The sequence below is a fragment of the Loxodonta africana genome, chromosome 4 (genome assembly GCF_030014295.1).
Source record: "Loxodonta africana isolate mLoxAfr1 chromosome 4, mLoxAfr1.hap2, whole genome shotgun sequence".
Taxonomy (NCBI): domain Eukaryota; kingdom Metazoa; phylum Chordata; class Mammalia; order Proboscidea; family Elephantidae; genus Loxodonta; species Loxodonta africana.
The window spans coordinates 14,103,934-14,174,309 of NC_087345.1; the positions used below are offsets into that span (position 1 = coordinate 14,103,934).

Below are 70,376 nucleotides of genomic sequence, written 5' to 3' on the forward strand. Positions count from 1 at the left end.
CAATTCCTGGGGCCTTGTTTTTTGCCAATGCCTTTAGTGCAGCTTGGACTTCTTCCTTCAGTTGCATGGTTCTTGATCATGTATTACCTCCTGAAATAGTTGAACGTTGACCAGTTCCTTTTGGTACAGTAACTCTGTATATTCCTTCCATTTTCTTTTGAGGCTTCCTGTACCGTTCAATATTCTGCCCATAGAATTCTTCGAAACTGCAACTTGAGGCTTGAATGTTTTCTTTAGTCCTTTCAGTCCATAATTTATTTATCCATTCATCCGTTGATGGGCACCTTGAGAAATGCCGAGTGTGTTCTTCTCTTTTGGTTTTCTAACTCCAGGACTTTGCATGTGTCATTATAATACTGTACTTTGTCTTCTCAAGCTGCCTTTTTAAATCTTCTGTTCAGCTTTTTTACTTCATCATTTCTTCCATTTGCTTTAGCTACTCTACATTCAAGAGCAAGTTTCAGAATCTCTTCTGATATCCATTTTGGTCTTTTCTTTCTTTCTTGTCTTTTTCATGACTTTTTGCTTTCTTCATGTATGATGTCTCTGATGTCTTCCCATAACTCATCTGGTCTTCATTCATTAGCGTTCAATGTGTCAAATCTATTCTTCAGATTATATCTAAATTCAGGTGTAATATACTCCAGGTTGTACTTTGGCTCTCATGGACTTGTTTTAATTTGCTTCAGCTTCACCTTGAACTTGCATGTGAGCAGTTGGTGGTCTGTTCCGCAGTCGGCCCCTGGCCTTCTTCTGACTGATGATATCGAGCTTCTCCACCGTCTCTTTCCACATATGTAGTTGATTTGATTCCTGGGTATTCCATCCCATGAGGTCCATCTGTATAATCTCCATTTATGTTGTTGAAAAAAGGTATTTGCAATGAAGAAGCAATTGGTTTTGCAAAACTGTGTCTCATGTGTTCTCCCATGTCATTGCTATCATCAAGGCTCTATTTTCCAACTACTGGTCCTTCTTTGTTTTCAACTTTCACATTCCAGACACCAATAATTATCAACGCATCTTGATTGCAAGTTTGATCAATTTCTGACTGCAGAAGTTCGTAAAAGTCTTGAATTTCTTCATCTTTGGCATTAATGGTTGGTGCATAAATTTGAATAATGGTTGTACTAACTGGTCTTTCTTGTAAGTGTATGGATATTATCCCTTTCACTGACATCATTGTACTTCAGGATATATCTCGAAATGTTCTTTTTGATGATGAATGCCACACCATTCCTCTTCAATTTGTCATTCCCAGTGTAGTAGTCCGTATGATTGTTTGATTCAAAATGGCTGATACCAGTCCATTTCAGCTCACTAATGCCTAGGATATAGATATTCAAGCATTTCATTTCATTTTTGACAACTTCCAATTGTCCTTGATTCACATTTCATGTATTCCACGTTCTGATTATTAATGGATGTTTGCAGCTGTTTTGTGTTTGTAAATGTCATTGATGAGTCATGCCACATCAGCAAATGAAGGTCCTGAAACCTTCTCTCCACCCACGTCATTAAGGTTGACTCTGCTTTGAGGAGGCAGCTCTTCCCCAGTCATCTTTTGAGTGCCTTCCAACCTGAGGGGCTCATCTCTGGCACTGTATCAGACAATGTTCCACTGCTTTTTGTGAGGTTTTCACTAGCCAATTTTTTCAGAAGTAGACTGCCAGGTCCTTCTTCCCAGTCTGTCTTAGTCTGGAAGCATGTTTGAAACCTATCCATTTTGGGTGACCCTGCTGGTATTTGAAATACTGGTGGCATAGCTCCCAGCATCACAGCAACATGCAAGCCACCACAGTAGGACAAACTGACAGACCACATTTGAATTTATATCTGTTGTCTTAGTCATCTAATGCTGCTATAACAGAAATACCACAAGTGGATGACCTTAACAAAGAGAAATTTATTTACAAAGAGAAATGTATTTTCTCACAGTTTAGTAGGTTACAAGTCCAAATTCTGGGCATCACCTCCAGGGGAAGGCTTTCTCTTTCTGTCGGCTCTGAAGGAAGGTCCTTGTCCTCAATCTTCCTCTGGTCAAGGAGCTTCTCAGGCACAGAGACCCTGTGTCCAAAGGATGCGCTCTACTCCTGGTGCTGCTTTCTTGGTGGTATGAGGTCCCCAACTCTCTGCTTGCTTCCCTTTCCTTTTTATCTTGAGAGATAAAAGGTGGTACAGGCCATACCCCAGGGAAGCTCCCTTTACATTGGACCAAGGAGGTGACCTGAGTAAGGGTGGTGTTACAATCCCACCCTAATCCTCTGAACATAAAATTACAACCACAGAATGGAGGACAACCACTCAATACTGGGAATCATGGCCTAACCACATATTTGAGGGGACAGAATTCAGTCCATGACATCTATCATGTGTTTGTCCCACCTATCTTTTATTTCTTTTTCTCTCCATTCTTGCCTGCTTTAGAATTGAGTGGGTTGGTTTTCTCATTCTATTCCCCACTGTATTAATTTGGGTAAATACTATATACTACATTTACATTCTTTTAGTGGTTTCTCTAGTAAGGACAACTTGCTGTCTTAATTTACCAGAGTCTAAGCGTATTTGAGGACACCTTCTGTCTGAAGAATACAAGGGTCTTAGAGCACTTTAACACACCCAAATTGTAAGTCATTGTTGTTGTATATTTTAATTCTATTTTTATCCCGGAGACATTGTTACCATTGTTTTACATTGTCAATGTTCTTCATTGTTCTTTATTCCCTATTGCATCAGACCTCTGTCTGTGATCATCTTCTTCCTGCCTGAATTCCTCCTTTGGAATTTCCCTTAGGGAGGGTCTTAGTTTTTGTGTTTGTAAATGTCATTATTTTGTCTTTGTTCTGGAAAGATATTTTCACTGGTACACAATTCTTGAAAGATATTTTCACTGGGCATATAATTCTAGGATGGGGGTTATTTCCCCATGGGACATTGAATATGCTATTCCACTGCCTTCTGGCTCCTGTTGCTCATGATAAAAGGTCAGGAGTAAATCTATTATTTCCTTTTTCTGTGTGCCAGATGGAGGTGTTTGAAATTTATTTCTGATGACTCTAGGACGCTATGGCCACTACTGTCAGTGTGTTGTACTGTGGTGGCTTGCATGTTATGATGCTGGAAGCTATAGCACAGGCATTTCAAATACTAGCAGGTCACCCACGATGGACAGGTTTCAGTGGAGCTTCCAGACGAAGACTAGGAAGAAAGGCCTGGCAACCTACTTCCAAAAACTAGCCAATGAAAACCCTATTAATTACAACAGAATATTGTTCAATAAAGTGCTGAAAGATGAGGCCCAAGGCTGGAAAGCACTCAAACACACACAACGACTGCAACAATGGTGAAGATGGCACAGGATTGGGCAACGTTTCCTTCTGTCCCACACAGGTTTGCCATGAGCCAGAGCCGACTGACAGCAGCTAACAACAACAGGAAGCTATGGAAGACTTTGAGGCATTAAGGTGACCCAGTCTTATTCACATTTTAGAAACGGTGCTCTCCCAAGGTGTGGACAATGAACCGGAGGGGATGGCAGCTCAATGAGAAGGCTGCCACTGAGTCCAGAGAGAGGACGAGGGTTGAACCACAATGGTGGGTGTAGTGGTGAGAGGGAAGGCAGACCTGAGGCACTGTGAGGTCAGAGAGGCAGATGGGGGGCATCAATGCAGGTTGGGGTGGGGGGGGCGGGGAGGAAAGGCAAGGATGACTCCGTGTTTCTGACATGGACGAATGCAGACGCTACTCACCGTGGTAGGCAAAACAGCAGGGGGTTAGAGTGGATGAGTGACAGTGAGTTTGTCTTAGGCTTCAATATTTATTATGATAAACACCTACTACATGCCAAGAACCAAGTGCGCGGGGGGACTTGGGGCAGCGCGGAAGATAAATTCGACCCCGTGTGCACCTTACATCCATCACGCCACACCTGCCGCCAGTTAGATTGCCGAGTCTAGGGTGACTCGAGGCAGCGTCCGCGTCTGACCCGTGCGTTTCAGCGCAGGGCCGGGCACATCTAGGCGCTCCTCAACCGCGCGTGGACGGAGAGGGGGATGGAAGGGAAGGTGGACCTGCCCACACCGCTCTGGAGCTCGGATCCAGAGACCCAGCTCGGTGCTGTGACGCCCGGACAGGTTGGGAAACCTCTGCCGCCCCCGCTAGGTCAAGGGTCCCCGCCCTGGCCCATGTTTACTCCTTTGCGGGAAGTGGGGCAAATCACCTGCCCACTCTGCGTCCCTGTTTCCCGTCTGCCCCAGGAGGCAAGGCCATTTCCGACCCTCAGTCACCAGGAGGGTTTTGGGAAATGCGCCTTTGTGTTAACTATCACTTCCCGCTCTTGCGCGGTGCAGCGCCAGGGGGCGCGCGGGCGCTCGAAGCGCCTCGGCCGGCGCTCGCGCCAAATAAGTCCCGCGGCCGGCGGCTCTTCCAAGGCCCGCGCGGCCCTCTCTCACTCCCCGGCGGGGTAGGGGCGTGGCTCCGTGGGGGCGGGGGCGGGGTGGGGCCAGGGAGGCGACGTGGGAGGAGCGTGACCTGCAGGGCGCGAGCCGAGGCCCCGCGGCCGCTCGGCGCGCGCTCCCTGCCCCCGTCCCCTCCCCGCGCGCGCGCGCTCGCCCGCCCGCTCGCGCGCGCCGGGGAAAACGTTGCGCAGGTTCAAAAATGGAACGTCGGCGGCGTGAGGGCGCGCGAGGGGGTGTGCGCGCGTGCGCGTGCGCGCCCGAGCGAGGGTGACGGGGACCCCGCCGGCCCGAGCATCGCGCGCCGCAGCCGCGGCCCCGCAGCTCCGCCCCCGGCCCGGCCCCGGCCCGGGGCCCGCTCACCCGCCGCCCCGCATGGAGCTGTCAGCCATCGGCGAGCAGGTGTTCGCCGTGGAGAGCATCCGGAAGAAGCGCGTGCGGAAGGTGAGGCTGCCCGGGGGCGGCTCCCGGGACCCCTGTGGGGTTCCCTCCCTTCCCCAGCGCCGCCCCTTCACGCTGGGGAAGAGGGGGAAAGTGGGGCGGGGGACCCGGCTAGCCCCGCCCCGCTCCGGCCGGCTCCCCACTTCATGCCTCAGTTTCCCTGCCGTCTCGTGGGGTGAATAGAATAAAAGTTGTCGCCGTGGGATGCTGGGGGCAGCTGAGTCCGCCTGAGCTAGAGAGACGAGTGGACTGTAAGGTTCCTGAGTGCCATCCCGCCTCATCTCCCTCCACCCATTCTAAATATGGGGAGACTGAGGCCCAAGTTGAGGAAACGTCTTGGCCAGTGTGTTAGCGTCAGAGCTGTGTCTCGAACTCGGGACTCTTTATTACCAAGTCCTTTGGAGTTGGGGGCGGAGCTTCGGAAAGTGGAGCCCAGGTCCCGCCCCCAGCCTCGGAGGTTTTCCTGCTGGACTTTGCCCTTTTCTGATCCCGCGTCTTGCTCGCCCTCTCCCAGTGTGCGCCACCTCCCCCTCCCACCCCCGCACCCTAGTTCCCTCTGGGCCTGTGGAGCCTCACTCGGCGTTGGGGCATCCTCGAAGCTCCTCCTCCTGTGCCTTCTCCAAAACAGACACCCTGCAATTTAAGGAGGCGTCTGCGGCTGGATTTGACTCTGCACCTCGGGACTGGACTTTGGCAGTCCCGGCCTGGCGTCTACACTGCTGTGCACATGTTCGCAGAGTGGGCTCGCCCACACTGGGGATGGGGCTGGAAGCCCTTGGGGAAAGTTCCTCTCCTCGCACCCAGGATCATCCTTCCCCTCATCTTCCCATGCAGCCCTTCGGAGGCTCCAGTGCACGACTGGGAGGAGCCTTAGAGGTGTTCCCACCCCACCCATTTGACAGAGGCAGAAACCGAAGCCCAGGCCGGCAAGTGACCAGCTCAAGGTCACACAGCAAGTTAGAGGTGGAGGTTGAACAGGAGCGCAGGCTGGCTGCTTGCCAACTCATCTTATTTCCAGAGAGAAAACAGTTCTGGTGTCTGGGGTCAGGGTGGACCACCAGCCTCCTATCTTTTCCCATCTCCTTTGTAGACGAGCTCTGTTTCTGGGCTGGTCCTCCCCTTCTTCCTCTCCCTTCCCCCCTGGGCTTTTTTAATTAAAGAGAGGAATAATTTATCCCACAAAGCTCTGTGCTTTACAGGTAGTGTAACCTGAGGCAGGTACAGTGATTACCCCCCTCCCACGGTGGGGCCTGAGGGGTTTGGAGGAAAGGATTTCTGGTCATTCGCTGGAAACATTTCCCGAGGATCTGTTATGTACCAGGCACCATCCTAAGCCCCAGGATGCACCCCTTCCCTCACAGAGCGGGCATTCTGGTGGAGAAGACAAACAATGAAGGAGGAAATAAATACAGGTGCTTTCAAATGGGCTCTTTGAGTACGTGACATATCTTGGTCTTAAAGTTCTGATGGCCTTTATGATCTGTTGGGGTTAGACTGGAAACTTTTTAAGGCCCCTCTCTACTTAATGGAAACCCTGGTGGCGTACTGGTTAAGAGCTACGTCTGCTAACCAAAAGGTCAGCAGTTTGAATCCACCAGGTGCTCCTTGGAGCTCTATGGGGCAGTTCTACTCTATCCTGTAGAATCGCTATGAGTTGGAATCGACTCGACGGCAGTGGATTTGGTTTTTTATTTTTCTCTACTTAATGGCAACTCACAACAACCAGGCTTGGGCGGGGAGGGGGCAGTGATGCTTCAGTGGTAGAATTTTCCCCTGCCATATGGGGGACCCGAATTCAATATCTGGCCAATGCACCTTAGCACAGCCCACCACTTGTCTGTCATTGGAGGCTTGCATGTGGCTATAATGCTAAACAGGTTTCAGCAGCGCTTCCAGACTCAGATGGACCAGGAAGAAAGGTCTGGCAGTCTACTTCAGAAAATCAGCCAGTGAAAACCCTGTGGAGCACTCCAGTCTGATCCTGTTGTGCATGGGGTTGCCATGAGTCAGGGGGATGGGTATCCAACTTTATGGCAGCTAACAACAACAACGGTAACGGGGGGCAGCTGGCTTTGTTTTCTAATAAACGGAGGAGTGACCCCCCTTTCTGAAGATGGTGACTTTGTCAGCCTTCTCTGGGACACTGCAGGGTCTTTTAGGATTTGAGAGTCCTAAAGTTAATCACTGGCCTGCTGCTTCCGACTACAGGTGGCCTCTCCCAGGGACAGAGTTGATGGGACTTGAGCTGAGGCAGAGGGAGGAATTTTCTAGGATTGGAGGAGTCTACCAATCTTGACTATGACACTGTGATCTCTGGCTGTGCATGCCCCTCCCTGGTCTCAGTTTCCCCATGTGTAACATGAGGAGACTGGGTGCTGCAGCTCAGAAATTCTGCCCCAGGAGCTGTTTGGGGCTGATGTACTCCTGTGCTCTTGTACGGATGGTGGTCCAGGGTCGTCATGTGGCAGCCAAATGTCATGGTCTCGAGGTTGGCAAGGATCTGCTGAAGGACCCTCAGACTGTGTGCTGGGGTACACCTGTCTGCAAAGGGGATATGGGACTGAGGTCCTTTGGGCCTGACTGTCCTGTGAGTGGTTGTCAGGGAGACTGTGTATCTCACTATGTCTGCCTTTCTCTCTCTCTTCCCAGGGTAAAGTGGAGTACCTGGTGAAGTGGAAAGGATGGCCCCCAAAGTAAGGCTCCTTTGTGTGTGTCTGTCTGCCTGCCCATCTGTCTCTCCGCCTGCCTTTTGCCCTCTCCCCTGCCCAGCTTCTAGCTCCAGCTGCTCTTGTAATCGGCCAGCTGACCTGGAGTAAATCATCCTCTTCTCTGGGTCTGTCTCCCCTCTGCCAGCTGAGGGGCTTGGAGCACATGAGGGTCCAGGTGGACCACCAGCTTCTCTTCTCACCCCACCCCTCTCACTTGTTGGGCTCCATCTTCTGGATGGCTCTTCCTCTCCTCTCTCCTCCCCTCCCCTTCTTCTGGGTTTTCTTGGCAACTGGGAGGCAAAGGCTCAGCATCTTGGCTTCAGAGACGGCTGCTGGTCAGATGGAGGGGCCTCTGAACCACAGCGAGTACAGTGCTGGGTGTGGGGAGTCTGTGGGGCTGGGCAGGGAAGTCTAGCTGGTGGAGCACCAGCGTCCTCAGTGCCATGTAGCTGGGGCAGAGCCTGAGCCTGCCTTGCCTTGGACAGAGTAGGTTCCCATACAGCCTGTGTGGTGGTGCGATCGAGGTCTCTGAAGATGAGGAAACAGAGAGGGTAAGCAGCTTGCCTTAGGTCACACAGCAAGGGGTGGCAGAGTTGAACTCGAACCCACATTACCCCATTACCATCGAGTTGATTCTGACTCACAGCAGCCCTATAGGACAGAGTATAACTGCCCCATAGGGTATCCAAGGTTGTAAATTTTTATGGAGGTAGACTGTCACATCTTTCTCCTGTGAAGTGGTTGGTTTTGAACTGCCGACCTTTCCGTTAGCAGCCATGTGCTTAACCACTGCACCACCAGGGCTCCTTGGACTGGAACCAGGCCTCCACATTTTCAGGTATTTCCTTTGTGCCTCCCCAACATCACCATCCCAGAGTAGGCAGGGGGGTCTGGTTCTGAGACCTGTCTGGGTTGCTCCACCTCCCCTACTGAAGCTCAATCAGGAACCCTCCCACCAACCAATCACCTCCCAGCAGGGAGTTTTGGGGGGGAGGAGAAGAAACGAGCTAGTCGTGGGGCCTCCCCATTGGTCCATGGGTACCCCACCCCTGCCCTGCCACCTTGAGACTGACTCTTGGAAACCCCCTCTGCTGAGAGCCACCGTGTCTGTGCCAGGGGCTTTCTGTTGTGCTGCTGCCCTGGGCTGATCTGGCGGTGGGTCCTGGTGGCATTTTGCGGGGAAGGGCTCGGGAGAGAGAGGAGAGGGGAAGATAGCCCATGCTGCCTCGGCTTCCCTCTCTGCAAAATGGGCTCAATAGTCCAGGCCCTGCTCTCCTCTCACTACTGGCTACACTTTCAGGGTGGCCCACAGGCATCCTGAGGGTTGGGGTTGGTGGCTGGCTTGTAGATACCCCTGCCTTTCGTCTTCCCAAACACCCTTGGGGTGAAGCAGGATCCCCTTATCCACTTGGCTGGTCAGGTGGACTTCTGATCTGGGTGCTGGAGGAAGGAAGAAGTGAGAGGAGGAGGGAGCAGAGGGGAGTAACGGGGACAAGACAGCTAGAAAAGGAAGCTGGCCCATGGCAGCAGGGGACCGGTTCCCTGGGCCCGTCACCCTCCTCTCGGTTTGTGCCCCGGGAAAGCACTGCCTCAGAGCTGTGGTGACCAGCATGCTGAGCTGCATGGTGCTGTTGCTTGTTTCCTCCTCTGTAGTCCATCTTTTCAAAGAGCTCCTTCTCTAAACAGAGGTACTTATTAATTAAAAATTACCTCTCCCATTTTTATTGACCCTAAACGAATGTATGTGCCCATGAGAGCGAGAGAAGGGACTAGTGCTTCAAAGAGCAGCTGAGTCCCTTGGGGTTTCTTTGGCTTGTGGCCTTCCTTCTCTCCCCCACCCCCACCATGAGTCGATGGCCCCTTTGTTTTAATTCTTTCACATGCTGAGACCACTGGGTGGGCCCTCATGCCTGCCTTTTGTGACCCTCCCCCAGGGGGCTCTGGGAGACGGCTTGACTATGTGACCTGGGGACACCTTCTGGCTCCCCAACACTTTGGTCCTGGGTTCCAGGCCTGGCTGCCCATGAGACACCTGTGAGCCTGTGGGCAGGTCCCAACATACCTCTGCCTCCTCATCTCCAAGCGGGAATAGTAACGCCTCCATCACAGGGCTGTTGTGAGGGTTAGATACGTGGTATAAAGTGCCTGATGCATGCTTGGCCCAGACTAACCCAAAAAACTCATTGCCGTCAAGTCGATTCCGATTCCGACTCATAGCGATCCTATAGGACAGAGTGGAACTACACCACAGAGTTTCCAAGGAGCACCTGGTGGATTCAAACTGCCAACTTTTTGGTTAGGAGCCATAGCACTTAACCACTACACAACCAGGGCCCAGACTAAGCACTTAGTAAATGTTTGCTATCAGTACAAAGCTAGATAGATAGGCTTCAACGTTTTTTTCTTCCTCCAGCCAGGAAAGGGATCTGGGGCAATTCAGTTCTTCACAGGAACTCAAAGTAGCTTTAGAAATGATTGAGATCAGTCCTCTTATTGTTCAGATGGGGAAGCTGAGGCTGAGAGAGGGGAGGTCATTACCAGAAGGTAACCGCCAACCCCTGTGCAGTGTGGTACCCACTTGATGCCATCCGCTACCCAGTAGACGGGGCAGCAGACTATCTTGCTTGTTCTGGAAGTCACACTAAATGGCATAGGGTGGGGCTGGCGGCATAGGTGTTACATCATCAGCCATAGTACATACCCCACCCGCATTTCAGCCTGCCCAGGACCCTGCTGTGCAGCCTTCGGTAATTTCTTCCCTCCTCCTTCCATCCCTCCCCCCTCCCTCCTTTCTCCCTCCTTTCCCCACTTGCTAATGCTTCCCACCTTTTAGGGAGTTTCAGCTCCATTCAGCGGTGTATTTGTGGAAAATAGCCCCTATGGCAATACGTTTTCAGTTGCTGAATGATTTCACTCAGCTGGTGATGGAAACAGCAATGGCCAAAAGAAACTGCTCATTGGCATGTGCGGTCCCCTCCCCACCCCCAACCAGTGCCCATGCCACATGCCATACCTTAGACATGCCTCCTTAGGGCTGCGGGGTCAGGTCCAGTAGCTGAGTAATGATATTATCAGTGGGTGCAGCAGTAACCAGACTGCCAATCATTATCTGTTGCTGTCCAGTCCATTCCAACTCTTAGCAATCCTATAGGACAGAGTAGAACTTCTCTATAGGGTTTCCAAGGAGCGACTGGTGGATTCAAACTGCCGACCTTATGGTTTGAAGCCAAGCTTATAACCATGCCACGATGGCTCCAGGAATTGCCTATGCCATCCATTTTACAGACAGAGCCTCTAGACAGAAGCCTTGCCCTAGGGTCATACACTGAACTCCAAGCTGCCTGACCCCAGAGCTTGGGACCTACTCCCAGTAGTACAAAGCTAGCTCCACAAGAGTCCATTGTGGGCTTTTTGGCCAGTTCAGGGGGAAGTGCTCAGGCTTTGAGCCTGATACCGCTGCCTCGGAATTCTGGTTCTGGAAGTTTCCAGCTGTGTGACCCAGGGCAAAGCCCTCAACCTCTCTGAGCCTCCATTCCCCCATTTGTAAAATAAGGCCCCCATCTCTGAGGCCCTGCTGAAGACTGCTTGAGACAGGAAAAGTAAGATCCTACACAGAGCCAGGAGCCCACTGGGGGCTTCCCTCCCTTCCAAGGGTGGGCTTGGGGAGCTGCAGCACATCTTGCTGTGCCTCTACCTTACTGCGCAACCTGGGGCCGGATTTGGGCTCTCTAGGCTTTAAGTTGACTTAATTAACGCTTATTTGTTTTTATGATGTACCATACTGATGTAAGGGCTTTATCTGGCTTACCATTATAATCCTTAAACAATCCTAGGAGCTAGGGACTATTACTGGCTCCACTTTGAGGAGCAGGGCTGTCAGCGGTGGAGAGACACCTGCGCAAGGCCGCGCTCTGACAGTCTGGACCCAAGCTCCTATTATGAGCCTCAATTAATAGACGGCGCTTCCCATTTTGGGCAGGTTTAAATCCTCCCAGTCTTTGGGGGGAGAGGCTGTACTGGCCTGGCTCTGTGGGCACCCTGGGGTGGGCCCGCACGGCACAGACCGCCTGCGTCACAACTCAACAGCGCTCTCCGCTGCTAAAGGGATGGCGAGGGAGGGGCTGTGCGCCCCCTGCTGAGGCTCCCCACGCCTCTGCGCGGCCCCAGCCTGTTTACTGGCTCCGGGCGGGCGGGGCGGTCACGTGGCCGTGTTTATCTCGGGCCGCGCGCTGTCCCCGCCCTCGTCCCCCATTGGCTTGCCTGCATCTGTCGCGCGCACGCACACCCGCCTGTGGGAGGTGGGGCGGGCGGGGAGAGCCTGGGTCCTCTGCGCCCCGCCTGCACGGTGCTCGGTTCCGCCCCCCGAACGCTCAGTAGTCGCGGCCTGGCCTAAGGAGGTTCAGGATGGGCAGGTGCCCCCCATTCTCTCTTAGCTTGAGGACCCCGCGGGCTGTGTGCTTCTCTTGTAACGCCGCCCAGCTTGTCCCAAAGTGTGTTTCCCTTGCTGTGGCCTCGAGGCTCCCCACGCTGCAGAGGGGCGCGTAATGCCCTTCACATCACGGTGAGGGGTGGGGGCCGAAAGGTTAAGACACTTGTGCACCCCCACCACCAGCGTTGAGCAGGACCAGGCCTCCAGTTGCCCCAGGCCAGAACCCCCTCCGCCTTTCGTCCTGCCGGCTCTTTATATACACCCGGCTGTGTGTCAACCTCCGTGTCAATGCCTCTCTTCCCAGGAGGTCACAGCCCGGTGAAGAATCGGATACACTGGTTTGTGAGGGACCCCGGGTAGAGGAGGGCTGAGAGTCAAACTGAGTTCCAGTCACAGGCTGACCACTTACTGACCCAGTGCCCTTGGGCAAGAAGCTTCACCTCTGTGCCTCAGTGTCCTCATCTGTAAAAAGGGGGTAATAAGAGAACCTACCTCATAAAGGTGTTAGGAGGGACGGAGGGGTTCCTGGCCTGTGGCAGGGCTCCGGCACCTTGCTGTTAGGATGATGGTGGAGGTTGTTATTCTTATGAGGAGGAAATTGAGGGCCAGAGCAGGGTAGGGACTTGCCAGAAATCACACACAAGCTACATCAGCAAAAAAAAAAAAAAAAAAAAAAACCCGTGGGGAAGTGGTCAGGGCAGAGCTGACTAGGACACTGTATAGACATACAACAGCTAGAGAAAAAGGGCGAGGCAGATGACAGAGGAGGAACACAAAATTCCCCCTCTCTTGTTATTAGTTACAGTTGAGAAAATTCTGCCTTGATTTGGGGGGAGGGAGGCCTGGAGTCTCCACCAGCCTCTGGTTGCTCATAATTTGGGCTTCACCCAGTTCAGTTTCACTTTCGGCATTTCTGTAGGGGTGAGTGAAATTCTTTAAGTGTCTTCAGCAGCCATTCCCAGAGTACCTGGGGGCGGGGCCCTGGCCGCTCACCCTGGGAAGGGGTTGCTCACTCAGATTCATCAGTAATCAAGGCAGGGGCCAAGTGTCCACAGCAAAGGCTTTGGGAGGGGAGGGCTTATTTTGCTGGTGGGGGACCTCTTGGAAGGGTCATCAGGGAAAGGAACAAAGACCTGGCCTTAAGGATAACAAGGAGTCCAGTGGAGGGCCTGGGGACAGCATGTGGGAAGGGAAGAAGGTGTGCCGTGCCCGCTCAGGTTGCACTGTGAGGTATTCCAGGGCTGAGTCCACAGGGTAACCCCCCCGCCCCCGCCCCGGGCCTGACGTGAATCAGGTGGGCGCAAGTGTCAGTGAAGAAAGGATGCTGCCCTGGGCAGTTCGTGGTCTGAGTCCAGATTAGACTAGTGTTAAGTATCACAAGAGATGCCCCAGGTAGTTTAAGATGAAGGTTTTAGGTCAGCTGATTAGGGACAGGGGACCGTGTCTGGCCTCTTTCTGCCTCCTGACACCTCCTAATACCTGTTCATCTTCCTTCTTAGCGCCTTGCCTGGCAGAGCTTCTGACCAGAATCGCAGAACATTGCTAAAACACTTACATTTTTAACTTGAGACTTTTTATAAACTGGCATCTATTTATGACGAGTGACTGGTTTTTCCATTTATAGAAGTCATGTAAGTTTGTTTTTAAAATACAGTCATTTAAACAAAAAAGGAAGCTGCTCTAAAGACAGGTACTGAGTAAATGAGAGAGTAAGCGCACAGGACGTGGCACACACCACCAGGTGGTACCAGAGGCGGCTGAGCCCTGGAGCCACCGCACTGTCACTGCCCAGGCCTGCCCCAGCAGGGGGTGCTCTCTGGTCTAGGGGTGGTGGCAGGTCCCTGTGGGAATTCCAGTGGGGGGAGGGCTGTTGGATGACTGAACATTGGGCCACTAAACCAAACACTTGCTGTGTGCCAGGCCCAGTGGCCAGGAGATGTCTGTGTGGCTGAGGAGGTGGGGCTGGAGCTGGAATGGTGGGGAGGAGCAGTAACAGTAACCAACACTCAGAAAGCACTGTGTGCCAGGCTCTGCTCTAGACACTTGGACATTTAATCCATTCAGTCAGCACACAGGTCCTTTACAGGTAAGGAAATCGAGGAACAGAGCCATGAAGTAGATGGTTCAAGGCCGCACAGCTAGCAAGGGGCATTGCTGGGGTTTGGACTCAGACGGTCTTCTCCAGGGCTCTGCTCTCTGCCACCCCCTCTTGCCTCTCGTAGGCAAGGCATCCTGGAGCGTACAGGGCCTGTTCTGTTTCAGGCTCCCCGAGGGGCGAGGTGAACATGGGTTCTGATAGAGTTGAACACAGTAATGATGTCAGTGTGGTGTGACCTGTGCTCAAAATGAGGGGAGTCCAGGTGTCACCAGAGCCCTCAGGAGGCAACTGACCTAGCCCGGGCAGCCAGGGACAGCTCCTCAGAGTCAGTGACAATTACACCGGCCCAGAAGGGGCACAGATCTGCAGACAGTGGCCGTGGTAGAACAGCGACGGCCTCTGCGAACACTGGGTGGGAGCAAGGTGGTGCTGACCTTTCGTTTCTCTCCCCAGGTACAGCACGTGGGAGCCGGAAGAGCACATCCTGGACCCCCGCCTGGTCCTGGCCTATGAGGAGAAGTAAGGAGACCCGCCTGGCTGCTGGGTCTGGACTGGGCTTGGCTCTGAGCAAGGGATCACGGGGTGGGGAGTGGGGGCACGGTGAGGGCATTCTTCAGGGCAGCCCAATCTAGCCTGCTGCTGGTGGAAGGTGGGCACCAGGTCCCAGGGCAGCTGAGGGCCTGAGTCTCTTTCCTGTTGCTCTGTGATACCTGCTGCTTCCTTTACCTCCCTAGACCTTGCCTTTCTGCTGTGAAATGGGCCACCCCAGTATCATCTGCCCCGATTTCCCTATAAGGTGGGGGTTTCAGTTGACGTGAAGAATGTAAAAATGCATCAGAAAAACACCCTGCGTGTGAGGGGACAGCAGTGTCACCCCTTGCCAGTGGTGACAGCAGAGATAAATCTCCTCGAGATGCTCTCGCCAACAGAAGGGAAGCCCAAAGAAGCACAAGATGTGCCAGGCAGGGAATGTGGGCTTTGACGCCAGGGCCTTTGGGTTCAGGTCCATACCACTTGGCCACTTCCCGGCTGAGCGGCTGTGGCACAGCCCTCCCCGTCCAGGCCTCAGTCTCCATGCCCGCCAGTGCTCTGTGGAGACTCTGCCAGGCTGGCATGTGATGCCAGCTCCGCCTGTGTGTGGCGAACGCACATCTTATCGGGAGTTTTGATAAGATTGTTGTTTCTTCCGGTGTGGGGGCCTTCTGAGGATAATCTAGCCGTTCCCTCCCACAGCAGCCTCAGCTCTGAGCTTTTCTGGCCTCCCCGCCTGCAGGTAGCCCCGAGCCTAGCCCCTCACAGAACCTCCTCTGGCCCCTACAGTGGCCTCCTGAGACAGGGATAGAGGGCTCATTTGACCGATGTGGCAACTGAGGCTCTGAGGCTTTAAGGAACCTACCCAGGAGCCCCACAGATGGGAAGGAGCACAAGGAGAACAGAAGCCAGGTCTCATGATCCTAAGGCCAGTGTTTTCCGCTGCCCGGTGTTGCTGCACCCTCGTCGGTTTCCGGGTGCTGATTCAAAGGAAAAGTTTTCATTGTTCTTTCCTTTAAAAATCAGGGTATCCCTGACCCACAGGCTTCTTTCTGGTGTGAAGGTGCTTGGTAGACCTTGTATTCAGAAGGGTGTAACACTTGGGAGAATCCTGTGGAATGTCTGGAATGTGATGTGGTAAGGAGAGCATCTGGCAGGTGTCATAATCTGGATTAGAATCCTGATGCCGCCACTCACCAGCTGTGAGGTGGTCGGAAAGGACTTTTCCCTCTCTGAGCCACAGTTTCCCCATCTGTGAAATGGGGATAACCACTGGGCCCTCTTGGGCCTCTTGTGGGGAGCACAGGTATGTGAAAGCATTTTGTAAACCACTAAATGTGGCCACACACGTGTGAATTATTTTCCTGACGGTCATCTGGGGTCAGCTAGTTCATTCTTTCATTGCAGGTCAAAAAAAAGGGACATCATGTTTGGCAAAGCAAATGGTCAGTGAAAGCAAGGGAAACGCTCCGTAAGATGGATTGACGTGGTGGTTGCAACAGTAGGCTCAAACATAGCGGTGATTGGGGAATGGCGTAGGATCGGGCAGTGTTTCTTTCAGTTATACGTAAGGTCGACTCGGTGCCAACTAACAGCACCCACAACAACAACTCTGTGCCAGGCCCTGTCCCTGGAGACACAGCAGGGACTGAAAGCGGGGCCCACATTCCAGTACGGAGACACGCATGAAAAGTAAACAAATGTGTACAGTGTCAGGTGGTGACAAGTGCAGCCCAGAGGACAGGGAGTGAGGGAAGGGTGGGGGTGCTGTTTTTGAAGGGGTGATTAGGAGGTGGCAGCTGAGCAGAGACCTAGATTAAGTGAGGGCATGAGCCCCGTGGGTATTTTAGAGAAGAGCATTCTAGGAAGAGAGAACAGTGAGTGCAAAGGCCCTGGGGTAAGGCCTGTTTGAGCCTGGAGTCATGTGAGTTGGGAAGGAATGGGAGATGAGGCCAGAGGGTGTGCAGCTAAGGAAGGGCCGTGTAAGTCCTGGTAGAGCATGTAGGTTCTATTTTGAATGAGTCAGAAAAGTCAGTAATCAAGGAACAAATTAGGAGCTTAGAGACTCCTACAGACCCAGTGCCCTTTGGCTCATTCCTCCTCTCTCAGCCTTGGTAAAAAGGTGATAAACTGTGGTGGTGTCCATTTTAACACCTGCTTTGCAAGGTGTTTGTGAGACTCAGAAGGAGTCTGGCAAGAGGGTGCTAATGGAGAGTCCTTGCACACCAGAGGGGTTGAGAGGGCACTGAGGGCTTGTTGGGGCCAAAACCATAAGGGGGCTCCCACCCTCTAGCCCTGGATGCTGAAGGAAGGAGGGTCCAGGGCTGACAGACACCAGGCCGGGTAAGTAAGGAGTAGACGGAATGGACCCCCATGCCTCACACCCCACCACACACACACACACAAGCTCATGCACACATGCACACACACACACGCACACACAAGCACATGCACACTCTTGCATACATGCACACACACACACACAACCTCCGGCTTACAAGGCAGAAGCAAGGGTGCTGCCGCAGGTTGGAAGCTGGTGTCTGATGGCCTGGCACCAGGATTGCCCTGCTGCCCTAATTGCAGAGACCTAGAGCCTGGCATTGAAGAGAAAGGCCTTCCAGTGGTGGAAGTTGCCGGAGCTTCAACACTGGGCAACTTCTTTGTGCCTCGATTTTCACAGCTATAAGATGAGGATAATGATAACACCTCTCTCATAGGGTGCTTGTGAGGATGAAAGCATTTGGGGTAGTGCCTTGTACACAGTATCCCATATGTCGTGCTAATAATAATAAATATCATAATCATCATAATTAGCCTTTTCCCCAAAGCCCTTCCCTCTTGCCCCCTCTACTTCCTCCTCCTCTTCCTTCTCTTTTTCTTCCCTCTCTCTTCCTTTATTATTGGAGCCTTTCCATCCCCAATTGTGATAAATACCAGGTACCTCTCTTGCTCCTCCCAGGAGCCCCGGCACCTAGATGACAAGGGATCCTCTTGGTCTAGATGAGGAAACCAAGGCTCAGGGAGGGAGGCTACCAGTCAGGGTCTTCCATGGGTCAGGGTGGAACTGGGCTTGAAACAGGGTCCTGACACCCGGCGCTGGCCTCTTGAGATAAAAGTCCCACCCTCAACTCAGGAGGCCTGTTCAGGTGAGCCTCCAGGAGGGGCCTCCAAGCGGGGCCCTGTCGCCTGCCTCAGTATCTGGGTGCCTATTTAGAATGTTGGTTCCAGGTCCCACCACAGACCTGGGAGCTCCCCGGTAGACTGATGCCCGTGAGAGGGTAGCAGCTGCTGCTCCAGACGGTGATCAAGCATCAGAAATATAGGGGGCTGGAGTCACAGGCTTACACTGTGCTGAGATCGGGGGACTGGCGTGAAGTCATCCTCACCAGTAAGGGGAAAGGGTCTCCACATTCCTTCCGAGTGTGGGCTCAGAAAGTGAGAATGGAGCCAAGCGAGATAGGAGGCAGAGTGAAAGGTTTTTCCATCTCCATACTGATTTGGTGCCGTTGTTGGGAGCCTCCAGTTGTGTTGTCTTGTGTGTTGTGTGTGGCTTTGCACGTGTCCTTGGGTTGGGCCTGGTGTATTTATGTGTGTCCGTAAGTGGGAAGGGAACCCAGCAGAGTCTGGCCCCTGCTAGGCACTCAATACAGATTGGTTTTTCTTCCCACTGCCCAACTAGACAATTAGGACAGGTAGGAGCCTGTCTCTTGCCGGTTCACACAGCATCTGAGCAGAGCTTCACTTACAGAAGGATCCACCATTGGCATCAACTCTCCCAGGATGTTCAGAGACTGATTCCATGGACAGGTCCCTATACAACTCCTAAGACTGGAGTGGAAATTGGAACTACATTTTTGGGGGGCAGTTCCCCTGTAGAATGTAGAACAGAGTGCTTGCATGACCCTGGAGCCCAGTACAGACCTATGCATTTGGGGGGATGCCTTCCCAAGCCCCATCTCAGTTGGGCTCCTGACCCCATTGCTGTGGCCTCGAGGGAGCAATGGGAAGGAGCCTGTACCCCAGCATTGGGGGGATGGCTTGGGGAGGATGTCCCCCTTCGCAACAGACAGTAGAGGGTGGGGTGAAGTGGACACCTTACTTCCCCTTAAATGTCACCAGTGTTTCCTTTTCTTTTGCCATCTTGCTTTGCACCCTAGGGAGGAGAGAGACCGAGCATCCGGGTACAGGAAGAGAGGTCCGAAACCCAAGCGACTTCTGCTGCAGGTAACCTGGCCCACTTTTGTGCCTCCTTTCCCCCCTTCCGCCCACCCACAGGCCCCCCTCTGCCATTCTTGGCAGCCACACCCGTCCGTGCATTCACACTGGCTGGTTGCCCAGATGGATATACCCTCCCTAGCACCGGCTGGGTACTGTGGCGGGAGGGGCGGGGGTCAGCTGGGGGGCAAGTTTTAATGGAAGGAGTTGGAAAAGCCAGAATGTGGGGGTGGTGCCCAGGGAAGACAGCCTGAGTGGGAGGTGCCATGGTGGGAGGTAGGGGGCACATGGCTAATAGAATTCTAGAATTTTGAAAGCTTTTAACCACTGCGCCATCAGGGCTCCTTTGAAAGCTTACCAACAAAAAACCAAACCCAGTGCCATCGAGTCAATTCCGACTCATAGCGACCCTATAGGACAGAGTAGGACTGCCCCATAGAGTTTCCAAGGAGCTCCTGGCGGATTTGAACTGCCGACCCTTTGGTTAGCAGCCGTAGCACTTAACTGCTATGCCACTGGGGTTTCCTTTTGAAAGCTTAAACCAAAACCAAACCCAGTGCCGGCGAGTCAATTCCAACGCATAGCGACCCTAGAGGACAGAGTAGAACTGCCCCATAGAGTTTCCAAGGAGCACCTGACGGATTCAAACTGCTGACCCTTTGGTTAGCAGCCATAGCACTTAACCACTACGCCACCAGGGTTTCCTCTGAAAGCTTAGAACCTTGTAAATAAGCCTTTTTGATGCTCAAAGTCCTAAAACACAAACACGTTAATATTTGAGAACCTTAGACACATAAACTTGTAGAACTGAGGAAACACAGGAGATTGGAATTTTAGAATCCTAGAAATGGAGACTCAGAATTCTGGAATTCTTGGAAATTACACCCCTGGAAACGTGCCATTTTTCAGTGGGAAGAAGCCTCAGGAGCCTCCTTTTCCAGTTCTCTGTCAGGTGGGGATCTCTGCAGCAATGCAGGGTACCTAGGACTGGAGGGCGCTTGGCTGACTTGGTTGCAGTGAAAGGCGAGTGGGGTTGGAGCAGTGTGTTCTGTAATTCTAGGCAAGTGTCTTCACTTCTCTGAACCCGGATTTTTTCACCTGTAAAACTAGGTGTTAATTCAGTAAGGCTCACCCAGGTATACGAAGCCAAAACGTAAGGATTCTTGGTCCACATAGGGTCCCTGGGTGGTGCAGGCAGTTTGTGCTTGACCATTAACCTAAAGATTGGTGGTTCAAACCTACCCAGCAGTGCCACAGAAGAAAGGCCTGGCAATCAATTTTTGTAAACATTATAGCCAAGAAAACCCTACAGAGCACAGTTCTACTGTGACACACACAGAGTCACTATGAGTTGGAGTCAACTCCATGCCAGTAGGCTTGGTTTTGGCACATGCAGTGTGGGTCCTATCAACCTTTCTGTCTACTCGTGACTATAGATGATCTGTGGCTTTGGCCAGAATCGATGGGCTGCCCTTTATGCAGTAGGTGTGCTCGCAGAGTTTGGTGTGAATTGGGTCCTAGGAGGGAAAGTCAGACGTCTTCTGGTGCTAGGCGCTGTGCTTGGTGCTCTTCACAAATGAAGACATTTCTAACACACTGTTGTTTGGAGTGGATGTATTAGTTATCTATTGCTGTGTAATAAATTAACCCCTAACTCAGCAACTGAAAGCAATAAGCATGTAGGTTCTGGCCCAGCTTCTGCAAGTCAGGAATAGGGAGTGCTCTAGCAGGTCCTTCGGTGGGCCTGGGTCAGGTTGTAGCCAGGTGTGGTCAGGGCTGCCATCATCTGAAGGTCTGACAGGGGCTGGAGGACTGATGCTGGTGGCTTACTGATGTGCTGGATGGTGACAAGAGGCCTGACTCCTCACCATGTGGGCCTCTCTGTAGGGCGGCCAAGTGTCCACATAATATGGCCACTTGCTTCCCCCAGATTGAGTGATGAACAAGAGGACGCAAGGAAGAGCTGCAGTGTGTGTTGTACGACCTCGGCTTGGGAGTCGCCCCCCAGTTCAGTGTATGGGGCTGCGCAAGGATGTGGGTTCAGGAGGCGGGTGTCACTTGCGGCACCTGGGAGGCTGCCTGCTACAGTTTCATCAGCTTACCCATGAGGAAACTGAGGTGCAGGAGGCTGGTCATTTACCCAGGGTCAGACTAAAAAAAAACCAAACCCACTGCTGTCGAGTCGATTCTGACTCATAGCAACCCTATAGGACAGAGTAGAACTGCCCCATAGAGTTTCCAAGGAGCGCCTGGCAGATTTGAACTGCCGACCTCTTGGTTAGCAGCCATAGCACTTAACCACTACGCTACCAGGGTTTCCTGGGGTCACATAGCAGGACTAAAACCTTGATGCTCCTGGATCCCTTTCAGTAGCTGTATTTCTCTCCTGATGAGGCAGAGAAAGACAAAGGTGAATCCGCCTCGCAGAATCTTGGGAGAGCTTTCTGGGCCTGAGATGGTCTATGAGCCAGGCTGCAGGAACGGGTTTTGACAAAGTTCTGAGCTGTTGTGGCATCTTACCATCCGCTCTCAGCTCAGTCCTACTCCAACCCCCTCAACCCCCACCCAGTGGCGAGTGGTGGACATTAGCAGACAGGCTGGAGGAGGGAGCCTGCGCCTGTGGTCTTGGCCCCCTGTTTGGAGATGCTTGACTCAGAGGGCCCATACGATGGCCTCCCTCTTTTCCTGTGAGCTCTTGGTGTCTGGTGACAGGCAGCAGTCAAAGGTACTGCCCCAGGAGGATCCAGGGTCTTTCAATATCTTGGCACCAAGGATCTTGCTTGGATCCACATACATTTCCCTCAAAGTCAGTAAGACAGATGCCACATTACAAATTCCAACCCTTTGAGCGGTGGAGGAATGTACACTCAGCTTCACTTGAATGTGATGAGGGCTCAGTGTGGCAGTCTCAGCTGAGGAGCATCCTGCAGGCTGCCTGCAGGCTCTGCCTCCTCACTGGGGACGCAGTGCACCCAGGGATGTCTGCGTACCCGTGGGAAGTTTGCCTGGGTCTTGCCCTCAGCCTCCCACCCTCTCCCTGGCAAGCTGCAGGGTCAACTTTGGGGGCCTTTCTGTGAGCAATGCTTCCTTTCCTAAGACGAAGAGTAATTCCTTCATTTTTCTGGTGCATAACTCCCGATTGGTTTTTCATTGGTCACGTGTCATTTTGCACCTCTTGTATGCTCTTTTGCTGTGTACCAAGGGAATATGCCCTCCAGCCCCCCTCCCTGAGATGCTCACAGCCCCTTGGGGATATGACATGGCACTCCGGGGCCAGGAGGAGTAGCTGGCCTGGGGCTGGGCAGCTCTCGGTGGAGGGAGGTGGGTGATGGTGGCTCTGGACCATTCAGCATGGGAGGACTGCAGATGTGGGCCTGCAGATGTGGGAAGGGCACTCCGGTGGGGGAACAGCATGCGCGGCAGTGTGGCGGGCGGGAGGGCGGGGCTGACGGCCATGCCCTGGCTTGCCCCCGCAGCGGCTGTACAGCATGGACCTGCGCAGCTCCCACAAGGCCAAGGGCAGGGAGAAGCTCTGCTTCTCCCTGACGCGCCCACTCGGCAGCGGGAGCCCCGAGGGGGTGGTCAAGGCGGGGGCGCCCGAGCTGGTGGACAAGGGCCCCTTGGTGCCCACCCTGCCCTTCCCGCTCCGCAAGCCGCGCAAGGCCCACAAGTACCTGCGGCTCTCACGCAAGAAGTTCCCGCCCCGCGGGCCCAGCCTGGAGAGTCACAGCCATCGACGGGAGCTCTTCCTGCAGGAGTCACCGGCCCCAGGCGTCCTGCAGGCAGCCGGCGAGTGGGAGCCCGCTGAGCAGCCCCCCGAAGAGGAGGGTAAGGTGTCCTGCCCCAGGGCCCAGGCCCAGGGGCCCTCAGTGACAGACAGGTCCCTGTGGGTCGTCATGCTCACCTAGCCCAATGCCCAAAGAGGGCCTGGTGCTCCTAAGGCCACACAGCCATGGGGACTATCAGGACTGGAACTCAGGGCCCTGTCACCTAGCCCAGAGCTCTTCCTGTTATCTGGCTTCTGGATGTGCTCTTGTCCAGCCAGGAAACATAAACAGTGACTTCCTCCCATGTGCCCCACCATGACCTGGGCCCTGTCTGGCTGGAGACTCAGAGAGGACCTGTTTGCGGGGTGGGGATAGTCTGCACCTAGCCACCAGCTCCCACCTTCCCCGCCCTTTGCCCATGCTGTCCCCTTGTCTGTCAGTCTCTGTTTCTCCCATGGCTGCAGCAGATGCAGACCTGACCGATGGTCCTCCTTCCTGGACACCCACGCTCCCCCCAAGTGAAGTGACAGTGACTGACATCACCGCCAACTCCATCACCGTCACCTTCCGCGAGGCCCAGGCAGCTGAGGGCTTCTTCCGAGACCGCAGCGGGAAGTTGTGAATCATCGTTTTTACTCTTCTTAAACTGTTTCTTTTGGGCTTGGGGTGGGGACTTCCAGAGATGGGGAGGGGGTGGGGCAGGGTAATTATTTTATTTAAAAAAATACCAAAACCGAAGGAGGAGGGAAAATCCCAGCACTACCCACCACCCCCCCGCCCCAACCTACCCGTTTCTCAGTGAGGGATGTTTACAGAGAGGCTCCGGGGTGGGGAGGCCTGGCTCTGCTCAGCCAGCTGAGAGGCCATCCCCAGGGCAGGATGGGGATGGGCCACCTCCCCAGACACCTCCATCGTCTCCGTTCTTCCCTAGAGACACAGCAGTGGTTTCAGGAGTTAAAGGAGAATCAGATGGCCCAGATCCTCTCCCTCAAGCAGCCCACCCCACCCTTTCTGGCTGATCTCCGCCCCCCGTTTTTTTGGTTGGGTCTTTATTTTGAACTTTCCACTCCAGCTTTGCTGTGGAATGTGGAGGCTGGCTTTGAGCAAAGATGACTGGGTCAGAGAGAGGGCTTTGTGTGAGCTGGGGCACTGTCCCCCTCCCTTCAGAGAGGTCCCAGCCTTCCCTGGGAGGAAGCTTCACACTGAGACCCATCGCCCCATCACAGCATGGGCGGGACCCTTCTGCTGGTAACTGCCCCCTCAACTGGCCTGTGCGGGTGTGTACACGTGCCTCCCCCACCCCAAACATTCACACCTGCCCTCCTGACGTATGTACTTGTCTATAGCCGTGTCCAGGGGGGTCTTGCAAACCTACTGTTTAGAAACCTGCCCAGGTGAACACGGGGTGATTCACAGCACAAAAGAGCTCACCCCAGGCACCCACACTCCCTTGCCTTGCCTGGCTTGCTTGCAGAGGCCAGTGGAGGCGGGGCCTCTGGGCTTGGTGCCCTCTGACGCTCCAGCTGCGCAGGCATGGCGTGTGGTTTCACCTGGCCAGACTGCCAAGTTGTGCCACTGCATCAGTGCAGGGTCCAAGATGCTCCGACCCTGTCCTTCCTCCCTGCGGGCCTTTGTTCTTTCTGACTCAGGTGACTTCAGCCCTCCAACTCTCCTCTTTTTCTACCCTCTTCTCCAACTCAGCCAACCCAGGTTTGGGTGTGGGTGGCCAGGGAGGAAGGGGGCATCCCACCACCTTCTCAGGGCAGTCCTCGACCCTGAACACCCCCTTCCTCCTTCCATTATGTAACCCCCTCCAAGTCAACCCAAATCCCACAGGTGGGGCTGACCTTGTTTTCCTTGGGGGAGAGGGGGTTCTGCCCGGTCTTCCATGGGGCCACAGTGTGTTGGGAGCAGGCTGGGTTCAAGGGGCTGTGTCTGCCAGGAGGAGGTGCACTTGTTCTCTGAATTATACTCAGGTGCCCTGTGGGCAAGTAGCTTCCCTGCCAGTGAGGACCCCCTTCTGCCCCTGCCCCAGCCTCAGATGGGGAGGCACCAGGGGAGCACACAGAAGGCTGGCTCCCTACCCTTCCCATTGTCAGTCAGGGTAATCCACAGAGAGGGTGTGGCCAGGAGCCTGCCTCCCCAGGACTGTCCTGACCCTGTCCTGTGTCCTCAGGAAGTCATCAGAATCTCTAGTGAGGCATGGATAGGGTGATTCTTCACCCCACCCCTTCTTCCGGAGTTCCCACACCAAAGACAACCTGCACTCCATGTCCGTTTGGGGTGCCCTGTTGGCAAGATTCCAAATCCTCGAGTCTCTCCCTCCTTCCCCCTTAATCCTTAGTTATCCAGGGTCAATTTCTGTGCTTCCACTGGGGGACAGTTCCCTCCTGGGTGACTGATTCATCCCCAGCCCAGGGAGTTGAATCCAGGAGAGTATGTGGGTGTGGGTCAGGAAAAGGAAGGGGAGCAGAGAAGCCCGCCCATCCAGTTGTGGGACCCTGAGGAGGGGAAGCAAAGGTTTAGAATTGGGGTGCGGGGGCCCTTCCAGGATGGGACCTCTAGGCTGAGAGGACACAGGCTGCCCCAGGCCTGGATTGGAGGAGGGGGGGTGGGCGCCGTCTCTCCAGCTAAGTTCTCTAGGGTCCTCACCATCCCTATGCACTTTGCTCTTGGCCCTGTGGCTTTGGAATGTGGCTGGCAGCTTCTAGTAGACGTCATACGCCCGACCTCCCAGGAGGCACGGGACCTCTTACTGCTTCATGGGCACATTCAAAGAGCTGATTGTGCAATTGGGGGTTTGTGGGTTGGGGGGGTGGTTAAAGCCCCACCTTCTGGCTTCAGGCAGGCTGAACGCCAAGTGGGGCCTGGGCTTGAGGAACCAGTCTGGAGCAGCCAGGTGCCTCAGCGCTTGTGGGCTTTTAGGACCTTTCTCGCCAGGACAGGAGACTTCAGTGAGGGGCTGGGTGTGGCCGAGCAGGCCGCCTTCCCGCCCACAGAGTCCCAGCAGGGCCTGGGGTGAGAGGAGGCCAGGTGGACACCGACCTCCCCCCACCACCAGGGCCCACTGGAAGGCCAGTATTCATGGGGTTGGTGGGGGCTTAGGGTCCCACCACCTTTCTTTGCCCTGTTCGCCTCCCGCCCCCGCCCCGTTTTGAATGTAGAGAGACCAGTCGGTACTTTTTGTTTTGCTGTGAGGGTGAAATTAGAAGTATGTTCTTCCACCCCTAGCACGGCCCACTTCCGGTGCGCGGTTGAGCACTGGTGGCTTCGTGGTTTCACTGCTTTTAGGGTGGTAATCCCCAGCCCATTTCCTCCTCTTCTCTCGCTCCCTGGGAAGGCACTATGCTTCTGTAAGGTGGTTTGGCTTATGTTTTATAAGTGGCCAGACGTGGCCGCCGGATCTCAGCACAAGAGCGCTTCCTTTGCACAGAGTGAGCCTCGAGCTTTGTTCAGACTCAATGAATGTATTTGGGGGGGGCTGGGGCCCATGGATTCCAAGCACATGCCTTTGCTGAGTGAGTGTGTGCTGGGGAGAGTTAGAGTGGATGCAGAGCCTGGTTTTATTTTTGTACTGATATGGTAAGAGACTGTATAGCATCTATTTATTTAGATGATTTATCTGGTAAATGAGGCAAAAAATTATTAAAAATACATTAAAGATGATTTAAAAAAAAAAAAAGCTGTTTGGCACTGATCATTCCTTATGGCAGTCTTGCAACTGTGCTAATAAAAGAGTTCTGGCCCTGACCTTGGGATGAGGTCGCAGGTCTGACAGATACTGACCAGGATGTTGGACAAGTCATTCAGTTTTCTGAGCCCTCAAGGTATGCTGCAAGGATTAATTCAGGTGATGGATGGGAAAGTGATTTGGGAAATGGAAACTGTAGCGTGTAGATGGGTGGATGCCCACCACTGTAGTCCTGGCAATGTTCTCAGATGCCCTGCAGGGCTTCAGAGAGCTTCTCCAACCTGTTTTAGAACCCAATGGTGGTTAGCATCCCAGATCTCTGTAATTCTGGGTTCTGGAACCCGGGACCGTCATGGGGCTAACTCTCATCTACTGTTCTATTCATCTAGTCTCAGCACACCTATCAATCCTTAGTGGTGGTCAGAGCAAAAGGAATGAGAGACAGCAGAGTCCTTCAGGCATATTGGCATTTTATGTTCATCGCTGGCTATAGTGTAGAGATTGGATGGGAGCTGGCAGGGCGGGCAGTGGGGGAATAGTTAGGAGGCTGTTGTAGCCGTTCAGGTGAAGGATGGCTGTGGCCACAACTATGGAAGTGCCAGTGAAAGGGAGAGAAATGGATAGAACTGAAGATACATTTGTTGTTGTTAGGTCCTGTCAAGTCAGCTCCGACCCATAGCGACCCTGTGTGTGACAGAAGAAAACACTGCCTGGTCCTGCACCATCCTCACAATTATTATTGTGCTTGAATGCACTGTTGCAGCCACTGTGTCAGTCCATCTCGTTGAGGGTCTTCCTCTTTTTCGCTGACTCTCTACCAAGCGTGATGTCCTTCTCCGGGGACTGACCACTCCTGATAACATGTCCAAGGTATGTGAGACGACTTCTCACTGTGCTTACTTCTAAGGAGCATTCTGGCTGTACTTCTTCCAAGACAGATTTGTTCCTTCTTTGTCAGTCCGCTGTATATTCAGTATTCTTTGCCAGCACCATAATTCAAAGGCATCGATTCTTTGGTCTTCCTTATTCATTGTCCAGCTTTCACATGCATATGATGCGATTGAAAATACCATGGCTTGGGTCAGGTGCACCTTAGTCTTCAAGGTGACATCTTTGCTCTTCAACACTTTAAAGAAGTCCTTTGCAGCAGATTTACCCAATGCAATGCATCTTTTGATTTCTTGACTGCTGCTTCCATGGATGTTGATTGCCGATCCAAGTAAAATGAAATCCTTGACAACTTCAATCTTTTCTCCAGTTATCATAATGTTGCTTACTGGTCCAGTGGTGAGGACTTTTCTTTTCTTTATGTTGAGGTGTAATCCATACTGAAGGCTGTGGTCTTTGATCTTCATGAGTAAGTGCTTCGAGTCCTCTTCACTTTGAGCAAGCAAGATTGTGTCATCTTCATAACACAGGTTGTTACTGAGTCTTCCTCTAATCCTGATGCTCTGTTCTTCTTCATATAGTCCAACTTCTTGGCTTATTTTTTCAGCATACAGCTGGAATAAGTATGGTGAAAGGATACAACCCTGACGCACACCTTTCCTTACTTTAAACCTTGCACTATCCCCTTTTTCTGTTCCAATGACTGCCTCTTAATCTATGTACAGGTTCCTTTTGAGCACAATTAAGTGTTCTGGAACTCCCATTCTTTGCAGTGTTATCCATTATTTGTTACGATCCACAGAGTTGAATGCCTTTGCACACTTGAAAAAACAGGTAAACATCTTTCTGATATTCTCTGCTTTCACCCAGGATCCATCAGCGATGATATCCCTGGTTCCACGTCCTCTCAATCCAGGCTAAATTTCTGGCAGTTCCTTGTTGATGTCCTGCTGCAGCTGCTTTTGAATGATCTTCAGCAAAATTTTGCTTGTGTGTGATATTAATGATATTGTTCTGTTGGATCACCTTTCTTTTGAATAGACGTAAATATGGATCTCTCCTAGTCGGTTGGCCAGGTAGCTGTATTCCAAATTTCTTGGCATAGTGAGTACTTCCAGCGCTGCATCTGTTTGTTGAAACATCTCAGCTGGTATTCCATCAATTCCTGGGGCCTTGTTTTTCGTCAGTGTCTTCAGTGCAGCGTGAACTTCTTCCTTCAATACCATTGGCTCTTGATCAAGTGCTACCTCCAGAAATAGTTGGACATCGCCCATTCTTTTTGGTACAGTGACTGTCTCTATTCTTACCATCTTCTTTTGATGCGTCCTCTGTTGTTCAGTATTTTGCCCATGGAATCCCTCCCTACTGCAACTCAAGGTTTGAATTTTTCCTTCATTCTTTCAGCTTGAGAAATGCCAGGCGTGTTCTTTTGTTTTGGTTTTCTAACTCCAGGTCTTTGTGTGTGTCGTTAGAATACTTTACTTTGTCTCTCTAGCCGCCCTTTGGAATCTTCTGTTCAGCTCTTTTACTTCATCATTTCTTCCCTTTGCTTTAGCTACTCAACGTTCAAGAGCAAGTTTCAGAGTCTTTTTCGTCATCTGTTTCGGCCTTTCCTTTCTCTTCTGTCTTTTTAATGACCTCTTGCTTTCTTCATGTATGGTGTCCTTCACGTCGTTCCACAACTTGTCTGGTCTTTGGTCATTAGCGTTCAACATGTCAAATCTATTCTTGAGATGGTCTCTAAATTCAGGTGGGATATACTCAAGGTTGTACTTTGGCTCTCATGGACTTGTTCTAGTTTCCTTCAGCTTCAACTTGAACTTGCACGTGAGCAATTAGCCACAGTTGGTCCCTGGCCTTGTTCTGACTGATGATTTTGAGCTTTTCTATCACTCTTTCCAAGATGTAGTCGATTTGATTTCTGTGCATTCCGTCCGGCGAGGTCCACATGTATAGTTACCGCTTATGTTGTTGAAAAAAAGGTATTTGCGATGAAAAAGTCGTTAGATCTTGCAAAATCCTATTATGTGATATCCAGCATTGTTTCTATCGCCAAGGCCATATTTTCCAGCTGTTGATCCTTCTTTATTTCCAACTTTTGTATTCCAATCGCCAGTAATTATCATTGCATCCTGATTGCATGTTGGATCAATTTCAGACTGCAGAAGTTTGTAAAAATCTTTAATTTCTTTATCTTTGGCCTCAGTGGTTGGTGTGTAAATTTGAGTAATAGTCAAATTAACTGGTCTTCCTTGAAGGCGTATGGCTATTATCCTAACATTAATAGCGTTGTACTTCAGAATAGATTTTGTAACGTTCTTTTTGATGATGAATGCCACGTCATTCCTCTTCAATTCGGTCATTCCCAGCATAGTAGACCATGTGACTGTCTGATTCAAAATGGCCAATACCGGTCCGTTCCATCTCACTAATGCCTAGGATATCAATGTTTATGCATTCCATTTCATTTCTGATGATTTCCATTTTTCCTAGATTCATACTTCGTACATTCCAGGTTCCAATTATTAATGGATGTTTGAGCTGTTTCTTCTCATTTTGAGTCATGCTACGTTAGTAAATGAAGGTCCCAAAAGCTTGACTCCATCCATGTCGTTAAGGTCAACTCTAGTTTGAGGAAGCAGCTCTTCTCCAGTCGTCTTTTGAGTGCCTTCCAACCTGAGGGGCTCATCTTCTGGCACTATGTCAGTGTTTCACTGCTATTCATAAGGTTTCCACTGGCCACTTTTTTTCAGAAGTAGACTGCCAGGTCCTTTTTCCTGCTCTCTCTTAGTCTGGAAGCTCAGCTGAAACCTGTTGACCCTGGGTGACCCTGCTAGTATTTGAATACCAGTGGCAGAACTTCTAGCATCATAGCAACATACAAGCCCCTACATAATGACAAACTGACAGATGCATGGTGAAAAGATACATTTAGGAGGTAGAATTGTCAAGACATGGTGACTCATTTCATGTGAGAGAGAGAGAAGTGTCAAGATTATGCCCAGGTTTCCAGTTTGGGCAACTGGGTCAATGGTGATTCTTCAAATAAACAGAGACTAAAGGAGAAGAAGTAGGTCTGGAAATGTCTTAACTTAGCCACACCAAAAGTAGAGCCTAAGACAAAAATTTTATGTGCAGTGAGTATTTGGGAGGTGATCTAAGAAGCTGGGCTGAGGAGCTAGGAAGAATGGGTCAGGGAAGGAAGAAAAGCCATTATAAGGTGCATTATTGAGGTCACCATATTGGCAACTGGGGTGGGATTCTTCTGGGACCACCTGAGAAATGTACAGAAAGGACATCCTCAAATCTGTCCACTCCCAGAGGATGGGAGGCAGGAGCATTATCCACTGATTCCCATCCCACATTGGTTGAGGGTTGCCCCTGGAGGTGCTAACCCCTAATTCCAAGATGTGCATATACCAGCTTCCACCTTCACCTCTGTCTGCTGTGCTGCAAGAGCATGGGTTAGAAAGTGAAGACATGCTGCCAGTTGAATCCCACATGGAACTGTCCACCTAGCCACGTGAAATCAGAGATGAAGCCAAAAGAATGTGAGTTAGGCCACTAGAGATGTCTGATACAGTCCACCCCTTGAACTGGTCTGCTCTACTCAGTCTCCACTATAAATCCACTCTTTCACTGCCTCTTCAAAGAGGTGGCCAGTTACATTCGCTATAAAAGATTTAATAACTAATTGGTTAGTGGAACAAACCACAGTCCTAGTGCTGCCGCTGGTCCCAACGCAGTAACTGACATTCATCATCTCCCTCCTTCACCACCCATTCTCTATTCCCCTCACTCTCAGCAGCATTTCCACCTCTGGGCAGGGGTAGAGGTGACCCAGACCTTCATGAAAAGCCTGAGCCCATGTTGATTTGCCCTTGTCGGGTCAGGCTGAGGTTGCTGTAATTGCCCTGCAAACTGGGCATGGATGCACCAAGAGATGCTTCAGTGACTACCCTAAGTTGCAGAAAAGCTCCTCTCTGCCCAGATTATGTGGCGGTAACCCTAGTATCTCATGGTAATTACAGTGGGTTAACCTCACCAATTTCATAACTATTTCTTTTCGCCTGCTGGTTTACTAGCTCTAGGAGCCCTGAGTGACCAGGTAGAAGTTGTAGTTTCAGTTTCTGAGGACTCCTTACACTGTCCCCTGATGGAAGCATTCCTTTCCCTGGAAACTAAGACCTCTAATCCACCAAGGTCTAAGTTGCAGTGGTGAAGAGCACAAATTCTGCAAGTAGGTCACAACGAGTGATGATGAGAAGGGCCAATCCAAATGCTACCTCTTGGTTCTCCCTGGACATGGCACCATTGGTTCAGTGAATATACTGAATACTCAATCAGTAGACTGTTGTCCTGAACTGGTGCCTTAGCTGAGCTTTAGCAGGCAATTCCACTGTTCTGTTAGGCCAGCAGTTTTTGAGTGATACAGCATATGGTAGGACCAGTGGATCCCATGATCAAGCATACATTGTTGTACCTCTTTTTCTATAAAATACATCCCTTGCTCTGAAGCTCTGTTATATGGGAACCGTGTTGGTAAATCAGAAATTTTGTAGACTTTCGGATGGTAGCAATGGCATAGATACTAGAGGCAAGGAAGGCAAAGCCATGTCCTGAGTAGGTGTCTTAGTCATCTAGTGCTGCTATAACAGAAATACCGCAAGCGGATGCCTTTAACAAAGAAAAGTTTATTCTCTCACAGTCCAGTAGGCTAGAAGTCTGAATTCAGGGCGCCGGCTCCAGGGGAAGGCTTTCTCTCTCTCTCAGCTCTGGAGGAAGGTCCTTGTCATCAGTCTTCCCTTGGTCTGGGAGCATCTCAGCACAGAAACCTCGGGTCCAAAGGACACATTTTGCTCCTGGCACTGCTTTTTTGGTGTTATGAGGTCCCTAACTCTCTGCTTACTTCCCGTTCCTTTTACCTCTTGAGAGATAAAAGGTGATGCCGGCCACACCCCAGAGAAACTTCCTTTGTATTGGATCAGGGGTGTGACCTGGTAAGGGTGTTACAATCCCACGCTAATCCTCTTTAACATAAAATTATGATCTCAAAATGGAGGACAACCACAGAATACTGAGAATCATGGCCTGACCAAGTTAATACACACATTTTGGGCGGGGGGGGACATAATTCAATCCATGACAGTAGGTGTCACATCTGACAAGCATGAGTTTCTTACTCCTCCAGAAGGGGAGTCCAATGTATTCAACTTGCCACGAAGTTTCCAGCTAATCACCTCGAATGATGGTACCATATCAAGGGCTCGCCATCAGTATCTGCCTCTGGCCACTTGGACGTTCATCATCTACAGTAACTAGCCTTAAGACAAGCTTTGTGAAAGGAAGCCCATGTTGTGCCCACACATAGCCTCCATTTCCACCCCTCTGGCCATTCATTTGGGAGATTTGTTGTGCAGGGCTGGGGTGACAAGGACAGAGGTTGGCTGATCTCCACAGGATGAATCATGAGCGTCTCCTCTATCGTGAATGTTCTCTGACGGGTACTAATGTGAGATACAAAATCATCCTACTTTGTGTCCTTCAAGAGAACATGTAAGGGATGGGTCCTCTGGAGTCATGTAATAAATCCATTCAAAAAATTCCGCCAACCCGAGCATTCTGGCTCCTTCCTGAAAACTATGCCAAGGCTGTTTTTCCATCTGTTATGGTCACCTTCGGGGGCAGATGGACCCCCACTCAAAATATGCTTAGTATGTCAGGACATATGACTCTACTCACACACCAAGAAGTTATGAAAAAGATTTATTACTGCCATAATTGAGGTCTTTGTGGGAGAGCAGGGTGGGCCTGTCAAGCAGGCAATCTCCTGAGAGAGTAAGAAAAGGAACCTGGCCTGGGATTTTATTGTCATTGGGGGTGGAGTGTTCCTGCTTTGGTAGGGGCTTATGTGGCTTGAATATCTTGCCAGCACTAAAGGAGCACCCAGGCTTTCTTGTCAGCTTGCCCAGATGTGGGGCACGACGGGAAGAGAGAAAGGTGAGGCTTAGAAGTTGTTAGCAGTTAAACATGAAAAAGTGGAGTCAGACAGTATCTCCATTCTGTACTAAGCCATTGTCATGCTCAAGTTTCAAGGAGCCATCTTGGCAGTGTATAGGGACTGGCACCAGGTGTCCTCGTCGCCTTTTTAAACTTGGAGTCATGGGAGAATGTTCCTATGTCAATAAACCTTTCCTTTCCAAGTTTCTTTTATACCTTCTAAGTCTCTGTTATGGATTGAATTGTGTCCCCCAAAAATGTGTATCAACTTGGTTGGGCCATGGTTCCCAGTGTTGTGTGCTTGTCCACCATTTTGTTATCTGATGTGATTATCCTATGTGTTGTAAATCCTACCTCTATGATGTTAATGAGGCAGGATTAGAGGCAGTTAAATTACTGAGGCAGGACTCAATCTTCAAGATTAACGTTGTGTCTTGAGTCAATCTCTTTGAGACATAAAAGAGACAAGGGAGCAGAGACACAAGGGGACCTCATGCCACCAAGAAATAAGAGCCAGGAGAGTAGCGTATCCTTTGGACCCAGGGTCCCTGCACAAAGCAACTCATCCATCAGGGAAGATTGATGACAAGGATCTTCCTCCAAAGCCGACACAGAGAGAAAAGCCTTCCCCGGAGCTGGCACACTGAATTCAGACTTCTAGCCTCCTAGACTGTGAGAGAATACATTTCTCTATGTTAATGCCATCTACTTGTGGTAGTTTTGTTATAGCAGCACTAGATAACTAAGACAGAATTTGGTAGTGGGATGCTGCTCTAAAATGTGAAACCGTGAATGGACAGAAGCTGGAGGAGTTTTAAAGTGCTTAACAGTAAAAGCCTAGACTGCCTTAAAGAGACTGTTGGTGGAATTATGGCACAGATGGCAAGAAGCAGCAGCAGAGAAACTTCAGCAGCAGAATCAGGAGACCAGCGTGACAGCACTGGAGCTGACCCACGGAGCAAGAGAGCTGAGTGCTTTTTTGCAGGAGACTTGCTGGCAGAGCTGGGTGCCTCCGGGCACTTATGGGTGGAGCTAGGTTTGCTGACCCAACCGAGAAGGAGAGCTGAAATTCCAACCGAACTTTACTGGGGGAGTGGGGTGCCTCCAGGCATGTATGGGTGGAGCTAAAGAGCTTTGGAACACTTGCCCCAGCGGGGCAGACGTAGGTAGAGAGGCCTGAGGGGCTGAGAGGCCAAGGAACCGGGAAGCAGAAGCTGAAGAAACAAGAAACACAGGAAGCAGAGCTGCCTCAGTCTCAAAAGGGTAGGGTCCTTGGCCTCTGGGGTCTCAAAGGGTGGAGTTGCCACTCAGACTAGGAGGATGGGGCTGCATAAAGCGGAGGGAGCAGAGTTTCTGTCCCAGTGGGCCTGGAAGGTGGAGCTGAAGCCCAGGGCTGAGGGGCCTCCACCCAGAATCTGGAAAGTGTAGCCAACATCCAGAGTCTGGAGGGCAGGGCCATTGCCTAAATGGTCTCAGAGAACAGAGGATTATTTTCAAGCCTTGAGAGCTAATGTAATCTGTTCTGCTGACTGACTTGCTTGGTACCTGTTATCCCTTCTTTCTCTCCAATTACTCCCATTTGTAATGGAAATGCCTAGCTTGTGCCTGTTCCTTTGGACCTGGGGTCCCTGTGCTGAGAAACTCCTTGACCGGGGAAGAATGATGACAAGGACCTTCCCACAGAGCTGACAGAGAAAGAAAACCTTCCCCTGGCTGATACCCTGAATTCAGACTTCTAGCCTCCTAGACTGTCAGAGAATAAATTTCTTTTTGTTAAAGCCATCCACTGTGGTATTTATTTCATAGCAGCACTAGATAACTAAAACAGTCCCAAACCCTCAAAATTAGGTCCCGTATTTGTTTTCCAAGTTCTTGCTAGTACATAATTATCCAATCCCGTTGCTGTCCAGTTGATTCTGACTCATAGCGACCCTATAGGACGGGGTAGAACTGCCCCATAGGGTTTCCAAGGAGTGGCTTGGTAGATTTGAACTGCAGACCTTTTGATTAGCAGCTGAGCTCTTAACCACTGCACCACCAGGGCTCCATATATTATCCAGGTCCTGCAATTCTTTTTGTGAGTAATTATTTCCTCCTGGAGAGGGAGTGTACTTCCCTGCTTGGTCTGTGCTGAAATGAGATGAAGGTGAATTTTGAGGAGAAAAATTATAATCTTGAGGGGTATCTGCCTAAGACCTTTGCATGGTCACCAGGGAAAGGGAGACTGCTCTTCTCTAGCAAGGAGGACAGGGCTTCTTATGCCCGCTGGGAGGCTTCAGAGGAATCCAAAGGTCGAGTTTTTAAGGCCCATTATCCTAAATGTGTTCATCCAAGGGCTCAGGGTTCTGCTCCTTGCCTTTCAGTGCCCTTGCCTTTAGCATAAGAGATCTGTTGTGGCTGTGTGTGCAGTCTCTTTTGCAGCTCTGCCATCCTTACAATTAAGTTCTGGGCCTAATTGTCAGCAGAGTGTTCCCCGTGGCTGCAGGAGATTGTTTTCATTGTTGTTGTTAGGTGCCATTGAGTTGGTTCTGACTCACAGTGACCCTATATACAACAGAACAAAACACTACCCAGTCCTGCGCCATCCTCATAATCATTGCTATGTTTGAGGCCGTTGTTGCAGCTGCCATGTCAGTCCATCTCATTGAGGGCTTTCCTCTTTTTCGATGACCTTCTACTTTACCAAGCATGTTGTCCTTCTCCAGGGACTGGTCCCTCTTGATAACGTGTCTAAAATATGTGAGAAGAAGTCTCGCCATCCTCACTTCCAAAGAGCACTCTGGCTGTATTTCTTCCAAGGCAGACTTGTTCATTCTTCTGGCAGTCCATGGTATATTCGATATTCTTTGCCAGCACCATAATTCAAAGGCGTCAATTCTTCTTTGGTCCTCCTTATTCATTGTCCAGCTTTCGCATGTATATGAGGCGATTGAAATATCATAGCTTGAAAACATCATGGAGGAGATTAGAATCTTTTTAAACATTGTTAGGAAGGCCTCCTGGCTTTCGTGGCATGGTCTGAGTGGATAGTGGGCTAATCTGAACCTGCCATTCTCTCCCTTCATGTTTTCACATTGAGTCAATGCCATCATCCAAGGGCTAGAGCTACTGTGTGTCCCAGTGCTTGTTTTTACTATGTCCATTCCGAGTCATCAGGTGTATTGCCACATCCCCTAGCATTGGGGTCCATGTCTGACTGGGAGGTGATCCAGATCTGAATCCCGTCTTGAAGACCTGCTTTCTAGGTCCACATTCCGTACCTCTGTCTTAGTTCAAGTATCCATGGGAATACAGTCTGCAACTAGGACTTGGGCTCAGTTCTTTATTTGGGAAGTACTTCTAGGGAACAGGCCCCTAATGGCTTATGGCTGCACACGGTTAACGAGCTGCTAACCAAAATGTTGGAGGTTCAAGTCCACCCAGAGTTGCCTTGGAAGAAAGGCCTGGCAATCTCTTTAGAAAAATCAGCCATTGGAAACCCTATGGAGCACAGTTCTGCTATCATGTACTTGGGGTCACCATGAGTTGGAATCGACTTGATGGCAATTTTTTTTTTTTTTTGCTGATTTCTAGGGAGCAGGAGTGAGGACTAGGGAGAGAGGGGCAGGGAAAGAGGAAAAGCCAACATACAGGTGTTATTGAGGCTGACACTGTGGGCAACAGGGCCTTGATGGTTCCACCTGGACTTTCTGAGAAGCATTCAAAATACCTCCTTAAATCGCCCACCCAAAGACTAGGGGATGGGAGCATTTGTACACAGTCTCCCACACCTCATTGTCACGGGTTGCCTCGGGGTGTTGACTCCCTTGTTCCTCTGAGCCGTGTGTGTGCAGAGGTCAAGGGGCTCCCACCTGTGTCCTGGCATCAGAAGAGCCCCCAGAGCAGGAAGCGAAGATGGAACTGTCCATTCCGTCCATGGCTAATACCTGAGATGAGGACGAAAGGATGTGAATTGAGTAATCAAAGATATCTTGGAGGAAGGAAGATGACAAGACCTGTTTTTTACATTCTAAGTTTAAGGCGTATGTGGGGTATTCAGGCGGAAAGCTCCCACAAATAGTTCACACACAGTCCTGAATCTTAGGGGAGGAAAAATATGTTTGATGCAATTTCTTATTTTTTAAGTTTTTATTGTGGAAAGTTGCAAATGTGCGAAAGTAGAGGCAACAGTATAAAGAACCCCCACACGCCTTATCACCAGGTTCCATAATCATCAATATTATCCCATACTTGCTGAGACACAGATGTGGGGTTTATCAGCACATACCAAAAACACACAGCCATTGAGTTGATTCTGACTTATAGTGACCCTATGGACAGAGTGGAACCGCCCGATAGGGTGAGTGGGAATTGACTTGATGGCAATGGATTTGATTTGGTTTTGGTGATCTTTATGGAAGTAGACTGCCACACCCTTGTCCATGGAGTGGAGCAGCTGGTGGGTTCACCACATGCTTTTAACCACTGTGCCACCAGGGTTTCTTCTCAGCACATAAAACCAAACCATGGCTGTCGGAGTGTCGCAAAAGTGGTGGGAGGTGTCTAGGGAGAGGGTTTAAGGGGGAAAGAAGGCAGCCAGGGTGTGTGAAGGGTGTGGTTGGTAATGGCAGGTCTGATTTGTCTGCCTCTTGTTTCCTATGAGTCAGAATGGACTCGATGGCAATGAGTTTGGCTTTTGGTTTTGTTTGGTTCCCTGGGCTGGGGGTAAGGGACCTGGCCTAATCACTGACAGCACCTTGTCACCTCCCTTTAAAAAGTAAAGTGCTTAGCATGTTTGGTCCTCAGCTTTGAGCACAGGATGGCTCTCATGCCTATTACCTTAGCACACACAACAATTTTCTGAGGTTGGTGCTGTTATTGCACCCATTTTTAAGGATGGGAACAAATGGTTAGAGAGGTTATGGTTTGTTATCTAAGGCCACACAGCTAGGACACAGTGGGAATTTGACCCCATGTCTGACATCAGAGGCCTCATTACTAATCTCTATACAATGGTTCTCAAAGTTTTTGGTCTCAGGACCCATTTATACTCTTTTTTTAAAAAATAATATTTTATTGTGTTTTTGGTGATAGTTTATGCAGCAAATTAGGTTCCCATTTAACAATTTCTATACATACTGTTAAGTGACATTGGCTACATTTTTTACAGTATATCAACAGTGTCCTCATTTCTGTCCTGGTTGTTCCATTTCCATTAATCTAGCTTTCCTGCTTTCCTACTCCCCGCCGTCTCATTTTTATTTTGGGGTAAATGTTGACTGTTTGGTCTCATGAATGATATTCTTTGGTATTCACAGGTATTGTTTGTTACTCATGGGTGATATTGCTTATTTTATAAGCTAATCCTCACAACTGGAGCAGTGAGCAACATCATGATAAACAGAGAAAAGATTGAAGTTGTCAAGGATTTCATTTTACTTGGATCCACAATCAACAGCCATGGAAGCAGCAGTCAAATCAAAAGATGCATTGCATTGGATAAATCTGCTGCAAAGGACCTCTTTAAAGTGTTGAAGAGCAGAGATGTCGCCCTGAAGACTAAGGTGCGCCTGACCCAAGCCGTGGTATTTTCAGTTGCATCATATGCATGTGAAAGCTGGACAATGAATAAGGAAGACCCAAGAAGAGTTGACGCCTTTGAATTGTGGTGTTGGCGAAGAATATTGAATATACCAAGGACTGCCAGAAGAATGAGCAAATCTGTCTTAGAAGAAGTACAACCAGAATGCTCCTTAGAAGCAAGGATGGTGAGACTGCGTCTTACATACTTTGGACGTGTTGTCAGGAGGGATCAGTCCCTGGAGAAGAACACTATGCTTGGGAGAGTACAAGGTCAGCAGAAAACAGGAAGACCCTCAACGAGGTGGATTGACACAGTGGCTGCAACAATGAGCTCAAGCATAACAACGATTGTAAGGATGGCTCAGGACCGGGCAGTGTTTTGTTCTGTTGTTCGTGGGGTTGCTATAAGTTGGAACCAACTGGACAGGACCTAACAACGACAACAACAACAACAACAATCTGTTATTTAGCTGAAGGGTGACCTCCTGGGAGTGGTTTCAGAGGGATGTTTAGATGGTATCTCAGGGGGATAGTCTCAGAGGTTTCTCTAGCCTCTACAGGTCCAGTAAGTCTGGCATTTTTAAAAGAAATTTGAGTTTTGTCCTACATTTTTCTCCTGTTCTCTCTGGGACCATTTATTGTGTACCTGGTTCGACCAGTTGGTAGTAGTAGACGTGCACCATCTAGTTCTTCTGGTCTCAGGATAGATGAAGTAGTTTTCCATTGTGTGACTATACCATAATTTAATTATCCATTCATCCATTGATGGGCACCATGGTTGCTTCCATCTTTTTGCTATTGTAAACAGTGCTGCAGTAAACATGGGTGTGCATATATCTGTTCGTGTAAAGGCTCTTATTTCTCTAGGATATATTCTGAGGAGTGGGATTGCTGGGTCATATGGTAATTCTATTTCTAGCTTTTTAAGGAAGCGCCAGATTGATTTCCAAAGTGGTTGTACCATTTTACATTCCCACCAGCAGTGTGTAAGTGCTCTAATCTCTCCACAGTCTCTCCAACATTTATTATTTTGTGTTTTTTGGGTTAATGCCAGCCTTGTTGGAGTGAGATGAAATCTCATTGTAGTTTCAATGTGCACTTCTCTAATGGCTAATGATGGTGAGCATTTCCTCATATATCTGTTAGCTACCTGAATGTCTTCTTCAGTGAAGTGCCGTTTCATATCCTTTGCCCATTTTTTAATTGGGTTATTTGTCTTTTTGTAGTTGAGTTTTTGCAGTATCATGTAGATTTTAGAGATTAGGCGCTGATCGGAAATGTCATAGCTAAAAACTCTTTCTGAGTCTGTAGGTAGTCTTTTTACTCTTTTGATGAAGTCTTTGGATGAGCATAGGTGTTTGATTTTTAGGAGCTCCCAGTTACCTAGTTTTTCTTCTGCATTCTTAATAATGTTTTGCATACTGTTTATGCCATGTATTAGGGCTCCTAACGTTCTCCCTATTTTTTTCTTCCATGATCTTTATCGTTTTAGATTTTATATTTAGGTCTTTGATCCATTTTGAGCTCGTTTTTGTGCATGGAGTGAGGTATAGGTCTTGTTTCATTTTTTTGCAGATGGGTATCCAGTTATGCCAGCACCATTTCTTAAAAAGACTGTCTTCTCCCCATTTAACTGTTTTGGGGCCTTTGTCAAATATCAACTGCTCACATGTGGATGGATTTATGTCTGGGTTCTCAATTCTGTTCCATTGGTCTATGTATCTGTTGTTGTACCAGTACCAGGCTGTTTTGACTACTGGGGCAGTATAATAGGTTCTAAAATCAGGTAAAGTAAGACCTCCCACTTTGTTCTTTTTCAGTAATGCCTTACTTATCCGGGGCCTCTTTCCCTTCCCCATGAAGTTGGTGATTTGTTTCTCCATCTCATTAAAGAATGTCGTTGGGATTTGGATTGGAATTGCATTAAATGTATAGTTCGCTTTTGGTAGAATAGATGTTTTTATAATGTTAAGTCTTCCTATCCATGAGCAAGGTATGTTTTTCCACTTACATAAGTCCCTTTTGGTTTTCTTGCAGAAGTATATTGTAGTTTTCTTTGTATAAGTCTTTTACATCTCTGGTAAGATTTATTCCTAAGTATTTTATCTTCTTGAGGGCTAGTGTAAATGGCATTGATTTGGTGATTTCCTTTTCGATGTTCTTTTTGTTGGTGTAGAGGAATCCAACTGATTTTTGTATGTTTATCTTGTATCCTGATAAGCTGCTGAACTCTTCTATTAGTTTCAGTAGTTTTCTTGAGGAGCCCTTAGGGTTTTCTGTGTATAAGATCATGTCATCTGCAAATAGAGATACTTTTACTTCTTCCTTGCCAATCTGGATGCCCTTTATTTCTAATTGCTCTGGCTAGGACCTCCAACACAATGTTGAATAAGAGCGGTGATAAAGGGCATACTTGTCTGGTTCCCAATCTCAGTGGGAATGCTTTCAGGTCCTCTCCATTTAGGATGATGTTGGCTGTTGGCTTTCTATAAATGCCCTTTATTATGTTGAGGAATTTTCCTTCTATTCCTATTTTGCTGAGAGTTTTTATCATGAATGGATGTTGAACATTGTCAAATGCCTTTTCTGCATCAATTGATAAAATCATGTGATTCTTGTCTTTTGTTTTATTTATGTGGTGGAGTACATTAATTGTTTTTCTAATGTTGAACCATCTCTGCATACCTGGTATGAATCCCACTTGGTCATGGTAAATTATTTTTTTGATATGTTGTTGAATTCTATTGGCTAGAATTTTGTTGAGGATTATTACATCTACATTCATGAGGGATATAGGTCTGTAATTTTCTTTTCTTGTGGTGTCTTTACCTGGTTTTGGTATCAGGGATATGGCGGCTTCATAGAATGAGTTTGGTAGTATTCCATCCTTTTCTATGCTCTGAAATACCTTTAGTAGTAGTGGTGTTTACTCTTCTTTGAAAGTTTTGGTAGAACTCTGCAGTGAAGCCATCAGGACCAGGGCTTTTTTTTTGTTGGGAGTTTTTTGATTACCTTTTCAATCTCTTCTTTTGTTATGGGTCTGTTTAGTTGTTCTACCTCTGTTTGTGTTAGTTTAGGTAGGTAGTGTGTTTCTAGGAATTCATCCATTTCTCCTAGGTTTTCAAATTTGTTAGAGTACAATTTTTCATAGTAATCTGATATGATTCTTTTAATTTCAGTTGGGTCTGTTGTAATATCACTCATCTCATTTCTTACTTGGGTTATTAGCTTCCTCTCCTGTTTTTCTTTTGTCAGTTTGGCCAGTAGTTTATCAATTTTGTTGATTTTTTCAAAGAAGCAGCTTTTGATCTTGTTAATTCTTTCAATTGTTTTTCTGTTTTCCATTTCATTTAGTTCTGTTCTAATTTTTATTATTTGTTTTCTTCTGGTGCCTTTGGTTTTCTTTTGTTGCTCTCTCTTTGCTCAAGTTGTAGGGATAATTCTTTGATTTTGGCCCTTTCTTCTTTTTGGATGTGTGCATTTATTGATATAAATTGGCCTCTGAGCACTGCTTTTGCTGTGTCCCATAGGTTCTGATAGGAAGTGTTTTCATTCTCATTGGATTCTCTGAATTTCTTTATTCCATCCTTAATGTCTTCTATAATCCAGTCTTTTTTAAGCAGGGTATTGTTCAGTTTCCAAGTGTTTGATTTCTTTTCCCTGCTTTTCCTGTTATTGATTTCCACTTTTATGGCCTTATGGTCAGAGAAGATGCTTTGTAATGTTTCAATGTTTTGGATTCTGCTAAGTCTTGCTTTATGACCTAATATGTGGTCTACTCTAGAGAATGTTCCATATGCACTAGAAAAGAAAGTATACTTGGCTGCTGTTGGGTGGAGTGTTCTGTATATGTCTATGACGTCAGTTTGGTTGATCTTGGCATTTAGATCTTCCGTGTCTTTATTGAGCTTCTTTCTGGATGTCCTGTCCGTCACGGAAAGTGGTGTGTTGAAGGCTCCTACTATTATTGTGGCGCTGTCTATCTCACTTTTCAGTGCTGCTAGAGTTTGTTTTATGTATCTTGCAGGCCTGTCATTGAGTGCATAAATATTTAATATGGTTATATATTCTTGGTGTATTGTCCCTTTAATCGTTATGTAGTGTCCTTATCCTTTCTGATGGATTTAACTTTAAAGCCTATTTTGTCAGAAATTAATATCGCCACTCCTGCTCTTTTTTGATTGTTGTTTGCTTGATATATTTTTTTCCATCCTTTGAGTTTTAGTTTTATTTATGTCTCTAAGTCTAAGCAGCATAGATGGATCATGTTTTTTTTTAATCCATTTTGCCACTCTCTGTCGCTTTATTGGTGCATTTAGTCCATTTACATTCAGTGTAATTATGGACAGGTATGAATTTAGTGCTATCATTTTGATGTCTTTTTTTTGTGTGTTGTTGACAGTTTCTTTTTCCCACTTAATTTTATGTGCTTTAGTAGATTATATTGGAAACTCTGGTGGCCTAGTGGTTAAGTGCTACGGCTGCTAACCAAAGGGTCGGCAGTTCGAATCCTTCAGGCTCTCCTTGGAAACTCTATGAGGCAGTTCTGCTCTGTCCTATAGGGTCGCTATGAGTTGGAATTGACTCGACGGCACTGGGTTTGGTTTGGGTTTTTAGTAGATTATATATTGTCCTTTCCTTATATTTGTTGTTGTTGACTTTGTTTCTGCTGAGTCTCTATTTTTTTCTTGTATTTTATTTTGATGAGTAGGATAGTTTATCTCCTTTGTGGTTAACTTATTATTTACCCCTATTTTTCTAAATTTAAACCTAAATTTTATTTCTTTGGATCACCGTATCTTGCTCTCCATATGGAAGGTGTATGATTACATTTCTTAGTCTCTCTTTATTATTTTAATGTTGTCTTCTTTTATATAATAACATCGCTGTTACCCTGTTTTTAGTCTTTTTTTTTTATAACCTTGCTTTGTTTTTTTGGATTTCCCTGTCTGGGTTGACTTCTGATTGCTCTCCCCAGTGTTCTAGTCTTGGGTTGACCTGATATTATTGATTTTCTAACCAAAGAACTCTCTTTAGTATTTCTTGTAGTTTTAGTTTGGTTTTAACGAATTCCCTAAACTTGTGTTTATCTGGAAATGTCTTAATTTCACCTTCATATTTAAGAGACAGTTTTGCTGGATGTATGATTCTTGGCTGGCATTTTTTTTCCTTCAATTTTTTAAATATGTCATCCCGTTGCCTTCTTGCCTGCATGATTTCTGCCCAGTAGTCCGATCTTATTTTTATTGGCTCTCCTTTGTAGGTGACTTTTTGTTTATTCTTCGCTGCTCTTATAATTCTCTCTTTATCTTTGGTTTTGGTAAGTTTGATTATAATATGTCATGGTGACTTTCTTTTAAGATCTACCTCATGTGGAGTTCGATGAGCATCTTTAATAGATACCTTCTCATCTTTCACGATATCAGGGAAGTTTTCTGCCAACAAATCTTCGAGAATTCTCTCTGTATTTTCTGTTATCCCTCCCTGTTCTGGTACTCCAATCGCTCGTAGGTTATTTCTCTTGATAGAGTCCCACATGATTCTTAAGGTTTCTTCATTTTTTTTTAATTCTTTTATCTGATTTTTCTTCAAATATATTAGTGCAAAGTGATTTATCTTCAAGTTCAGAAATTCTGGCTTCTACTTGCTCCATTCTGCTCCTCTGACTTTCTATTGAGTTGTCTACTTCTGTAATTTTATTGTTAATCTTCTGAATTTCTGATTGCTGTCTGTCTATGGATTTTTCCAGCATATTAAACTTTTCGTTATGTTCCTGAATAATCTTTCTAATTTCTTCAATTGCCTTACCTGTGTGTTCCTTAGCTTGTTCTGCGTATTGCCTCATTTTCTTCCCGATGGCTTGAAGGGTTCTGTGTATTAAACTTTTGTATTCTGGCTCTGGCAATTCCAGGAATGCACTTTCATCTAGAAGATCCCTGGATTCTTTGTTTTCAGAGCTTGTTGAGGTGATCATGGTCTGTTTCTTTATGTGACTTGATATTGACTGTTGTCTCCGAGCCATCTACAAGTTATTGTATTAGTATACGCTTGCTTACTGTGTCGTAGCTTCTTGCTTTGTTTTGTTTTTATATACTCACATGGGTTGCTTTAGTGAGCTAGCTTGATTATTTTTGCCTTTGGAGCTCTGATGTCCTGTCCTCAGACGGCTAGAGCTGTTTTCAGGTATATCAGTCCAGGAGTCCATTCACTGTTCTTGAATGAATTCAGCTCAGGTTTCTAGGTAGCTGCTCATCAAGTGTGTGGTACAGGCTCTGTCCTAGAGTCTCAGAGGGGCAGGGGTGATTGGCATATATACCAGTATCTGACTGCAGCAGGGGGTCATGCTCTGAACAAGGCAGGGGGCTGAGAAACGATCCCCGAGTGTCTCTGAGGAAAGCGTGTCCCTGCTCCCTAGAGCGTGCGGGTGGGTGGGTTCTGAAGACGGACCATGGGCACCCAAAGTTTTTGGTTGGAAGGACTGGATACCAGTTATCCTTGGACCCCTGTCGCGAGTGGCTGGGTGACCTGAGTGGAGCTACCAGTCCTTCGGTTCCTGATGTGGGTAGGTGAGAACCTTGTTTAATAGGCAAAGCAATGTCAAACATCAAACACCCACCTTTCCACTGCACAGCTGAAACGGTTAGAGTCTGCCAACAAGGGCCTATTCTCCTGAAATAGGCCCACACAGGTCTATGCAGAAGGGAAAGGTGCTCAAAGTCCATGGATGGTTTATGCCTGGACAGGAGCTGCTTCTGTCCTGAGCTCCCCCAGTTAGTGGAGCTAGCAAATTATCTTTTCCCCCAAATGCAAATTTTTTCCCTCCCCAAGGCCGGGAGGATGGCTCTAGGTGCTCACCAGGGTCTATCTCAGGCCCAGGGATTCAGCCACTGAAGCCAGCTTGGGGGTGTGGGGTGCAGTAAAATATACGCAAGTACTTAGCTTTTGCCAAGAGTGCCGTTCTTCTCAGGTTCCGGAGGCGTGAGTAGGCTGTGCGACTGGCTGCTCCTCCCTGAGAAAACTGCATCCAAACGCTAGTACCAGCCCGCCTCCGTTGCCGCTCCGGGAATGGTGCCTGAGGGCTCCCCGCGGTTCAGGTCCAGTAACTCCTCTCTGGCTATCCATCTGGAAGAAAATTAATTGAATCTTTATTTCATACCAGGAGCCCTGGTGGTACAGTGGTTAAGAGCTCAGCTGCTATCTGAATCTACCGGCTACTCCTTGGAATCCCTATGGGGCAGTTCTACCCTGTCCTATAGGGTCACTATGAGTCAGAATCGACTCAATGGCAATGGGTTTGGTTTTTGGTATTTTGAATATTATGGAAACATGGAGACATGCAGTTGACAAAAAGGTAGCATCCTACGATACACAAAGAGTGCTTAATAAACCACACAATCAAAAAGTAAACAAAGGTATGATTAGGCAGCTCACAGAACAGCCCATCCAAACCACCAGAAGTCAGAAGAACAAAAGTTACAAGGAGGTACCACTTTACCTGTAACAGATTGGCAAAAAATTAAAATACAACGTATTCTGACAACCACCATCCCGTCTGTCAGTTTGTGGTTCTGTGATGGCTTGGGTGTTGCTACGATGCTAAAACCTAGGTCACTGGTATTTCAAATACCAGCAGGGTCACCCGTGGTGGACACAGCAGTTTAGTTCCCCATTCAACGCTTTCTACACAAATTGCTATTGTTATTTTTGGGGGCAGAGTGGAAAATATTTCTTTTTAAGTGTTTGAGTACTTCCAACTTGACTTTTTACATTGTTCTACCTGAATAATCTTATTACGTTTCTGTCTCTTTGACCACTAACAATTTCTCTACATTAAAATACACACACACACACAAACACAATCTTACTTGAATGAATAGATGGAATTGTGCTGTATAGAGTTCCTTTTAGTTTTTCATGCAATGTACTTTTCCTTTTTGGTTCACCATTCTTCCTGTCCCTCTCTTCTTCTCCCACTTCACACGGCTCTCCATAACTCATGCTAATACTCTTGGTATATCTCCTTAGAACATTTTCCCCATGTTGTTAAGTATGAACTCAAAATTGATGGCTGTTTTTGTGCCAGGTGCAGCAAACCCCTTCCGAGAACAAATAAATCAAGGTTGGCCATTTGTGCCAGGTACAAAGGTTGACAAAACAATAGGAAGTTTCTAAAATGTTCTAATCATAGGGACTTTCCCACAAAGACAACTTGACTTTGGAAGGATGTCTCTGACTTGCCAAACCAGACACAACCAACTTCCATCAGATAACTGTACTTATGGGACCAATGACAGAAAGAGCCCTGCTTTGTAAGACCCACCCTTCAGTTAAGGACATACCTAAGACCCAATTGTTGTAGCTTCCCTATAGCTCTAACCCATTCCTTTAAATGGCTGGGTCCATGATGCGGACAATAAGTTAAGTATTCTCCCACTGATGGGCATTTACTTTGTTTCCCATTTATTTACGCTGCAAACAGCATTGTAGCAATTTCCTTGTAGATATATCCCTAAGTGCTGGTGTTTTTACGTCTGTGAAATAGATTCTCTCAGAAGTGGGACTGCTGGGATAAAGGCATCTATACCTCTTATTTTCATCAGTATTTCCAGTTTCCTTTCCAAAAAAAGTCTGTAACAATGTGCATTTCTACCAGAAGTGTGAGAGTGTCTTTTTCCCTGGTTCTTGCCAACAATGTTGTTGCAGTTACTCCCCAGTTGACCTTATGTACCACAGTCCTGCACCACTTTCATGTTGTCAGTTGAGTCCATTTTTGTGGTCATTGCAGTGCCTTCCAGCCTAGTAGGTTTATCTTCCAGCACTATATTGGCCAGTATTCTGTTCTGATCCATAGGATTTTCATTGGCTAATTTTTGGAAGTAGGTCACCAGGCCTTTCTTACAAGACTGTCTTAGTCTGAAACCTGTCTGTAGTTATTTGAGTAAATAATATGACTTTTGCTGGATTTAAAATTCCCTTTAATGCTGGTATATACTTCTGGGCTCTCTAATTTGCTCCACTGGTTTGTCTAGTCCAATGCCACTATTAACTTGTTTTGATTACAGTGACTATGGAACTATATGTCCCATATATCACTGTTAAGACATAAGATTCTATTTTTTCCTTATTCCATCCATTTACCCAGGAAAACTGAGCTCTACAGGCCTGCCTTTTAATATGTATACTTTGAACTAATGAAATCCTAGAATCTGGCCTTAAAAATACAAGTCTTGGAATTACAAAAGGAATCCCAGAAAATACTAGAATTGTACTTTCTCCCCTGCACCTACTGAAGGAGCCGTACATTTTTTTTTTCATCATAAAACTAGTTCAAAGTATCTGAATAAGTTCTAAGCTTGAAGTGATTTAGAAGACTTTTGATCTTGTTTTCTGTTGTAAAAATAGGCTTGTGTATATACTCATAACTTCTACCAACTTAGAAGTATGATTTGAATCAAGGGGTCCTTAGATACCTAAGACCTGAGATATTTTTTCATGCCAAGTGAAAATAGACTTAACCTTCAGTGAGAAGCCTATAAATCTAATTGGTGGCCTATTGATAACTCATTGTCCTGGTAATAATGTTTTGGTCAATGTCTTTGTATATTCCTGAGGAGCTTAAATACTTGGAAAGGGGCTGTGCCAACCAAGAAGAAGATTGTTGGGACTTTCCTCTTCTACCTGCTGCAGGATAAAAGAAGAAGAGGAGAAAAAGTCTGTGACTAATATATTTCTTTTTTAAATAAAGAAACCGAGAGTCTTAGATCACTTAAATTAACAAATGAGTAGTGACTTAGATTTAATTGTCTATTCCTATGCCAACATCAGAGTTTATGTATACACACACACATACAGTCTCATCCAAGACCTGAAAAGGCTAGATCCTTCTTGCTTTTTTATACTCCCCTCCCCCCGCCCCGGGGGGATATTATCACCCTTTAATTCTTCTTCTTCTTCTTTTTTTTTCCTATGGTGTTTAATTGTATTTTCAGTGAAGATTTACACAACAGTTTAGTTCCCCATTCAACACTTTCTACACAAATTGCTCAGTGACATTGGTTATCCTCTTCACAATGCATGAACATTCTCATGATTTTTCTTCTGGTTGTTTCATTCACTCAGCTCTTCCATATGAAATTTAGTTCAGTTAAAAAAGCATACTGTAATTCTAATTAAAAGTACATTAATTTGGGGAGAATTAACATTTTTAGGATATTAAGTGTTCCCATCTGTGATTGTTAATGTTGTGTGTTGACTTGGCTGGGCCATGATTCTCAGTGGTTTGGCAGTTATGATGTAGTTTGGACATTGTATGATGATACAATCACTGCCATGATGAGACTTGATATAATGTAAACACCTCCATGATGGAATCTGCTGTGAGTAGCCAGTCAGTTGAAAGGGAGTTTCCTTGGTAGTGTGGCCTACATTGAATATAAGTGGACTTCCTGGCAAGGTTCATGGGCTTTTGCTTGCTCTGGATCCTGCAGATGGCTCCTATTCGTCCGGCTTTTGGTTCTTGGATCTTGATCTAGCAGCTTACCTTGCCTGCTGATCTTGGAATTCGTTGGTCTTTGCAGCCTGTGAGCAAGATCCCTGCTGTCTGACCTGCTGATCTTGAATTCGCTAGCCCCTGTGGCTACATGAATCAGGAGAAGCCTCCAGCCTGATCCATGGACTTGGGACATTCCAGCCTCTACAACCACATGAGTCATTTCCTTGATATAAATCTCTCTCTCTATATATATATATTTATATGCTTCACTGGTTTTGTGTCTCTAGAGACCCCAGACTAAGACATTTGGTGTGGGAGTGGTTCTAGAGAAACGAAGTTGTAATGATGAGTTTTCTAAATTGGTTCTCAAGTTTGGTTAGCCTTAAAGATGCTGATGACTCTGCTTCCAATAATAAAGAGGGCACTGCTAACCCGTGCCGCGAAGTGGCAATAGAAATACGGAAAATATCATCACTAGTAGATCAGGTATTGGTGAAAGCCGAGGCTCTGGGCGATTGCATCTGTGATATCTTTCTACAATTTTGTCATAATGAAAAGTATGAGGAAGCTGGTTGGTTGGTCCTACTTTCGCTAGACAAACTGGTGAAAGATGAGCTCAGGGCTTTGGAGTCAAAGCTCAAGTGGTGCATAAATGGCCTTAAGGCTTCCACTTGTGTCATGAAAGAAAGCCTTATTTCTTCAAGTAATGGAGGTGATATTGCTGAAAACCAAACCCAGAGTCTTATAAGAGTGGCTGGCATTACATTACAATGCTAACTGAATTCCCAAACGAGTGGTGTCTGAAGTTAAAATGAGGGCATTGATCGGGAAGAAATGGGATCCTGAAACTTGGGATGGGGACCTACACGCAGATAATCAGGAAGCTGGAGACACTGAGCCCCTAAATTCCATTGTATCACTCCTGCCAGCAGAACCAGCCCTCTTACTCCCACCTGAAGAGATTACTCCAACTTTGTATGCTGAACGACCCTCCCCAATAAAACCATTAGCCCCTCCATCCTAATCTGATGAGATTAATCCAGCTGTGTCTGAAGAGTCTTTGTTTGAGTCATTGCCTGGGGCATTGCCGGGGGCCGATGCTTTACAAGACATCGCTGAATGTTCTCAGAAAACAACCCTACCACCCATTTTGACTTCTAGACCTATAACTACATTTAAGTCCCACCCAAAAGATAAGGTACAAAGTATGACCCAGGAGGAGGTATGCTACACTCCAAAAGAGCTGCTTGACTTTTCTAATATGTACAAACAGAAACCTGGGAGGATGTGTGGGAATGGTGTCTTAATTGCCTAGTGCTGCTATAACAGAAATACCACAAGTGGATAGCCTTACCAAACAGAAGTTTATTCTCTCACAATCTAGTAGGCTAGAAGTCCAAATTCAGGGCACCAGCTCCAGGAGAAGGCTTTCTCTCTCTATTGGCTCTGTAGGAAAGTCCTGGTTATCAATCTTCCCTTGGTCATCAAGAGTCTCCATGCAGGAACCCCAGGTCCAAAGAATGCACTCTGCTCCGGTGCTGCTTTCTTGGTGGTATGAGGTCCCCGTGTCTCTCTGCTTAAGACACAATCTAATCTTGTACATTGAATCCTGTCTCATCAACATAGCTGCTGCTATTCCCATCTCATTAACATCATACCCATTAAAAATCCATTGCTGTAAAGTCGATTCTGACTCATGTTGTCGTTGTTGTTAGGTGCCGTCGAGTCGGTTCCGACTCATAGGGACCCTATGCACAACAGAACGAAACACTGCCGATCCTGCACTATCCTTAAAATTGTTATGCTTGAGCTCATTGTTGCAGCCACTGTGTCAATCCACCTCGTTGAGGGTCTTTCTCTTTTCCACTGACCCTGTACTCTGCCAAGCATGATGTCCTTCTCCAGAGACTGATCCCTCCTGACAACACGTCCAAAGTATGTAAGTTGCAGTGTCGCCATCCTTGCCTCTGAGGAGCATTCTGGCCGCACTTCTTCTAAGACAGATTTGTTCGTTCTTTTGGCAGTCCATGGTATGTTCAATATTCTTTGCCAACAGCACAATTCAAAGGCATCAACTCTTCTTCGGTCTTCCTTATTCATTGTCCAGCTTTCACATGCATATGATGTGATTGAAAATACCATGGCTTGGGTCAGGCGTACCTTAGTCTTCAGGGTGACATCTTTGCTCTTCAACACTTTGAAGAGGTCCTTTGCAGCAGATTTGCCCGATGCAATGCATCTTTTGATTTCTTGACTGCTGCTTCCGTGGCTGTTGATTGTGGATCTAAGTAAAAAGAAATCCTTGACAACTTCAGTCTTTTCTCCGTTTATCATGATGTTGCTCATTGGTCCAGTTGTCAGGATTTTTGTTTTCTCTATGTTGAGGTGTAATCCATACTGAAGGCTGTGGTCTTTGATCTTCATCAGTAAGTGCTTCAAGTCCTCTTCACTTTCAGCAAGCAAGGTTGTGCCATCTGCATAACGGAGGTTGTTAATGAGTCTTCCTCCAATCCTGATGCCCTGTTCTTCTTCATATAGTCCAGATTTTCAGATTATTTGCTCAGCATACAGATTAAATAGGTATGGTGAAAGAATACAAGACTGACGCACACCTTCCCTGATTTTAAACCAATCAGTATCCCCTTGTTCTGTCCAAACAACTGCCTCCTGATCTATGTAAAGGTTCCTCATGAGCACAATTAAGTGTTCTGGAATCCCCATTCTTCACAATGTTATCCAGAATTTGTTGTGATCCACACAGTCGAATGCCTTTGCATAGTCAATAAAACACAGGTAAACATCCTTCTGGTATTCTCTGCTTTCAGCCAGGATCCATCTGACATCAGCAATGATATCCCTGGTTCCATGTCCTCTTCTGAATCCAGCCTGAATTTCTGGCAGTTCCCTGTCGATATACCGCTGCAGCTGTTTTTGAATGATCTTCATCAGAATTTTGCTTGAATGTGATATTAATGATATTGTTCTATAATTTCCACATTCAGTTGTATCACCTTTCTTGGGAATAGGCATAAATACGGATCTCTTCCAGTCAGTTGGCCAGGAAGCTGTCTTCCATATTTCTTGGCATAGATGAGTGAGCACCTCCAGCGCTGCATCTGTTTATTGAAACATCTCAGTTGATATTCCATCAATTCCTGGAGCCTTGTTTTTCGCCAATGCCTTCAGAGCAGCTTGGACTTCTTCCTTCAGTACCATCGGTTGCTGATCATATGCCACCTCTTGAAATGGTTGAATACGGACTAATTCTTTTTGGTGTAATGACTCTGTGTATTCCTTTCATCTTCTTTTGATGCTTCCTGCATCATTTAATATTTTCCCCATGGAATCCTTCACTATTGCAACTCGAGGCTTGAATTTTTCCTTCAGTTCTTTCAGCTTGAGAAACGCCAAGCGTGTTCTTCCCTTTTGGTTTTCCATCTCCAGCTCTTTGCACATGTCATTATAATACTTTACTTTGTCTTCTGGAGAGGCCCTTTGAAATCTTCTGTTCAGTTCTTTTACTTCATCAATTCTTCCTTTTGCTTTAGCTGCTCGACGCTCAAGAGCAAGTTTCAGAGTCTCCTCTGACATCCATCTTGGTCTTTTCTTTCTTTCCTGTCTTTTCAGTGACCTCTTGCTTTCTTCATGGATGATGTCCTTGATGTCATTCCACAACTCGTCTGGTCTTCGGTCACTAGTGCTCAATGTGTCAAATCTATTCTTCAGATGGTCTCTAAATTCAGGTGGGATATACTCAAGGTCATATTTTGGCTCTTGTGGACTTGCTCTGATTTTCTTCAGTTTCAGCTTGAACTTGCATATGAGCAGTTGATGGTTTGTTCCACAGTCGGCCTCTGGCCTTGTTCTGTCTGACGATATTGAGCTTTTCCATCGTCTCTTTCCACAGATGTAGTCAATTTGATCTCTGTGTGTTCCATTTGGCGAGGTTCATGTGTATAGTCGCCGTTTATGTTGGTGAAAGAAGGTATTTGCAATGAAGAAGTCGTTGGTCTTGGAAAATTCTATCATTCGATCTCCAGCATCGTTTCTATCACCAAGGCCATATTTTCCAACTAGTGGACCTTCTTCTTTGTTTCCAACTTTTGCATTCCAATTGCCAGTAATTATCAATGCATCTTGATTTCATGTTCGATCAATTTTAGACTGCAGCAGCTGATAAAAACTTCTATTTCTTCATCTTTGCCCTAGTGGTTGGTGCGTAAATTTGAATAATAGTCATGTTAGCTGGTCTTCCTTGTAAGTGTATGGATATTATCCTATTACTGACAGCGTTGTACTTCAGGATAGATCTTGAAATGTTCTTTTTTGATGATGAATGCCACACCATTCCTCTTCAATATGATTGTCCAATTCAAAATGGCCAATACCAGTCCATTTCAGCTCACTAATGCCTAGGATATCGATGTTTATGTGTTCTATTTCATTTTTGACGATTTTCAATTTTCCTAGATTCATACTTTGTACACTTCTGACTCATAGTGACCCTATTTGACAGAGTAGAACTACTCCATAGAGTTTCCAAGGAGCACCTGGTGGATTCGAACTGCTGACCTTTTGGTTAGCAACCACAGCACTTAACCACTATGCCACATCATAGAGGTAGGTTTTACAACACATAGGAAAATCACATCAGATGACAAAATGATGGGCAATCACACAGTACTGGAATTCATGGCCTAGCCAGGTTGACAGGTATCTTTGGGGGACACAATTCAATCTATGACAAATGGCTATTAAAGAAAAAAAAAAAATAAGGGTGTGGGATAATGGTGCAAGGAACATAAAGATGAATCAGTCTGAGTTTATTGATATGGGCCCACTAAGCACAGATTCTTCATTCAATGTTGCAGTTCGAGGGGTTAGGAAAGAATCTAATAGTTTATTTGGTTGGGTTGCTGAAGCATGGATTACACAGTGGCCTAAGCTAAATCAAGTTGAACTGCCAGACTTTCCTTGGTATACTGAGGAAGAAGGTATCCAAAAGCTTAGGGAAATTGGCATGCTACAGTGGATTTATCAGGTTAGGCCTACAGACCCACACATGGAGTGCCTAGAGGACACACCTTTTACTACAATGCTGAGGAACAAATTTGTGAAGGGAGTCCCAGCATCCTTGAAGACTACTGTGATGGCTATTTTATGTAAGCCAGATTTGATAATGGGAACTGCCCTAACTGAATCAAGACACCTAACTACAGCGGGGCTGATTGAACCTCATGGTAGTAGGAGCCAAGCTGTGGAACTCAGTTGACAAAGATAAAGTGGGCATGGTTACCATAATGGATTTTGGAGTCAAAGCAGTAATCGCAATAGTCTGACTTGCATGGACTTATGACATTGGCTACTTAGTTTTGGTGTCCCTAGGAAATCTACTAAATATTTACTTGATCTGTACAAGCAGAAGAATTCTAGGTCAGTCTAACTCGATTCGCCAGAATGGAGTCACGTTCCCTCAGTCAATTACCAGGCTTGAGTGAGTTTACAGACTGTCTTAATTATCTAGAACTGCTGTAACAGGAATACCACAAATGGCTGGCTTTAGCAAACAGAAATTTATTTTGTCACAATCCAGGAGGCTAGAGGTCCAAATTCAGGGTGCCAGCTCCAGGAGAAGACTTTCTGTATTGGTTCTGGATGAAGGTCATTTTCATCAATCTTCCCCTGGTCTAGGAGCTTCTCACTTCAGGGATCCCAGGTCCAAAGGATGTGCTCTGCTCCCAGCACTACTTTCTTGGTGGTATGAGGTCGTTCTGTTTCTCTGCTGGATTCTCTCTTTTATATCTCAAAAGAGATTGAGTCAAAATACTACCTAATCTTGTAGTTTGAGTCCTGCCTCATTACCCTAACTACCTCTAATCCTGCCTCATTAACATCGTAAAGGCAGGATTTACAACACATAGGAAAATCACGTCAGATCACAAAATGGTAGGGGATCACACAATTCTGGGAATCATGGCCTAACCAAGTTGACGGATATTTTGGGGGGACATAATTCAATCCATGACACCCAGGAACCTGAAGAAAATAACAAACCCTCTGGGGTAGAAAATTATGGCAAAGATATCTCCTAAGGGATTAGGGGGAAAAATCTCTCAAGCTGTTTTTCCAAAGAACAAGGCAAAAGGCCACATAAGGAACTCATTTCACCCCAGGCACTATCCCTGTAATGCTCCTGATTTAGTTGAAAATGTTTTAATATTTTGCCATTTATAATAATATTTACAGTTTTCTTTTTATTTAAAAAATTCACTTTATTTTAGCATTTTTCTACTTCTGTTTTCCTGACTACTGAATCCTATGAAAAACTTTTCAGCATCTATTGATATGATCACTTGTTTTTTTTTTCTTTAATCTGTTGTGTTATGGATTATGTTGATCCATTTCCTGATATAGAACTATGCTTGCATTTTTGGAATAAACTTTGCTTAGTCATAGTACAGTATTCTGTTAATACATATGCTGGTATTTTATTTAGAGTTTTTGCGCTATATCATAAATGGGGCCCTGGTGGCACAGTGGTTAAGCATTTGGCTGCTAACCAAAGAAGGTTGGAAGTTTGAATTCACAGCCACTCCTTGGAAACCCTATGGGGCAGTTCTACTGGGCCCTGTAGGGTCGCTATGAGTTGGAACCTACTTGGCAGCAATGGGTTTTATATGTGTGTCTGTGTGTGTGTGTATATATATATATACCTTAAATGAGATTGACTTGTTAGTCTTACGAGATTTTTCTCTCTTTTTTGGTACTACATTTATCAGGTATTTGTATTAAGGCTATTTCTGCACAACATGAATTGGAAGAGTTTTTCATATTTTTCTATAATTTTTAATACTTTATTAACACTGTGCAGTGCAGTGAATTACTTAATATGGCCCTTCTAGCCTTGCATGGTGTGGTGAAATGACTTCCTTTATGTGGCCTTTTGCCTTGTTTCTTTGGGAAAAGTTTTGAGAGATTTTTTTCCCCAACCCCTGAGGAGTTACATTTGCCTTAGTTTTCTACCCCAGAGGGTTTGTCACTTTTCTCAGGGTGGCTTGACATTTCCTGGGTAAGTTGTAAACAACTTGGTTTGATACGTTTGTGTGGTCCTGAGGTGTAGCTGCCATGTCATTGGTATGCACTTTGCAGAGATTGGTCAATAGACTATGCACATGAGGTGAGTTGTAACCCAGCCACACCTACTATACCAATGAAGTGTCTTGGCCTCTGGAGAGGGGATCGGTCAGTTCCTGGCCCTAGTGGAAGGGCCATGCCTTGAAATTTATGAGGAGTTTGTATATATATACAGCCAACCCCCCAGAAGAGAAGCAGCAGAAAGAAAAAGCAGAGGAGGCAAGGAACTTCCTAAAAGAGATGTAACACAGGGCAAGGGCTGTAACACTGAAGACAGCGAGAGGCCCAGATGGAGCACAGCATCAGAATCAGCCACAACAAGCACAGAAGGGGCCCGGCAGCAGAGCTGACCGTGACAGACAACAAGGCCAAGAGGAGCCTGTCTTAAGTGTCTGGGAGAAGGCCTGTCTTGCTGAGAGAGCTGTCCTGCACTGAGGAACAGAGGCTTTTGCCAACATACTTCCTGATCCTGACCCTGAGTAAAATAGTAGCCTGTTAATCTTGATTCCAAGTTGTACCCCGTTCCTTAATAAACCACATAACTGTAAGTATGGTCTATGAGTTCTGAGCGGCCATTTCAACAGATTATCAAACCCAGCAAAGAAGTACAGAATGCCGTGGGAGGGTCGGCTGGTATCGGAATTGGTAAAGATTGGAGAGGTATGTCAGATCTCTGCCTCAGAAGTGTCAGTCTTGGGCTAATCTTGGTAACATTATTTTCCCTGAAGTTAGGCTCTGATGCCATTATTATTACTACCACCCTTTTACACATTATCTTGTGACTCCCACAAAATGATTCGGTGGGGCTATGCAAATGAAGTGTATGGAACCCTAATGAGGGGAGAGGTCATTTTTCGCCATCCTGCTAGGCTTAAAATGAGCCATCCAAGAGGTGGGAAGGGGGGAACCTCACTACCACTAAGAAGGAGAGCCAGAAGTGATGTGTATCCTTTGGACCCAGGGTCCCTCCTCTGAGAACCTGCTGGATCCAGGAGACAGAGAGCTGTAACAGTGGAGGTGGTGGCAAGCATGGCAGAGAAATGGTAGCAGCAGAACCAGAAGACCAGCATGAGACGACACAGTGGGCTTCCTGGCCCACAGAGCAAGGCAGCTACAGTGGGCATGCTGACCCATGGAGCAAGAGCGCTGAAAGCCTTTGGGCAGAAGGCTTGCTGGTGGAGTAGGGTGCCTCTGGGCACTTGGTGGAGCCACAACCCACAGAGCAAGAGAGCTGAGCATCTTCGTGCCCAAGGCTTACTGGCAGAGTGGGGTGCTTCAGGGCATTTATTGGTGGGGCTAAAGAGCTTTGTGACACTTGACCAAGCAGGGCAGGGGCCAGGCCTGAGTGGGGGTGGAGGGCTGAGAGATGAGGCTGTCCTGAGGGGATTAGGAGGAGCCTGATCTCGGGGAACCGAGAGGATCCCTGCATAGCTGAGAGGACCTTAAAGAGCTGTCCTATGCTGAGAAGGGAGACATTGCCTCCATGCTTCCTGATCCTGATCCCAAGTTGTAACTTGTTACTTCCCTAATAAACCCCATAACTGTGAGTACGGTCTATGAGTTCTGTGTGGCCACCGTAACAAATTACCGAACCCAGTAGAGAAATAGGGGGGACGGCTGGTTTCAGAATTGGTAAAAAGTTTGGAGAGAGGAGGTATGTCTGACCTTCACCTCATAGAAATCAGCCTTGGACTGATGATCTTGATTCTCTCTCCTCGCCCTTGTGAAGTTACAGACCCTCCACCACTGTGCCACTTTTACATACTGACATCATATATTCTTTAAAATCTTAGTAGAAAGATTTGTAAGTCTATTTGGTCCTGATGACTTTTTTTTTTTTTTTTAGTGGAAGGTCTTTAATTATTTTTCCAATCTCCACTATGATAATAGGTCTAAGTATTCTATTTCTTCCTGAGTCACTTTTGATAATTTATATTTTGCTAGGAAATTATTAACAATTAATGAAAATTTAATAATTATCAATTTCCTAGAGATTTTAAAATTTGCTACCATAAATTTAAGTGTAATATTCCCCTATAATTTTTCTAGTTTTTCCTGTATCAGGGTTACGTCTCCATTCTCATACCTTATTTGTATATTTTCGCTGTCTTTTTTTCTCTTCATCAGATTTTTTTCTGGATTTATCTATTTATTTTTTCAATGAACATTGCTTTGGATTTATTTGTCCTTCCTATCATCTTTTATTTTCTTATTAATTTAATCACTGGTATTCATTAATTTTTATATTCCTGGTTTCTTTCATTGGTTTTCCTTTTCTCTTAAAATGGGTAGTAAATTAGTATATTTATCTTTCTTATTCGTAATGAAAACAATTACCTATTCATGTTTCTCTGAGTATAGCTTTTGCTGTGTCCTGTAGATTTCGCTTTGCAGTTACATCAATCAGGCCACATGTGTCTATGACTAACAGAATACATATCTAATTATACAGATATTTACTACTTCATTTAATGGGAAGATTGGAGGTAATTATTTCTAGGGTAAATATTGTTTTAGTGACTTAACGATGCCACCAAAGACTCAGATTCATAGGCTATTTTGCCCTCATGCTCATCATCTCATGATTTTAGGATAGCTGCCACAGCTCCAGACATCACAGGCATATGCCACTCGCAGGCATAAAAAACAAAGGAAAGGCAGTGCAATTAAGTCCTATTTGCCTGAAGTGTCTCTTTTTTTTTTTTTTAATCACAAAGCTCCCCTGGCAGACATTTTCTTAGATTTAATTCATCAGACCTGGATCACATGGCCAATCCTAATTTCAACGGAGGCTAAAAACTATCTGGCACAGGTAGATGGAATTACCATGGCAGGCTTAGGCCAATCGTGGTGTATCCCCTGGACTACAAATATTTCAACCTGAACAAATTTGGGCTCCTCCTGGTTTTTTTCTTCATATATTTGGCTGCTATGTAGTTTGGGGAAACCCTGGTGGCGTAGTGGTTAAGCACTACGGCTGCTAACCAAAGGGTGGGCAGTTTGAATCCACCAGGCACTTCTTGGAAACTCTATGGGGGCAGCTCTACCCTGTCCTACAGGGTCGCTATGAGTCGGAATCGACTCGACGGCACTGGTAGTTTGGTTTTTTTGGTTATGTAGTTTGGTACATATAAGTTTGTGATTGTTATAACTTCAATTGTTTCTTTTTATCATTACGTAAGGTCCCTCTTTAACCTGTTTAATGCCTTAAATCCCATCTTATCTAATATTTCACTCTTGCTTTCTTTTTAAATTTTAATATCCCTGGTATCTCTTTGTCCATCCCTCAATTTCCAACCTTTGTTTCCTTTTTTTTTTTTAAAAGAGTTTCTTTCTTTCTTTTTTCACTTTAATCTGTATTTTATTTTAAGCTGAATTTACTGCCGAGCCATAAGTTTTTTTTCTTCAGTTTCTTCTGGGATATCTTTTTCTTCTGTGAAACCTCCTCTTCTGGTTTAGGAACAATTTGTTCCTTTTCAGTAAGGATCATCTCGATGTGGCAAGGGGGAGCTCATGTATGGGTTAATTCAACCATGAGCTCTGTAAGTGCGTTGCTTCATCTTGGGGGCTTTGTTCGCCTGGATCTGCTCAATGACCAGAGGATCTACATCTGAACCCTAAGTTCAGCCATTACTCTCTGCATTTTTAAGCGTGTGTCTCGACGGCACTGGGTTTTTTTCAGTTTTTTTGGCAAAAATTCAGCACTCTTTTTGGGACACCGATTCTGTGTCCAACCCCACTGTTTGGCCTGGGCACACCTACCAACTCCACCACCGTAACATCGGAACAGCACACACTGCTTCTGCAAAGCGACATCCTTCAGATACTTGGTGGCTTTTCAGATATGCATACCCTTGATGGCCTGTGCAGTGTCATGGGTATTCTCCAAATGGACCTGAAGATTTGAACCTATTGATTTGCGTGATTTTACGGGGGTTTCTGGGTCAAGTGAGTAGCAAACCATTTTGTGAGATCACCTCATGCTGCGTACGAGAAGAGCTCTTTTTTTGTGTGTGTGTGCTTTAGGTGGAAGTTTACAGCTTGAGTTAATTTCTTTTTTTTTTTAACACTTTTTTTTTTATTGTACTTTAGATGAAGGTTTATAGAACAAACTAGTTTCTCATCAAACAATTAGTACACACATGGTTCTATGACATTGGTTAACAGCTCCACGACATGTCAACACTCTCCCTTCTCAGCCCTGGGTTCCCTATTACCAGCTTTCATGTTCCCTCCTGCCTTCCAGTCCCTGCCTCAGGGCTTGTGTGCCTCTAAATTAGTCTTGTTTTGTTCCATGGGCCTGTTCAGTCTTTGGCTGAAGGGTGAACCTCAGGAGTGACCTCATTACTGAGCTGAAGGGGTGTCCAGGGGCCATAGTCTCAGGGTTTCTCCAGTCTGTGCCAGGCCAGCAAGTCTGGTCTTTCTTTTTGAGTTAGAATTTTGTTCTACACTTTTCTCCAGCTCTGGCTGGGACCCTCTGTTTTGATCCCTGTCAGAGCAGTCAGTGGTGGTAGCCAAGTGCCATTTAGTTTTACTGGACTCAGTCTGGTGGAGGCCATGGTAGATGTGGTCCATTGGTCTTTTGGACTAATCTTTCCCTTGTATCTTTTGTTTTCTTCATTTTTACTTGCTCCTGAAGGGGTGAGACCAGTGGAGTATCCTAGATGGCTGCTCACAGGCTTTTAAGACCCCAGATTGAGTAAATTTCTCATACAAAAATTTATACACATATTGTTACGTGTTGCAAACCCTATAATGTGACATCAAAGAATGTTTTCTTCTGCGTTCAAACTTTTTCTTGAGTTCTTGTAATAGTGGTCTCATGTAATATTTTTGCTTTTGCAACTCTGTCTAATTTCACTCAGCATAATATCTTCCAGATTCATCCATGTTGTAAGATGTTCCGTGGATTCATCATTGTTCTTTATAATTGCATAGTATTCCATTGTGTGTATATACCATAATTTGTTTATCCATTCGTTTGTTGATGGGCACTTGATGGGCACTTGGGTTGTTTCCATCTTTTTGGTATTGTAAACAGTGCTGCAATGAACATGAGTGTGCATATATCTATTCGATGGCTCTTATTTCTCTACGATATATCCCAAGGAGTGGGATTGGTGGATCATATGGTACTTCTATTTCTGGTTTTTAAGGAAGTGCCAAATCGATTTCCAAAGTGGTTGTACCATTTTACATTCTCACCAGCAGTGTATAAGTGTTTCAGTCTCTCCACACCCTCTCCAACATTTATTATTTTGTGTTTTTTGGATTTATGCTAGCCTCGTTGAGGTGAGATGGTATCTCATTTAGGTTTTGATTTACATTTCTTTAATGGCTAATGATCGTGAGCATTTCCTCATGTATCTGTTAACCACCCGAATGTCTTCTTTGGTGCAGTGCCTGTTCATATCCTTTGGCCATTTTTTAATTGGATTATTTGTCCTTTTGTTGTTGAGGTTTTGCAGTATCTTGTAGATTTTAGAGATTAGACTCTGAGTGGATATGTTGTAGCCAAAATTTTTTTCCTCCAGTTTGTAGGTTGTCTTTTTACTCTTTTTGGTGAAGTCTTCTAATGAGCATAAGTGTTTTATTTTTAGGAGCTCCCAGTTATCTAATTTCTCTTCTGGTGTTTGTGCATTGTTAGTTATGGTTCGTATTCTGTTTATGCCATGTTTTAGGGCTCGTAGCATTGTCTGTATTTTTTCTTCCATGAGCTTTATCATTTTAGATTTTATATTTAGGTCTTTGGTCCATTTTGATTTAAATTTTGTACATGCTGTGTGGTATGGGTTTTGTTTCATTTTTTATTGCAGATGGATGTCCAGTTGTGCCAGCACCATTTGTTAATGAGAGTGTCTTTTCCCCATTTAATGGACCTTGGGCCTTTGTCAAATACCAGCTGCTCATAGGTGGGTGAATTTTTGTCCGGATTCTCAATTCTGTTGCATTGGCCTATGTATGTGTTGTTGTACCAGTACCAGGCTGGTGAGGGCTCCCACTTTGTTCTTCAGTAATGCTTTACTTATCCGGAGCCTCTTCCCTTTGCATATGTAGTTGGTGATTTGTTTCTCCGTCTCGTTAAAAAATGTCGTTGGAATTTGGATTGGGATTGCATTATATCTGTAGGTCACTTTGGGTAGAATTGACTTTTTCAAATATTCACAATGTTGAGTCTTCCTAACCATGAGCAAGGTGTGTTTTTCCATTTATGTAGGTCTCTTTTGACTTCTTGCAGTAGTGTCTTGTAGTTTTCTTTGTATAGTCCTTTTACATCTCTGGCTAGATTTATTCCTAAGTATTTTATCTTCTTGGGGGCTATTGTAAATGGTATTGATTTGGTGATTTCCTCTTCGAAGTTCTCTTTGTTTGTGTAGAGGAATCCAACTGATTCTTTTATGTTTATCTTGTATCCTGATACTTTGCTGAAATCTTCTATTAGTTCCAGTAGTTTTCTTGTGGATTCTTTGGGGTTTTCTGTGTATAAGATCATGCCTGCAAATAGGGATAATTTTACTTCTTCTTTACCAGGTTGGATGCCCTTTATTTCTTTTTCTTGCCTTATTGCTCTGGCTAGGACCTCCAGCACAATGTTGAATAAGAGTGCTGATAAAGAGCATCCTTGTCTGGTTCCTGTTCTAAGGGGAATGCTTTCAGACTCTCTCTATTTAGGATGAGGATTTGTATAAATGCCCTTTATTGTGTTGAGGGTTTTTCCTTCTATTCCTATTTTGCTGAGAGTTTTTTTCTCATGAATGGGTGTTGAACTTTGTCAAATGCCTTTTCTGCATCATTTGATAAGATCGTGTGCTTCTTACCTTTTATTTATGTGATGGATTACATTGATTGTTTTTCTGATGTTGAACCATCCCTACATACCTGGTATGAATCTCACTTGGTCATAGTGAGTTCTTTTTTGTGTATGTTGTTGAATTCTATTGGCTAGAATTTTGTGGAGGATTTTTGTGTCTATGTTCATGAGGGATGATGGTCTGCAATTTTCTTTTTTTGTGGTGTCTTTACCTGGTTTTGGTATCAGAGTTATGCCAGCCTCATAAAATGAGTTCGGAGTATTCTGTCCTTCTCTAAGCTCTGAAATACCTTTACTAATAGAAGTGTTAACTCTTCTTTGAAAGTTTGGTAGAATTCTCCAGTGAATCCATCAGGGCCAGGGCTTTTTTTGTTGTTGCTGTTGGGAGTTTTTTAAATTACCTCTTCAATCTTTTCTTTTGTTATAGGTTTATTTAGTTTTTCTACCTCAGTTTGTGTTAGTTTAGGTAGGTACTATGTTTCTAGAAATTTGTCCATTTCCTCTAGGTTTTCAAATTTGTTGGAGTACAATTTTTCATAGTATTCTGTTATGATTCTTTTAATTTCATTTTGGTCTGTTGTTATATCACCCATCTCATTTCTTATTTGGGTTATTTGCTTCCTCTTCTGTTTTTGTTTTGTAAGTTTGGCCAATGGTTTATTGATTTTATTGATCTTTTCAAAGAACCAGCTTTTGGTCTTTCTAACTTTTTCAATTGTTTTTCTATTCTTTATTTCATTTGTTTCTGCTCTAATTTTTATTATTTCCTCTCTTCTGGGACTTATGGGCTTCTTTTGCTGCTCTCTATTTGTTCGAGTTGTAGGGTTAATATTTTGCTTTTGGCCCTTTCTTCTTTTTGGATGTGTGCATTTATTGCTATAAATTGACCTCTGAGCACTGCTTTTGCTGTGTTCCAAAAGTTCTGGTAGGATATGTTTTCATTCTCATTTGATTCTGTGAATTTCTTTATTCTGTCCTTGTTTTCTTCTATAGCTCAGTAGTTTTTGAGCAAGGTGTTGTTCAGTTTCCATGTATTTGATATTTTTCCTTGATTTTTCTGTTATTGATTTCTACTTTTATGGTTGGAAAAAAATGCTTTGTAATATTTCAATATTTTGGATTCTGCTAAGGCTTGCTTTGTGGCCTAACGTGTGGTCTGTTCTGGAGAATATTCCATGTGCGTTGGTAAAGAAAGTATACTTGGTTGCTGTTGGATGGAGTGTTCTGTATACCTCTATGAGATCAAGTTGGTTGATTGTGACATTTACATCTTCTGTGTCTTTATGGAGCTTCTTTCTGGATGTTCTGCCCTTCACTGAAAGTGATATGTTGAAGTCTCCTACTATTATTGTGGAGCTATTTTTCTTTTCAATGCTGTCAGTTTGTTTTATGTATTTTGGAGCCCTGTCATTGGGTGTGTGTCATGGATTGAATCGTGTCCCCCCCAAAATACCTGTTACTTAGCTGGGCCTTGATTCTCAGTATTGTGTGATTGTTTACCATTTTATGTGATTGTTCAACATTTTATGTGATTTTCCTATATGTTGTAAATCCTATCACTATGATGTAATAAGATGGATTAACAGCAATTATATTGATGAGGCCTACAAGATTAGGTAGTGTTTTAAGCCAATCTCTTTTGAGATATAAAAGACAGAAGTGAGCAGAGAGACATGAGGGACCTCATACCAAGAAAGCAGTGCTGGGAGCAAAGCACATCCTTTGGACCTGAGGTTCCTGTGCTGAAATGCTCCCAGACCAAGGGAAGACTGATGACAAGGACCTTCCTCCAGAGATGACAGAGAAAGAAAGCCTTTCCCTGGAGCCGGCACCCTGAATTTGGACCTGTAGCCTACTAGACTGTGAGAGATTAAATTTCTCCTTGTTAAAGCCATCCACTTGTGGTATTTCTGTTATAGAAGCACTAGATGCACGAGACAGCATGTAAATATTTATTATGGTTATGTCTTCCTTGTGTATTTACCCTTTATTCATTATATAGTGTCCTTCCCTATTCTTTGTGGTGGATTTTGCTTTAAAGTCTATTTTGTCAGAGATTAATATTGCCACTCCTGTTCTTTTTTGATTGTTGTTTGGTTGATGCATGTTTTTTTCATCCTTTGAATTTTAGTTTGTGTCTTTGAGTCTAAGGTGTGTCTCTTATAAGCAGCATATAGATGGATTGTGGGTTTTTTTTTTTAATCCATTCTGTCACTGTCTGTGCCTTTATTGGTGGACTTAGCCCTTTTACATTCAGTGTAATTATTGATAGATATGAATTTAGTGCTGTCATTTTGATGTATTTTTTTTTTGTGTTGTTGACAGTTTCTTTGTTCCACTTACTTTTCGGTGCCACGTTGTTTTTCTTTATGTATTTTCTTTTCATCTTCTTCATTGTTGTTGATTTTGTATTTGCTGAGTCTTATGTTTTTCTTGCTTTTTATTTTGATGTGTAGGATTGTTAGTTTCCTTTGGGGTTACCTTAAAATTTACCTCTATTTTTCTAAGTTTAAACCAATCTTTTATATTTTGATATTGCCTTGACTTCCTTCCATGCGAAAGTTCTATGGCTACATTATTTAGTCCCTCTTTTTTTTTGTTTTAATACTGTCATCTTTTACACATTGCTGTCTCTGTTTCCCTATTTTCATTGTTTTAGCTTTGATTTATTTTTGTGACTTCCCTATCTGGGTTAATATCTGGTTGTTCTGTCCAGTGTTCTAGTCTTGAGTTGTTATCTGATGTTAACAATTCTCTAACCAGAGGACTCCCTTTAGTATTTCTTGTAATTTTGGTTTTTACAAATTCCCTTAACTTCCAATTCTCTGGAAATGCCCTAATTTCACCATCATATTTGAGAGACGGTTTTGCTGGATATGTAATTCTTGACTGGCAATTTTTTCCTTTAAGGCTTTATATGTGTCATCCCATTGCCTTCTTGCCTGCATAGTTTCTGCTGAGTAGTCAGAGTTTAGTCTTATTGACTCTCCTTTGTAAATGATTTTTCGTTTATTCCTAGCTTTTTTTAAACTTCTCTCTTTATCTTTGTTTTTGGCAAGTTTGATTGTAATATGTTTTGATGATTTTCTTTTGGGATCTACCCTGTGTGGGGTTCGATGAGCTTCTTGGATAGATATCCTCTTGTCTTTTATGATATCAGGGATTCTTTCTGCCAACAAATCTTCAACAATCCTGTCTGTATTTTCCGTTCTGGTGCTCCAATTACTCATAGGTTATTCCTCTTGATAGAGTCTCACATAATCCTTGGGTTTCTTCATTAAAAAAAAGAAAAATTCCTTTATATGATTTTTCCTCGAATAAAGTGGTGTCAAGTGCTTTATCTTCAATCTCACTAATTCTGACTTCCATTGCCTCAATTCTGCTCCTATGACTTTCTATTGAGTTGTCTAATTCTGAAATTTTATTGTTAATCTTTTGGGTTTCTATTTGCTATCTCTCTATGGATTCCTGCAGCCTGTTAAATTTGTCATTATACTCTTGTATAACCTTCTTAAGTTCCTCTGTTGCTTTGTATGTGTGTTCCTTGGCTTGGTCTCCATTTTGCCTGATCTCCTTCCCGATCCTCTGGGAAGTTTCCTGGTTCATTGCTTTGGTGGCTTGCTGAAGCCATCATGGTTTGCCTCTTTATGTAATTTGATATTGACTGTTGTCTCTGAGCCATCAATAAGTTATTATATTTACATTTGGTTACTGTGTCCTAGCTTCTTGTTTTGTTTTGATATGTCTGAATAGGCTGGTCATGTGAGCTACTTTGATTATTGGCATATTTGAAGCTCTCATGTTCTGTGACCAGGTGGTTAGAGCTGCTACTAGGTATGTGAGTCCAGAGTCCTTTTAATTTTCTTGTTTGGATTCAGTTCAGGTGTCCAGGTTGTCAGTCACAAGTGTGTGGTGCAGGTTCTCACCTACAGTACTAGACAGGCAGAGCTACATAAGGGTGCTTGGAGCAGGCAGTGCAGGTATCTGGCTGCAGTAGGGGGTTATGTGCTGAGCAAGGTAGGGGGTGACAGCTGTCCCTGAGTGCCTGGGTGGGAGGCATATCTTTGTTCCCTAGAGCACATAGGTGGGTGGGTTTTGCAGCCAGACATTGGGCACCCAGTGCTGTTGACTGTAAGGTCTGGGGGGCACCACTTATTCTTGGACCTCTGTCTCAGGTGGCTAGGTGGAGTGGGTGGAGCCACCAGTTCTCAGGCACCTGATGTGGGTAGGTAAGGATCCTGGTTAATGGGTAGGGTGGTGTCAAATGTCAAAAATCTGCCACCCCCTTTAGCTGTTCCAGTTGAAAATAGGCTTCAGGTATGTACCCTGCTGTACGATGTTAATGAGGGCCTACACTGTTGAAATGGGCCCACACCGGTCTAGGCAGTGGTGAAAGGTAAAGGGGCTGTGTCAACCCTGAGGTACCGGTTTAGGGGAGCTGGGAGATTATTTTTTCCTGTTTGTTAGTTGTATGTTAATTTGTTCCCTCTACAAACCTGGGAGAATGGCTCGGGGAACGTGATGGTTCCCAATTCTGGCCCAGGGGCCATGACAGTGATAATATCTGAAGCCAGACTGGGGGGAGGGGGGACCACAGTGGGGAGGGGGTAGGTGAATGGCAGAGAGGCACTTCCCGGAGGGGGAAGTGTTTTTTTTTTTTTTGATCCTGCAAGGCAGGTTACATGCTTGCACTTAGCTTTTGTAGATTCGGTGTTGCTTACCCCTGGTTCTGAACCCTTGTGCATGTTCTCCACTACTTGGTTTCTCCTGGTGTGAAAAGCTTGTACCAAGTGCTCCTGATTGCCTCAGCCCTCGAGTTCCGGCCAATCCAGCCTGCAGGGTGTCAGCCAGGTCACATCTGGCAAATCCTTTCTGCTTCTGAACTGCCTCTCCCTCCCCGTCACTCAGTCTGCCTCCTCAACTTTGTCTTTGATATTCAGAGCCCTTAGACTGTCATATAAAATTGATTCACTTATTTTTTTGGGGTCTTTGTTGTTAAAAAGTTTCTTATAAGCTGCATGGAAGGGTTAATTATGTTCACATTTAGCGTCATGCACCTGAATTTATACTTTCCATCTGATTATTTGTTCATTATTTATTGTAACTCGTCCCCCTCCCCCCCTTTTCCTGTTTCTCCATTCTGGTGGGAAGACAGGGAAGGCAGGGGTGCTGGTGTGGGTGGAGAAGTGCTGTCTTCACCAGACCAGCTTTGCAGCATGGTTTGGGGATTCTTCCTGGCTTTGAAGCCTCCCAACCATCTACCTTTCCTAGAGCTTCAGTGAGCCATGCAACATCTTTTTTTTTTTTTCTTCTGTTTTAATTAGCGAGAGTTGGTGCTAGTTGCTTCAACTAAGAACGCTAAATAAAAGTTTTTCTCTCTTTTTTTTAAGTCAATTCTACTGGGGCACCTCTACTCAATAGAGGTCTGCCTTATTTATTTAGACACAGACTGTCAGAAGAGGCAAACGATACTTAGATCACAAAATAATCCAACGATTCTAAACTAGAGAAGCCTTGGTGGTGCAGTGGTTAAAATGCTGGGCTGCTAACCAAAAAGTCAGTGGTTTGAACCCACCGGCCGTTCTGTGGGAGAAAGATGTGGCAGTCTGCTTCCGTAAAGATTTACAGCCTCGGAAACCCTATGGGGGCAGTTCCACTCTGTCCTGTGGGGTCACTATGAGTCAGAATTGACTTTATGGCAGTGGGTTTGGTTTTGGTTTATTCTAAACTAGACAGGGACTTCTCAGATAAGAACGTTTTTCTCAGTGTTGTAGAATAAGACTCTTATACTTACTTTCATGAGGGACAATCTAATTGCCTCTTAGAAGGTAGCCCAGGTTTTATAGACTTAAAATTTATCTTTATTTTTGACAATTATAAAACTATGCAGCCATTTATAAAAAAAAACCAGAAATGAGTGAAGGTCAAAAGAAAATCTCTGGACTTAGGACAAGGTACGCATCGGTGGACAGGTCAGTCTGTAACACTTGCTACTTGCTTCTAAGAGTCATCAGTGTATGGAGCCCTGAGATGCTCCAGGGAAGGCTCACATATCTTGAGGATGACAGTGCTAGGGATCAAAGATACAAATTCCTAAAGTCTTCGTTTAAATCATCCGGAGTCGAGCGTTTCTGAGAAAGAAGAGAAGAAATTAGGAAGCATAGCTTGGCAAGAGACTGTGCCAGGAGGAAGGGAAGGAGAGGTGAAAACGAAAGCTGGGAGTCCCTGGTGGGAGAAGGGAGCAAAAAAAAGGTGTTGTGAGAAAAGAGAAAGGTGTGTGGTGTGTATATGTGTGATGCGTGTGTGTGGTGTACGTGTACATGTGGTGTGTGTGTGCTGTGTAAGTATGTGTAGTGTGTATATGTGTGTTTGGTGTATGTGTGATATGTGTATGAGTGTGTGTGGTGTGTGTGTGTGTGAGTGTGTGTGATGTGTATAGTGTGTATGTGTGTGGGGGGGGTGCATGTGTGAGCAGTGGGAAGAGAGCCAGGGAGAAGGATGGGAGGCTGAAGCAGGGAAAATCTGATAGGGGTGCAGGTGGGGAAGAGACCAGGGAGATGAGGGGCTTACAGTGGGGGCAGTCTCACCTCCAGGATTCTCTTGAGCCGTTCTTCTATGTTCTTACTGTATGAATCCAGCTTCTCCCAGGGTTCAAAGGGCATCCCTTTGTTGTCCACAAAGTTTGTCCAGCAGTACTCAAACTCTGAGGTGAAAGAGGGGAACTGTCAGGCCCCAGGGGTGGGGCCTGCGAGCCCTTGCCCCACAGGGCCAGGGTCTTCTTCTTTTCCCTCCCCTCGCTTCCTCTGCTTGGACCTTGTTGCCTCTCCAGAATATTCTCTTCCAGGTGGATTCTGACCCCGGGCCACAGCTGGGACACCATCCTTCCCTTCCGGAATTATGAAGCCTCCCATCCCCTACTGGCTTTCCATGGACTGCTCAGTTCTCCTCCTACCTCTGTCGGTCATGACAGTCACAGGGACATCGGAATTCTGCAGATGCTGCAGCCCCTGGATATACTTCCAGATCCAGTGGTAGTAGAGGCGGGAGGTGTAAATTTTCAGGCACAGGTGGGAGTTGCCCTTTACAAAACTGACCAGTTTCCGAGCACAGCTGTGACAGGGGCTCCACGTGAAGTAGCAGGTGATGAAGTAGAGC

General features: G+C 46.2%; 2 protein-coding genes and 1 long non-coding RNA gene across 10 annotated transcripts in view; 1 reads left to right on the plus strand and 2 right to left on the minus strand.

Moving 5' to 3' along the window:
• Positions 1–4,778: 4,778 nt before the first annotated feature.
• Positions 4,779–45,862, plus strand: CBX7 (chromobox 7). 6 transcript variants are annotated; one of them, XM_064283517.1, is made up of 6 exons: positions 4,779–4,898; positions 7,545–7,588; positions 14,584–14,649; positions 18,819–18,885; positions 22,353–22,704; positions 23,111–36,751. In XM_064283517.1, the coding sequence occupies exons 1-6, from the start codon at positions 4,830–4,832 to the stop codon at positions 23,263–23,265; spliced, it is 753 nt and encodes a 250-aa protein (XP_064139587.1). In that variant the 5' UTR covers positions 4,779–4,829; the 3' UTR covers positions 23,266–36,751. The 6 variants fall into 6 exon arrangements, with proteins under 6 accessions (XP_064139587.1, XP_064139588.1, XP_064139585.1 ...); XM_064283518.1 differs by having other exon boundaries at positions 22,632–22,704; positions 23,108–36,750; XM_064283515.1 differs by having other exon boundaries at positions 23,108–36,748.
• On the minus strand, positions 7,105–12,657 carry LOC111753237 (uncharacterized). 3 transcript variants are annotated; one of them, XR_002788113.2, is made up of 4 exons: positions 12,525–12,657; positions 10,617–10,748; positions 9,666–9,884; positions 7,105–8,131 (listed from the first exon to the last, which is right to left on the minus strand). It is a non-coding gene; the product is annotated as an uncharacterized LOC111753237 (long non-coding RNA). The 3 variants fall into 3 exon arrangements; XR_010321687.1 differs by having other exon boundaries at positions 7,105–9,825; XR_010321686.1 differs by having other exon boundaries at positions 7,105–9,884.
• Positions 45,863–65,403: 19,541 nt separating the features above from the next.
• LOC100662049 (DNA dC->dU-editing enzyme APOBEC-3B-like) overlaps positions 65,404–70,376 on the minus strand; it is a 20,060-nt gene continuing 15,087 nt past the window's right edge. Inside the window, exons 7-9 of the mRNA XM_064283519.1 lie at positions 70,174–70,376; positions 69,809–69,924; positions 65,404–69,352 (exon numbers count right to left, since the gene is read on the minus strand). The exon at positions 70,174–70,376 is cut by the window's right edge and continues 65 nt beyond it. Of these exons, the coding sequence (XP_064139589.1) occupies positions 69,299–69,352; positions 69,809–69,924; positions 70,174–70,376 (373 nt within the window). The 3' untranslated portion in view covers positions 65,404–69,298. The remainder of the gene's footprint in view (positions 69,353–69,808; positions 69,925–70,173) is intronic.

What these genes read in the sequence shown, in the direction of transcription:
- CBX7 (XM_064283515.1), top strand. Translation starts at nt 4,830, where the DNA reads ATGGAGCTGTCAGCCATCGGCGAGCAGGTGTTCGCCGTGGAGAGCATC. An exon ending in GGAAGAAGCGCGTGCGGAAG is followed by an intron (nt 4,899 to 7,544) that starts GTGAGGCTGCCC and finishes CTCTCTTCCCAG; the next exon opens with GGTAAAGTGGAGTACCTGGT. An exon ending in TGGAAAGGATGGCCCCCAAA is followed by an intron (nt 7,589 to 14,583) that starts GTAAGGCTCCTT and finishes TTCTCTCCCCAG; the next exon opens with GTACAGCACGTGGGAGCCGG.